This window comes from Coregonus clupeaformis, chromosome 18 (assembly GCF_020615455.1).
Source record: "Coregonus clupeaformis isolate EN_2021a chromosome 18, ASM2061545v1, whole genome shotgun sequence".
NCBI lineage: Eukaryota > Metazoa > Chordata > Actinopteri > Salmoniformes > Salmonidae > Coregonus > Coregonus clupeaformis.
The window spans coordinates 17,964,726-18,036,814 of NC_059209.1; the positions used below are offsets into that span (position 1 = coordinate 17,964,726).

The following is a 72,089-nucleotide window of genomic DNA, read 5'->3' on the forward strand; positions in this document are numbered from 1 at the left end:
CGTTCAGTGTAACATAAGTGGTTCTGTGAGGCTTTAGCTCAGTGGGTCAACACAGTCTTGTGTTACTGTACACTAGAAAACATTTTTGACATCATCAACCAATCTTCTGTCAGGAACCTTTAGCATGACAAGGACAGGAGACCACTTCCCTTTCTGTGATAATGACCAAACAACTTCTCTGTTCTCAGGGTGAGAAACGCTACCCTCTACATCCTGTCTGTCAGGAGCTATGACGAGGGCACTTACACCTGTGAAGCCTCCAACACTGTGGGGCGTGAGCGGAGCACAGCTACTTTACGTGTCGCTGGTAACTTCCCTCACCCAGTACAGCACACACATTCGGTTTGATGTTAGACTATAGTACTGCGTGTATCATGCATGTCTGGATGCCAAATAGAGCTGATTAATGTAGAGACAAAGGAGAGGAGTGCTTCTTTGGTTTATAGTTAATCCACAAGGTGCTCTTTGATAATGGAATGAAATACTATAGAACAAAAATAAGTTGATGCTGGATAGTGAACAATGCCTGAAAAGCCTTTGTGCAAAACAAACTTACAGAAGTAATCAAGAAACTCTAATGTAGTGGAAAAATGTAAAAGTCTTTATTGTTTTAATTTAAAAAACACTGACGTGTTTCGGCTACAACAGCCTTCATCAGGGTGGCAAAGAATAGTGGTGGACAAACAGGTGTGTATCCCAACTCTCACAGGAAGTGACTAAATTCATTACCATATGTACACTGAACAAAGATATAAACGCAACATGTAAAGTGTTGATCCCATGTTATATGAGCTGAAATAAAAGATCCCAGAAATGTTCTATACGCACAAAAAGCTAATTTCTCTCAAATGTTGTGCACACATTTGTTTACATCCCTGTTGGTGAGCATTTCTCCTTTGCCAAGATAATCCATCCACCTGACAGGTGTGGCATATCAAAAATCTGATTAAACAGCATGATCATTACACAGTTGCACCTTGTGCTGGGGACAATAAAAGGCCTCTCTAAAATGAGCAGTTTTGTCACACAACAATGCGACAGATGTCTCAAGTTTTGAGAGAGCATGCAATTGGCATGCTGACTGCAGGAATGTCCACCAGAGCTGTTGCCAGAGAATTTTATGTTAATTTCTCTACCATATGCCACCTCCAATGTCGTTTTAGAGAAGTTAACAGAGTGTCCCATGGTGGCGGTCGGGTTATAGTATAGGCAGGCATAAGCTATGGGCAACGAACACAATTGCATTTTATCGATGGCAATTCGAATGCACAAAAATACCGTAACGACATCCTGAGGCCCATTGTGAGGCCCATTTTTTTAAGGTACTGTATCTGTGACCAACAGCATATCTGTGTTACAGGACGGGGTCGCAGTTCCGGAGCGATCCACTAGGTGTACTCCTCCGACAACATTAGGCACCTCCTCACTCAAAGTCTGGACTAATCATGATCCTATTGGTGTCACCTGTGTCTACCTGTTCACCTGTGTATTTATGCACTCACTTCCCTGTGTTCCCTTGCTCAGTTTTCTCTGCTAGTTTCTCAATGCCAAGCAGTACGAATCAGTGTCTGATCGTGAGACGTACAGTGGGGAGAACAAGTATTTCATACACTGCCGATTTTGCAGGTTTTCCTACTTACAAAGCATGTAGAGGTCTGTCATTTTTTATCATAGGTACACTTCAACTGTGAGAGACGGAATCTAAAACAAAAATCCAGAAAATCACATTGTATGATTTTTAAGTAATTAATTTGCATTTTATTGCATGACATAAGTATTTGATACATCAGAAAAGCAGAACTTAATATTTGGTACAGAAACCTTTGTTTGCAATTACAGAGATCATACGTTTCTTGTAGGTCTTGACCAGGTTTGCACACACTGCAGCAGGGTTTTTGGCCCACTCCTCCATACAGACCTTCTCCAGATCCTTCAGGTTTCGGGGCTGTCGCTGGGCAATACGGACTTTCAGCTCCGTCCAAAGATTTTCTATTGGGTTCAGGTCTGGAAACTGACTAGGCCACTCCAGGACCTTGAGATGCTTCTTACGGAGCCACTCCTTAGTTGCCCTGGCTGTGTGTTTCGGGTCGTTGTCATGCTGGAAGACCCAGCCACGACCCATCTTCAATGCTCTTACTGAGGGAAGGAGGTTGTTGGCCAAGATCTCGCGATACATGGCCCCATCCATCCTCCCCTCAATACGGTGCAGTCATCCTGTCCCCTTTGCAGAAAAGCATCCCCAAAGAATGATGTTTCCACCTCCATGCTTCACGGTTGGGATGGTGTTCTTGGGGTTGTACTCATCCTTCTTCTTCCTCCAAACACGACGAGTGGAGTTTAGACCAAAAAGCTCTATTTTTGTCTCATCAGACCACACGACCTTCTCCCATTCCTCCTCTGGATCATCCAGATGGTCATTGGCAAACTTCAGACGGGCCTGGACATGCGCTGGCTTGAGCAGGGGGACCTTGCGTGCGCTGCAGGATTTTAATCCATGACGGTGTAGTGTGTTACTAATGGTTTTCTTTGAGACTGTGGTCCCAGCTCTCTTCAGGTCATTGACCAGGTCCTGCCGTGTAGTTCTGGGCTGATCCCTCACCTTCCTCATGATCATTGATGCCCCACGAGGTGAGATCTTGCATGGAGCCCCAGACCGAGGGTGATTGACCGTCATCTTGAACTTCTTCCATTTTCTAATAATTGCGCCAACAGTTGTTGCCTTCTCACCAAGCTGCTTGCCTATTGTCCTGTAGCCCATCCCAGCCTTGTGCAGGTCTACAATTTTATCCCTGATGTCCTTACACAGCTCTCTGGTCTTGGCCATTGTGGAGAGGTTGGAGTCTGTTTGATTGAGTGTGTGGACAGGTGTCTTTTATACAGGTAACAAGTTCAAACAGGTGCAGTTAATACAGGTAATGAGTGGAGAACAGGAGGGCTTCTTAAAGAAAAACTAACAGGTCTGTGAGAGCCGGAATTCTTACTGGTTGGTAGGTGATCAAATACTTATGTCATGTAATAAAATGCAAATTAACTACTTAAAAATCATACAATGTGATTTTCTGGATTTTTGTTTTAGATTCCGTCTCTCACAGTTGAAGTGTACCTATGATAAAAATGACAGACCTCTACATGCTTTGTAAGTAGGAAAACCTGCAAAATCGGCAGTGTATCAAGTACTTGTTCTCCCCACTGTATGTACAGGTGCTTGAGAACTGTTCTCCCTGTTTCATTGTTGTTTTCAGTCGTAGTTAGTATTTCGTATTTTTGCTGTAAGACTGTTTTTGGAGACCAATTTGCTCCTCCTTTATTTTATCGTGACAAGTCTGTTATTTTGTATCCTGGTTTTGGGACCACCAGTAAAGATCCTTGTTTCACCATCTCTGCCTACTGTCTATCCTGCACCGCACCTGGGTCACACCTCACACCAACCCTTACATATCTGTATTCCCAGTCATGTGATATCCATTGATTTGGGCCTACTTATTTTATTAGGGCCTATTTCAATTGACTGATTTCCTCATATGAACTGTAACTCTGCAAAATCAATAAAATTGTTGCATGTTGAGTTAATATCTTTGTTCAGTATAATTGATGAAGTCCAAAAAACTTGGGCGAAGTTTGATGATGCTGAATATATTGGCCTATATCCCAGGTATGGACAATGAAGTTAACCTCATCAACATTACCTGGAAGTGAAGCTCAGGCGTGTGATTAAGGTGCTTATTACCTGAATTAATCTATTGAGGTGATGATAATGATTGTCTGATGTGGTGCTCTCTCTCTCTCCCTCCCTCTCTCTGGCTCAGTGAGCCCCATCATAGTGTCCTTAGTTGGGGCAGTGAGCAGCTCAGAGGGGTCCTCTGTGGTCCTGCCATGCAGGGCAGTGGGTGACCTCCCCATCAGGTACACCTGGACCAGAGGACACTCTCAGACCGCCATCACCCCAACCCTGGAGAGGCATGTAGATGGTGAGCCAGTCACATTTAAAACGTACACCTGTGAAGAAAGAAAAATGAGCACATTCCCCTATAGAGGCAAAGCCCTTTCTACTTTAGTAGAAGAGATCAGATTAGTGAAAGCAACATGGTGAAGCTCTCCTAGCTTTTCAATGGTCTGAACAGCTTCTGCAATATTGGTTAAGGGAATGTGCTATAGGCTAGGGGTTCTTTTTGGACCTGGCTATAAAGGCTGTAGTTGAAATGTTCATTAAGTGTTTGGTGAATGTGTGACTTTGTGTCTTCATGTGTGTGCAGATGAGGGGGCTCTTCATATCTCCAGTGTTCAGTTGTCTGATGCAGGGGACTACCACTGTACCGCTGAGAACAGAGCGGGACGACAGCAGAGAAGAGCCACCCTCACCATCTCTGGTATTTACCATGTCTTTATGATATCTACAGTAGAATACGCACGCACGCGCACACACGCGCACACACACACACACACACACACACACACACACACAGTCAAACTTTCTATGCTCATCATTGTCTTCTCTATCTTAAGCTGAAGGTGACCCAGCTGATAGAGACAAGCATCATAGACAGATTGTGTCTGCAGTGAGTAATAATGAGGTTGATGTGAAAGTCTCTATCGCTTGTCTGTTGAATTGTTTACCAATGTTTAACATCATGAGTCACATCTTTGTTGCTCTCTCCAGTTCTGTGTTTATTTCTAACGGCTTTCAGTGGTTCAGTTGGTATGCATTTCTGACAATGCCAAATTTCATGAATTTGACAAACATATTTTCACAAATTGCAGGTTCCAAACATTGAAGCAGAGCAGACAACACCCCTGTCCAGTGACCTGAGTCTAGTTCAGCGTTCTGAGATGATCCAATTACAGGCAGGAAGTACAGGTGTGTACAGCCAAAAACTTAAATCATAGTATGCAGTGCATGCAAATCCTTGTACTAACAACCTTTTGCAGTATATACAAGGCTGTGACAATATTGTAATGTGTTATGTTATATAATATGCATGCTTTAGATTTAGAACACTCTTTGAAAGCAAACTTTATACAGTCAACTTAGTTTTTTTCCAATCACTCACACATAAAAAAGACTACAGTTTACTATAGAATACAACAATACTTACTATAGAATTTTGTAGTAAACTGTAGTATACTATACTACACACTGTAGTAGCCCTCGATCATGTGTAGTACTTAGTATAGAATTTTGGAGTTTCCTGTAGAATACTATAGTAAATACTACAGTATTATTATTTTTTAACCACTGTAATAAATACTACAGAAATGTCTGCAAAAACACTACATTCCACAAAATCACTTTTTTTTTACTATAGTAAATACTACAGTATTTAATTTGCATATACCCTGCACATTCCCATCTCCCATATCCCAACTTGTGCCACCCGTAAGTGAGAAACCTACATGCCAAGTATAGACCAGATATTGTGTTCCCTACAGGTTATAGAAAAGAGCAGAAGCTCTGAACTCTCCATTCAGAACCCATTCCTACCTACTCACAGGTTATGGAACATTTGCTTCTTTAGTATTTCTCCAGTAGGTTTCCTCAAAGAGAAACCCCCCCCCCCCACACACACTTTTATGTCAAAGATAATAAAACAGTAATGTCCCCAAAAACACTAAAGTAAATACTACAGTATACTACAGTCTGCAAAAACACTACAGCAAATACTACAGTATACTACAGTCCTCAAAAACATTACAGTAAGTACTACAATATACTACAGTCCGCAAAAACACTACAGTAATTACTATAGTATATACTACAATTTTTTTTACTATAGTATTTATACTATAGTAAACTGTAAATATTACAGTAAGTCCGTAAAAACACTACAGTGAATAATATAGTATTCCTACCATAGCATACAGTATAGTAGTTTTTCATGTGGGCTTTGGTGCGATTTTCACAATTATGTGGTACATCGTCACAACTCTAAGCACAAAAATCTAAACAGATCATCAAAATGGCTTGTGTTTCAAAACTCTAAGCACATTTTAAATTGACTGAGTACAACAAACAAATTCACAAAGTTAATTTTTCACTACACCAAATAACTCTTTCAATGTGTATACATATTCAATCTAAGTATCTGCTTTTCAAAATGCTTTATTCACATTACTTTTGATTTGATTTTCTTGTAATTTGTTAACAATACAATGTCTCCTGAGTGGCGCAGTGGTCTAAGGCAGTGCTAGCTGTGCCACTAGAGATCCTGGTTCGAATCCAGGCTCTGTCGCAGCCGGCCGCGACTGGGAGACTCATGGGCGGCGCACAATTGGCCTAGCGTTGTCCAGGGTAGGGGAGGGAATGGCCGGCAGGGATGTAGCTCAGTTCATAGAGCATGGCGTTTGCAACGCCAGGGTTGTGGGTTCGATTCCCACGGGGGACCAGTTTAAAAAAAAATAAAAAAATATATATATATGTATTCACTAACTGTAAGTCGCTCTGGATAAGAGCGTCTGCTAAATGACTAAAATGTAAATGTAACTATCACTTCATCAAACTGCTCGAAACGGATAACTACTGAGCCAAAATTATGTAGTGCCTATGTCTCCCGAGTGGCGCAGTGGTCTAAGGCACTGCATCACAGTGCTAGCTGTGCCACTAGAGATCCTGGTTCGAATCAAGGCTCTGTCGTAGCCGGCCGCGACCGGGAGACCCATGGGGCGGCGCACAATTGGCTCAGCGTCGTCCAGGGTAGGGGAGGGAATGACCGGCAGGGATGTAGCTCAATTGGTAGAGCATGGCGTTTGCAACGCCAGGGTTGTGGGTTCGATTCCCATGGGGGGCCAGTATTAAAAATGATGTATGTACTCACTAACTGTAAGTCGCTCTGGATAAGAGCGTCTGCTAAATGACTAAAATGTTTAAAAAATGTTAAATGTTAACGTATAGTGCTGTGAAAAAGAATGTGCCCCCTTTCTGATTTTCAAATGTTTTGCATATTCTTTACACTGAATGCTATCAGAACCTAATATTAGATAAAGGGAACCTGAGTGAACAAATAACACGTGATACTTATTTCATTTATTTAATAAACAAAGTTATGCAACACCCAATGCCCCTGTGTGAAAAAGTAATTGCCCCCTTACACTCGATAACTGGTTGTGCCACCTTTACAGTGAGGGAAAAAAGTATTTGATCCCCTGCTGATTTTGTACATTTGCCAACAGACAAAGAAATGATCAGTCTATGATTTTAATGGTAGGTTTATTTGAACAGTGAGAGACAGAATAAAAGTTTAAAAATCCAGAAAAACGCATGTCAAAAATGTTATAAATTGATTTGCATTTTAATGAGGGAAATATGTATTTGACCCCCTCTCAATCAGAAAGATTTCTGTCTCCCAGGTGTCTTTTATACAGGTAACGAGCTGAGATTAGGAGCACACTCTTAAAGGGAGTGCTCCTAATTTCAGTTTGTTACCTGTATAAAAGACACCTGTCCACAGAAGCAATCAATCAATCAGATTCCAAACTCTCCACCATGGCCAAGACCAAAGAGCTCTCCAAGGATGTCAGGGACAAGATTGTAGACCTACACAAGGCTGGAATGGGCTACAAGACCATCGCCAAGCAGCTTGGTGAGAAGGTGACAACAGTTGGTGCGATTATTCGCAAATGGAAGAAACACAAAATAACTGTCAATCTCCCTCGGCCTGGGGCTCCATGCAAGATCTGACCTCGTGGAGTTGCAATGATCATGAGAACGGTGAGGAATCAGCCCAGAACTACACGGGAGGATCTTGTCAATGATCTCAAGGCAGCTGGGACCATAGTCACCAAGAAAACAATTGGTAACACACTACGCCGTGAAGGACTGAAATCCTGCAGTGCCCGCAAGGTCCCCCTGCTTAAGAAAGCACATATACAGGGCCGTCTGAAGTTTGCCAATGAACATCTGAATGATTCAGAGGAGAACTGGGTGAAAGTGTTGTGGTCAGATGAGACCAAAATCGAGCTCTTTGGCATCAACTCAACTCGCCGTGTTTGGAGGAGGAGGAATGCTGCCTATGACCCCAAGAACACCATCCCCACCATCAAACATGGAGGTGGAAACATTATGCTTTGGGGGTGTTTTTCTTCTAAGGGGACAGGAGAACTTCACCGCATCAAAGAGACGATGGACGGGGCCATGTACCGTCAAATCTTGGGTGAGAACCTCCTTCCCTCAGCCAGGGCATTGAAAATGGGTCGTGGATGGGTATTCCAGCATGACAATGACCCAAAACACACGACCAAGGCAACAAAGGAGTGGCTCAAGAAGAAGCACATTAAGGTCCTGGAGTGGCCTAGCCAGTCTCCAGACCTTAATCCCATAGAAAATCTGTGGAGGGAGCTGAAGGTTCGAGTTGCCAAACGTCAGCCTCGAAACCTTAATGACTTGGAGAAGATCTGCAAAGAGGAGTGGAACAAAATCCCTCCTGAGATGTGTGCAAACCTGGTGACCAACTACAAGAAACGTCTGACCTCTGTGATTGCCAACAAGGGTTTTGCCACCAAGTACTAAGTAATGTTTTGCAGAGGGGTCAAATACTTATTTCCCTCATTAAAATGCAAATCAATATATAACATTTTTGACATGCGTTTTTCTGGATTTTTTTGTTGTTATTCTGTCTCTCACTGTTCAAATAAACCTACCAATAAAATTATAGACTAATCATGTCTTTGTCAGTGGGCAAACATACAAAATCAGCAGGGGATCAAATACTTTTTTCCCTCACTGTAGCTGCAATGACTGCAACCTAACACTTCCTATAGTTGTTGATCAGTCTCTCACATCGCTGTGGAGGAATTTTGGCCCACTTTTCCATGCAGAACTGCTTTAACTCAGTGACATTTGTGGGTTTGCGAGAATAAACTGCTTGTTTCAGGTCCTGCCACAATCGGGTTTAGGTGTGGACTTTGACTATGCCATTCCAAAACTTGAAATGTGTTGCTTTTCAGCCATTCTGATATAGACTTGCTTGTGTGTTTTGCATCATTGTCTTGCTGCATGACCCAGCTGCAGTTCACAGACATCTCCTGTAGAATTCTCGGATACAGAGCAGAACTCATTCAGCCGTACATTTATATTTTTTTACCTCATAAATGTAACAATTTTACATCAATTTATGTTGGAAGGCAAAACCAAATCATATATGGATGTGGCTGTAAATACTACATCATCATTCTCCATCATCCAGGCTCTAAAGTGGAAATTGTCACTATGTGCTACCACTTGGAATTATAGTGTAGTGTACAATGTACTGCTGAAATACCTGGGTCGTATACTTAAGTAATATAGCCAATATACCACGGCTAAGAGCTGTTCTTAGGCACGACGCAACCAGATTGCCTGGATACAGCCCTTAGCCATCGTATATTGGCCACATACCACAAACCCTGAGGTGCCTTATTGCTATTATAAACTGGTTACCAACAAAATAATTGTCATACCTGTGGTACAGTATTTGCCCTAATACACCACGGCTTTCAGACAATCTGCATTCAGGGATTGAACCACCCGGTTTAAAAAACAATATATTTCCCTCATTATCTGAATTTCATTGATACATTGTAAGCTGATGAATTTCAAGCAGAGAGACCGACAAGTCATGAAGAAAAGGTGGTCTTGTACAATGTTACATAGTGCAGAAATTGCATACAACACTGTGCTATATATTTTACAGTAGCTAACTGCTTTACATTACCCCTATTTCTGATCAACAAGATCTCACGGTTGTACTAATTTAACTTCATTTTCCGACGTTTGTCCACGTTTCTCTAAATGTCTAATTTCGAAGTTGCTCCAAGCATCAAATTTTGAGGTGTTTTGGACACCATTGGTTTCTCCTCCTGCTGCAGCTGCACCCCACATTGTTTAGGCATTAATTCTGAATGGTTCAGTTAAGTTTTGGGACATTACAAGTGTTATCAGTTTAGAGTTTTGTACTTAGAGAATATACCACTGAAAAATATGCCAAAGTGATTGAAATAAAAAACTAACTATTGTGCCTAGAAACCCACAGAAAGCAGTGGTATTCTTGTTTTTCGACTAGCATGCATTGTTTTGTTTGATACCATTATTTTCATTATTTTCTAGTTTCAGTCCAAGCATCTCAAAGAGACTCGCGCAACGACATCACCCAAGTGTCTACTCCTGACACTTTACGACTGCTCTCGTCTCTCAGGCAGACAGCTTTAAGACTAGCAGGTCTCAACAGAGGACAGACAGGATTGATGGTACCACCTGACCTTCACTCTCAGCTCCCATTGGATCAGGCCTCGGCCAAACCAACCCAGCCCACAATCACACAGATCCAGCCTCCAGTACTACAACCCCCACCTCTATATCAACCCTTAGACCTACTCACCCAGCCTTCAGTAACTCATAGAGTCCTCTCACTCTCACTCACCCAGCTTCCAATAATACATACCCAGCCAACATTAGCACACAATCCACAACTCCAGGTTTTAGTCCCACATAGCCAATCTCAATTAACACAGTCCGTATCCCAAAACATCCACAACCAGCCATCAGTCATGCATATCCAGCATCAAGTCACTGACCAACCAATTAAGCCCCTAAAGCCCATCGCCAGTCTTACCCAGTCTCTGGTCTCACTCTCGCAGCCTTATCCAGACTCTCCCACCCACCTTTCAGACCACTCTACCCAACGTCCTGATTCTCTTACCCAGCCGAGAGAATCTGTGACTCAGTCTCAACTCATGCAAACCCTGCATCCTCCTGATTCAATCACTCAAACCCACCGTCCCGTAACGCAAAGTAATCCTTCATACCCACATATACAGCATCCTAGCCCCGTCACCCTGTTTTTAGTCAGACAAACCCAGCCGGAACCTACACAAACCCAGTATGAACCTACACAAGCTCAGCCTGAACCTACACAAACCCAGCCTGAACCACCCACAACTCAGCCTCAACCATCACAAACCCAGCCTGAACCTACACAAACCCAGCCTGAACCTACACAAACCCAGCCTGAACCTACACAAACCCAGCCTAAACCTACACAAACCCAGCCTGAACCACCCACAACTCAGCCTCAACCATCACAAACCCAGCCTGAACCTACACAAACCCAGCCTGAATCTACACAAACCCAGCCTAAACCTACACAAACCCAGCCTGAACCACCCACAACTCAGCCTCAACCATCACAAACCCAGCCTGAACCTACACAAACCCAGCCTGAATCTACACAAACCCAGCCTGAACCTACACAAGCTCAACCTGAACCGACACAAACCCAGCCTCAACCCCCCAACACCCAGCCTAAACCTCAACAAACCCAGCCTACACATCTCCTGACCCAGCCTTCAGTCTCAAACACACATCCTCCTGACCTGAGCACCATACCCCGCACCCCTGACCCCAAGGGCCCTAGTGCCCCCCGGACCTCCACCCCTGACCTCCTGCAGCAGAACATGAGTCAGCATGCTAAGCCAGCTCATCAAGCCAAACCAACCAGGCCCAATGACACAGAGCCCACAGAGTGGCTGAAGAGGAACACCTCTCAGTCCCCCATGAGGACCAGTCAGGACCCCAGGTAGAGCACCATGCGGTACAGGGGCAGGAGGCGGGAGACGGAGCTGACTTATATTTTGAAATCCTCCCAGTCCTGTCTGCTTACAGCATAGATAGTTTCCTCTGTATCTGCTTACAGTGTGCATGCATTCTTTGCAAAGCAAAATATAATACTAAATATTTTGAGTGATTGTGTGCTATGTGGACAATGGGGGATAGGGGGAATGCAACAGTAAGGCTTAATCAATGGAAGAACTTTCAAGACCTGAATACTGGTATGTGGCTTTCTGTGAATCTGAGGGGTTGTATCAGGACCTAAGAGATAATCTATTACTTTCTATATAGGGCTCACAGGCTTAAACTGCTGACAAGACTCCATATAAAACTGCAACTCCACCACAGCTGCTATCACACTTGGGGCTCTATTCAATTTGCATCACGGAAGTTCAGCTTTACAGCATGATTGAAATTTTAAGACAATGTTTCTGCTTTAGCGGAGACTGCATTCACGGTAAATGTTGCATATGTCGGCTCAATCGGAAATTACCTTTACATTTCTGTGGAATCTGTAACGCTTCAACATTACAGATTGAATAGAGCCCTTGATCTTCCTTATATAGTTGCACAGTTGCGACATACATGTGGGCGTATTATTCTGTTGGCTGTAATGACCTACATTTTTACACGACGACGCCATATGTTTGTTTTACTCCTAAATCTTTTGATTGGATAATGTTGCAAGGGAAATGTTCATCACAACTGAACCTCCTAATATCCAAAGTCTGTCTTTTACATATTGTATTTGGAGCTACTTCAACTAGATGCTGCATTTGGACATAATAATGATCACCATTAAGAATGAGAACAATGGAACAATCTCTCTCTCATTCCCTCTCTCCCCCAGAGTAAAGCCTCCATCTCCATGGCTCCCAGTGCTGGAGAAACATGACATCCCCATCGTGGTGGGAGTGGGCGTGTCTCTGGCCTTCATCTTCATCACCATGGCCTTCTACTCCCTGGTCCAGAAGAACGAGCCTGCCACCGCTATCAGAGGTCAGTGGGGCTGGCCAGCTCAATCTCTACTGGATCTCATCTCTTTTGCCTAAGTTTTAGCATACTGTTTTCATGGTTCAAATTACTCAGGGGAAGGACACTCGTAAAAAACCAGGACACCGCCTATTAATGTTGGCACCCCTACAATCATTAAAGATCTCTGACATTTTCCATACGCACAAAAAGCTTATTTATCTTAAATTTTGTGCACAAATTCGTTTACATCCATGTTAGTGAGCCTTTCTCCTTTTCCAAGATAATGCATCCACCTGACAGGTGTGGCATATCAAGAAGCTGATTAAACAGCATGATCTTTACACAGGTGCACCTTGTGCTGGGGACAATAAAAGACCACTCTAAAATGTGCAGTTTTTTCACACAACACAATGCCACAGATGTCTCACGTTTTGAGGGGGTATGCAATTGGCATGCTGACTGCAGGAATGTCTACTAGAGCTGTTGCCAGATAATTGAATGTTCATTTCTCTACCATAAGCCGCCTCCAACTTCGTTTTTAGAGAATTTGGCAGTACGCCCAACCGGCCTCACAACCGCAAATCCAACCCAGGACTTCCACATCCAGCTTATTCACCTGCGGGATTGTCTGAGACCAGCCACCTGGACAGCTGATGAAACTGAGGAGTATTTATGTCTGTAATAAAGCCCTTTTGTGGTGAAAACCTCATTCTGATTGGCTGGGCCTGGCTCCCCAGTGGGTGAGCCTGGCTCCCAAGTGGGTGGGCCTATGCCCTCCCAGGCCCACCCATGGCTGCGCCCCTGCCCAGTCATGCGAAATCCATAGATTAGGGCGTAATGCATTTATCAATTGACTGATTCCTTATATGAACTGTAACTCAGTAAAGTCATTGAAATTGTAGCATGTTGCGTTTATATTTTTGTTCAGTATATTACTATTGAATCCCATTAGCCTTGTCTTCCACAGTTCCCAGGAACCTGGGTGTCCCCTGCAGACATGCTGAACGCCTGGCCACTAGGAGGACTTATGAGAACAGGTGATTGTTGTTAGCACTATTATTGTTGTTGTTGTTGTTGTAAAGGATATCTCTATGAAAATAGGACTATACTTCCCCTAATGGCTAATGTACAGTATATGTATCCTCTGTTCTGAAAGGGCGTTTGAGGATGATGATTTGGTGGCTGTGATTGAACAAAGCCCCAACACGTCAGATGCACGCGCCAGGCCTCCTGCCCCCAGCCCAATCACTGTGACGATAGACCCTGCCTCTGATGAGACTCAGGAGACACAGCCCCGGCCCACTCCAGATCACTCAGTCATAGCAGAGACCTACCCTGAGCCCAACGAAGACACACAGGTCAGTGTGTGTGTGTGTGTGTGTGTGTACGTGTATGCATGTGTATGCGCATGTGTGTATGTAAAATCAAGTCCAACATTTCCCACATATTGCCATGCCAAGATAATACAAATTCGGGAGTAGCAGCTGTCTGGATCCTCTCCACCTCAGGTTGACCCCTTCCTGGATGAAGAGGACTGCAGCCTGTCTCACCCCAGCATCCAGCTCCAGTGTGTGGAGGACTGGGGGGACGGAGGAGTAGAATATGGACAATGCCAGGGCCAGGACATTCTCCCCGAGCCCCCCTCTCTCTCTCCTTCACCTTTCCGCTCCCCCTCCCCCTGTGCGTGAGGAAAGCCTGCGCTCCTCCCCGACACTCCAGACCGCTGAGCCCAGCATCTCCCAAGGTAACGCCTCCCTCCTCCTCTCCCACTGCGTCTCCCTAGGCCTCACCAGTCGCCGTTGATGTTCACTTCTACCCAGCAGCCCTTGCGTCAGCCACCACTGCCATGGCGACCGTGACAGCCACCACACAGATTAATGCTACCGCCACTGCTGCTACTCCAGGGCCCCAGCTCAGCTCCGGGTTGACCCACAGTCAGGAGCATGACCAATCGGCTCCCAGCATGTGCCAGAGTAAGTAACTAGATAGAGGAAATGCTGGATGGAGAATTTGTTCCAACACAGATGTTGACATTAGTCTCCACTTTGGACAGTTCAGCTGGATTGTTGGTCATCTTCACGTGTCTCTGTGTTTATCAGCCTGCTTCCTCTGCCTTGTTCCGATGCTGGTGTGGAGAATGTGTTTGTGTTGGAAGCATCCACTGAAGACTATAGGACAACAGCCTTTACTCTGATGCCTATAATAACACCTAAATGCTCTACACATACTGTACCACAGTCAGCTACAAATGTGTCAACTTCATAATGTCAATGTATTCTGTTTCTGTCCTTCGCAAAGAAAAGTCATGAGATTATCAGTTTTCCTTTTTCTTACCCTTTAAGTCTTTGAATAGGAAAAACAATGTATATTATTATGGCTTCATTGTGTATTACAAATGTCAGTTACATAATGAAGCTTTAGGCCTAAAATAATGAATTTATAGGAAGCAAAAACTAGAATATGTATAACTGCTTTCATAATCTTCTTTTACATGCCAATGTTTCTCTGACTTGACTGAATATATATATAATATATATAGCCCTATATACTGCCCTATACACGTCCATTATATTTATATACAGTGGGGGAAAAAAGTATTTAGTCAGCCACCAATTGTGCAAGTTCTCCCACTTAAAAAGATGAGAGAGGCCTGTAATTTTCATCATAGGTACACGTCAACTATGACAGACAAAATGAGAAAAAAAATCCAGAAAATCACATTGTAGGATTTTTAATGAATTTATTAGCAAATTATGGTGGAAAATAAGTATTTGGTCAATAACAAAAGTTTCTCAATACATTGTTATATACCCTTTGTTGGCAATGACACAGGTCAAACGTTTTCTGTAAGTCTTCACAAGGTTTTCACACACTGTTGCTGGTATTTTGGCCCATTCCTCCATGCAGATCTCCTCTAGAGCAGTGATGTTTTGGGGCTGTCGCTGGGCAACACGGACTTTCAACTCCCTCCAAAGATTTTCTATGGGGTTGAGATCTGGAGACTGGCTAGGCCACTCCAGGACCTTGAAATGCTTCTTACGAAGCCACTCCTTCGTTGCCCGGGCGGTGTGTTTGGGATCATTGTCATGCTGAAAGACCCAGCCACGTTTCATCTTCAATGCCCTTGCTGATGGAAGGAGGTTTTCACTCAAAATCTCACGATACATGGCCCCATTCATTCTTTCCTTTACACGGATCAGTCGTCCTGGTCCCTTTGCAGAAAAACAGCCCCAAAGCATGATGTTTCCACCCCCATGCTTCACAGTAGGTATGGTGTTCTTTGGATGCAACTCAGCATTCTTTGTCCTCCAAACACAACGAGTTGAGTTTTTACCAAAAAGTTCTATTTTGGTTTCATCTGACCATATGACATTCTCCCAATCCTCTTCTGGATCATCCAAATGCACTCTAGCAAACTTCAGACGGGCCTGGACATGTACTGGCTTAAGCAGGGGGACACGTCTGGCAGTGCAGGAATTGAGTCCCTGGCGGCGTAGTGTTTTACTGATGGTAGGCTTTGTTTCTTTGGTCCCAGCTCTCTGCAGGTCATTCACTAGGTCCCCCCGTGTGGTTCTGGGATTTTTGCTCACCGTTCTTGTGATCATTTTGACCCCACGGGGTGAGATCTTGCGTGGAGCCCCAGATCGAGGGAGATTATCAGTGGTCTTGTATGTCTTCCATTTCCTAATAATTGCTCCCACAGTTGATTTCTTCAAACCAAGCTGCTTACCTATTGCAGATTCAGTCTTCCCAGCCTGGTGCAGGTCTACAATTTTGTTTCTGGTGTCCTTTGACAGCTCTTTGGTCTTGGCCATAGTGGAGTTTGGAGTGTGACTGTTTGAGGTTGTGGACAGGTGTCTTTTATACTGATAACAAGTTCAAACAACTGCCATTAATACAGGTAACGAGTGGAGGACAGAGGAGCCTCTTAAAGAAGAAGTTACAGGTCTGTGAGAGCCAGAAATCTTGCTTGTTTGTGGGTGACCAAATACTTATTTTCCACCATAATTTGCAAATAAATTCATTAAAAATCCTACAATGTGATTTTCTGGATTTTTTTTCCTCAATTTGTCTGTCATAGTTGACGTGTACCTATGATGAAAATTACAGGCCTCTCATCTTTTTAAGTGGGAGAACTTGCACAATTGGTGGCTGACTAAATACTTTTTTTCCCCACTGTATACTTTATAAACTTGTTTGTGTCAAATACATTTTTATCAGTCGCATATTGTACAATGAAAAAGCCAAGGGGAAAACAGCTTTGCACAAAATATTGCAATCTTTGTTACTTTACACTTTCTATTCAGGTATCCCACACTCCCTCTGTGTCACGGTTTCGGCCGAGACTGCTCCTCCTCCTGGTTCGGGCAGGCTTCGGCGAGCGCCGTCCCCGGAGTACTAGCTGCCACCGCTCTGTGTTTCGTCAGTCGATTGCTTTTGTCTGTCTGTATCACCTGTGGCCATTTGTGTGTTGATTGCGTGCCCTATAAGTTCCTTGTTTTGTGTTAGTATTATTGTGTGTTGTTATTTTTACTGCCACAGTGTCGGAGCTACGTCTTTGCTCCCTGTTTGTTTTGTGTTTACGCGTGTGCGTAATTCTCCCTCGCCTCTTTGTGTTTTTGAGGTCAGAGGTTTTCCAGTTTCTTTGGACTATTAAATATACTGTTGGACTTTACCTCAGTGTCCTGCGCCTGACTCCTCCACCACATCCACATCGGTAACGTGACACTCTGTTGCGCCATAAACCAACCATTACTTCTGTGCTGAAACCAAAGGAAGATGTTATGACGACAGGGCTTAATTTACTGTAAGTCCCAATTGAGACCCAGCTGACCTGAAATTGACATGACTGATTGTGTTTTCATTATCTGGATCAGTTCACTTTATGATCAGTGAAATGTCTAAATTTCATGAATTTCCTTTTCCTTTGCTACTGCCAAGAATTCATCACTCAGACATTGCTGTGTTACAATTTTGAATTCTCAGTTTTTCCAGTATTTCTCATGTTTCAATAACATGTATCAATTGTTGTCAACAAAAGTTATTGTAAAAAAAAAGTTTCTTACATATTTATATCAGTGTATAAAAAAAGTCATTCAGTGATCTTGTTACCTTTGTCTGGGTGATGAAATGGCAACTAAAAATATTAAGTTATTTGACACAGATCTAACATTCACATACTGTGATAAAAAAATTAAAATCTATTTGATACAGTACTTTTTTATTTACTCAATGGCCAAAAAGAGAAAGGGAAAATAATACTGCTGTATTTCTTTGTGAGAATTTGTATTATACAATTTCCACAATGTGGTTTTTGTTTGGTAGCTTCTACAAAAATACTGTTAAATCAATTATCATAGCTAGATCAATATAGATGTACTGTAATGTAGACCTAAATCAATGTCAACTAAACCTTATTACAGAGTGGATGGTTACGGATGGATCCCACTTTCTAATAATCCCAATTTGTAAGTCGCTCTGGATAATAAATGTAATACACAGGGGAGCTAGGCAAGACTGCCTTTTCCTATTGTGCACCAGAGGCATGGAACCCGTGGAGGCTCCTCAGAGGAGGAAGGGTAGGACCATCCTCCTCAGTGAATTTCATAAAAATTTAAATATTGAAACAAAAGTTTTCCTTTTTAGATATTCACGTCACCAAATAATTGATTAAAACACACTGTTTTGCAATGAAGGTTTAAAGTAGCCTCAACAGCACTCTGTAGGGTAGCACCATGGTGTAGCCGGAGGACAGCTAGTTTAGTTGACTTCAATCCAAAACCTAGGAGGCTCATAGTTCTCACCCCCTTCCATAGACTTACACAGTAATGACAACTTCCGGAGGACTACCTCCAACCTATCAGAGATCTTGCAGCATGAACTGACAATCTAGTACTGAAAGCATAAGCTACAGCTAGATAGCACTGCAGTGCATAAAATGTGGTGAGTAGTTGACTCAAAGAGAGAAAGAATAGTTGAACAGTTTAACAAATTAATTTCTTTAAAAATGTAGAAGAGAGATATTTCATTGTATTTTTTTCACGTTCACTTAGCTAGAGAAAGCGGCTAGCTAGTTTATCCTACTCAAACAGTGAGGGATGCTAGTTTAAGCTAGCTGGCTATGGCTATCCAACACTGGAGCTCTTCCAAGCCAAGGAAAGCTTTTGGTTTTATTAATATATTGCCACTGGGGCTCGTTGGTGTAACTGCTAACCTGCTTGCTTATTGTACACTGTACTGCATGATTGTAGCGGGTTAACTAACGCGTTAGTTCTAGTAGCTATGTTAACTATGATATTAGCTAATATAGTGACAACGATGTAGGCTATGTTTAGCGGTTAGCGGTTATGATACGAAGGTTTGGCTTGGAAAAGTTTTTTTGCTTGGTCACAGACAGCTGATGTGTTGTACACTCAAGTCCACAAGCAAAGGGAAAAAGGTGAGAGGAGAGCGTGTAGAAGGAATTATACAACAAACAAAATTATCATGCTGTTTGTTTATGGCTGCTATGAAAGTGAACTATGTTTGCGTGTGATTAGGGGAATATTCATTCTGCCGATTCTTTTGAAAAACGTTTCTTAAACGGAAGCAAACGGAATGAAACGGGGATAAACATACCTGAATTTCTCCAATAGAAACTCTTGTTTGCAACTGTTGCACTAATGATTACACCCTAGATCAGCTAGATGCAGGCAAGAGTGTGCAAGGCGGTATTGAATGTGTCACTGTGTCACCTTGATTACGCACATTTGTCTCTCAAACTGTGCACCTACGTTGTAAACTTTTATTCATAGGCTAGGTTTTAGCAACCTCATGATGGGTATAGGGAAATTCGAGTATCATGTAGTAGCCTAAACCTATCGATGTTACATTGAGCTGGGTGAATGGAATAAGAGTCATCCAATATGCTGTAATAAAAATAATGATCGTCCTCCCTCATCTTAAACGTAACCGACTACAACTGCATGGAACAGTCTGCAAAATATCCTTCACCTAGATGTACTAGTGCCCCTTAGTGAGTTTAAAACTCTGGCCCAAAACTCTGTTGAGGAGTGTAAATGTTTTCTGTAGGCTGGATGAGCTCTTCATGACGTTGTGCTGTTTGTATTGTAAATTGTGTAATGTTGTATTGACTACTGCTGCTTTCTTGGCCAGGTCTCCTTTGCAAAATATACCCTGTGTCTCAATGGGTTTCTTCCTGCTTAAATAAAGGTTAAAAAAAAGAGACTATTCAATTGTCTATAATTATTTTATGAGTTGGCCCTTGTTCTACTAAGCTTTATGGAATCGTTTTAAGAAGGTCATACCAAGGATCATTTTGATTTTGAATTTAAGACCCCTTGAAGTACCCAAAAATATATCCCAAAAAATTATTTGATGAAAAATTATTTTTGGCCTTACTGCTACTAGCCCATACAAAAAGCATAGAATAACAGATTCACTACATGGAACAACAAATAGTCCCCCCCCAAAAATCTAAAGGAACTTTGTTCTGAAGTGTCTGTCCTATATCTGAGAGATAAGAAAGATCAGGAAACATTTGTAAAAAATATTTCACATGTATTTAACACCTTCTTTTTGGCGCTATACTGTCTCCATATATACTTCCATTAATTATTTCAACTGGTACCGGGGGACCTTCAGACGAGTCTTGTGTAGCCTGTGGGCGTCCTAAAGCAAAACGTGAAAGTCTCACCTTTGCATAGAGGGTTTGTAGGTCAAACCGTTTACACACTACAGAGGATTGTGAGAAAACCAATTTTTGGAATGTCTCATTGTCTGACAAACACCTCTCTAGCGCAATCACCCTTTCACCGCAGATGTGGAACTGCGACATAGGCGGATGTGGTGGATTGAGACACATCCAATGCAAAAAAATCAGTAGCTTCAATTGACAGATTTCATGGGGATTTTTAAAATTATGTTAATTAGATTTCCGCGGGGGCACGGACATCGACCTTAGGGGGTTAATTAACTCCGGAACCACACCTGTGTGGAAGCACCTACTTTCAGTATACTTTGTATCCCTCATTTACTCAAGCGTTTCCTTTATTTTGGCAGTAAACATAGTATACAGTACAGGCATCATAGGTGGACAAGGGCAATACAGTAACACCATACCAAAAACCTAATGTAACCATGGATACAGTAATCACTGTGTCTTACAGTTCAGTGGACTGTTTCGTTGGCGGCTCCTCATGCTCGGCTGGAGGGACATTGAAGGCTACGTATGGACACCACTTACTGTTCAGACACACCAGCCTGTCCAGCGAGGCTGAGTTGACTATATCAAAGCCTGTCTGGCCTCCAAACGTGCTGGGCTTCCAGTACTCAGGGGAACAGATGGGGTTACCCAGAAGGCCTTTCAGGGAGAACGGAGCCCCCATCTCCACCATGCTCTCACCAAATATGGCATTGGGACGTGTCTTCTCCAGCATGAGGGCGGGGTAGAACTCCAGCGCATCGATGTCACCATAGAGCTCCTCCAGCTCCCTGGCTATCTCCTCCTCACCTGGGGACAATTTATAATTCTTTATTGTCCCAGAAGGGCAATTCGGTTGCAGCAAACTACACAGATAGGGCACATTTCAAGTAAATTAATACAAATACAATACAGTAGAGAAGAGTAAAAGAGTTCATTAGAAACACATGATCACGTTAAAGAGAAGACTGGTTTGAGATGAGAGGACAACACAAAGACTGCAGTTGGCTTCTTAACAGATGCTAAACCATATCAGGATGATGCTTTATGATGAATGACAGCTGCTTTGAGAGAATGTTGATATTTTCAATTTGCATGAGGACCATTACACGGTAACAGAGTGATGCTGAAACTCAGATTTGTCACTTTAAAATGTATGCCAAACAAAGAAAACAATGATTGCAAAGTTAAACAAAGCATACAACGCAATGCACTGTCACACCCTGATCTGTTTCACCTGTCTTGTGCTTGTCTCCACCCCCCACCAGGTGTCTCCCATTTGTCCCCATTATCCCCTGTGTATTTATACCAGTGTTTTCTGTTTGTCTGTTGCCAGTTCGTCTTGTCTCGTCAAGCTTACCCGCGTTTTTCCCCATACTCCTGTTTTGCTCTAGTCCCTGTTTTTCCCGGTTTTGACCATTCTGCCTGCCCTGACCCTGAGCCTGCCTGCCGTTCTGTACCTTTCAGACTCTGCTCTGGATTACTGACCTCTGCCTGCCATTAACCTGTCATTTGCCTGCCCCCTGTTTATGTAAATAAACATTTTGCTATTTCGAACTGTCTGAATCTGGGTCTTATCCTGAGCCTTGATATGCACAAGAACAGTGCAGATGCAAAGTTCGGTAACAGAATGATGGTTTGTGCAGTCATTCTGTTAGCAAACTTTGCTTCTGCACTGTTCCTCACGTAAATGTGTTTTTATAAAATGTTCAGTGGAAATTGTTAAAAGTCGTCCTTGTACATTGAGTTGTAAGGCTTGTTCAACTTTGCAACCATTGGTGTTTGTTTGGCATACATTTTAAAAGTGTAAAATCAGTCTCAGCTTCACTCTGTTACCGTGTAATGGCCCATGAGCATATATAGAAATATGTGGTCTTACAAAAAAGAAAAGGTGATGGTGTAACAGACATTCAGCTGCTTGCTTAGAGAGTACCCCATTCCCATTCCCATTCCATAGAAGCCTTTTGTAGTGCCGGCATTTCTAAACTCTAAATATGTGGTCTTACCAGTGAAATCAGAGAAAGATGTATAGGGCTTCAGGTTGAACCTCTTCCTGTACTCGTTGAAGGGTTGGAGACGCAGAGTCCTGGACTCTTCAATAACCCCCTCGGCCACATTGGTCACCACTGGGTGGATGTTTTGACCGCCTCCTATCTGAGAAACAGAGAAACCGGATTAAAACCAGCCAGAATAGAGCCCTAAATCTGAACGGATCAAACAGGCATCCCCTATATAAATATAGGATGCATGAGGACTAAATTAAAAAAAGTAATTAAAATAATGAATGACCCACCCACGAAGGGCCCTAAATGTATTACTCCATATACACTGAGTATAACAAACATTAGGAACACCTTCCTAATAATGAGTTGCACCCTCCCCCCCTTTGCCCTCAGAATAGCCTCAATTCGTCAGGGCATGGACTCTACAAGGTGTCGAAAGCATTCCACAGGGATGCTGGCACATGTTGACTCCAATGCTTTCCACAGTTGTGTCAAGTTGGCTGGATGTGCTTTGGTAGGTGGACCATTCTTGACACATGGGAAACTGTTGAGCGTGAAAACCCCAGCAGCGTTGCAGTTCTTCACACAAACCGGTGCGCCTTGCACCTACTACCATACCACGTTCAAAGGCACTTCAATCTTTTGTCTTGCCCATTCACCCTCTGAATGGCACACATACACAATCTATGTCGCAAGGCTTAAAAATCATTCTTTAACCATCTACACTGATTGAAGTGGATATAACAAGTGACATCAATAAGGGATCATAGCTTTCACCTGGATTCACCTGGTCAGTCTATGTCATGGAAAGAGTAGGTGTTCTTAATGTTTTGTATACTCAGTGTACAGTATACACCCAATAGACTTCACAGTGCATGCACTAAGCCAGTGAGACGTGGGAAAGTGGTACGGAAAGCAAGTGTGAACATCAACCCTGAGCGTTTAGAGGAAGGTCTGATAACTTAGAGAACTGCTCAGCACAGCAAAGAGCACTAGATTCTGTATCAGATATCATGTTTCTACTCTCTAATACTGCATAGATAGCTGCTGCTCTGCTGAGAAAGACTGATATCAAAAAGCCACAGAGAAAGAAGATTAATATCAGGCAGATAGCAACTTCTTAAAGCCTCCTGTGATGATCTATCACAGCCTCTAATCGACAGAAAACAGCTCTGTAGTTGATTCTGCAGATACCGTATGCAGAGAACTAACAGGTTTGCAGGGCTGTGGTGACAGTTACAACATGTGCTATTTTACAGCTCACATTTATGTACTTTACACAAAGTAATGTCAAATTTACCATCAGGCAATCTTGCCTTGTCATTTCCCCTCTCCCAACCTCACCCTCCATTTCTCCTCTCTTACACAACATCTGCCTTGCTCAAAAGAAGAAGTACCAGAACACAAACATAAGGTCAATGGGTCCATTTTAATTCAAGTCACTCACCAGGTGACGTGGAGAGGATCTGTGTCTGCACCACGTACTCTCACTACTGGTGTCCCCCAGGGCAATGTTCTAGGCCTTCTCCTCTTCTCTATATACTAAGTCACTCGGCTCCGTCATATCTTCACATGGTCTCTCCTATCATTGCTATGCGGATGAAACTCAACTACTTTTCTCCTTTCCCCCTTCTGACACACAGGTGGCAACACGCATCTTTGCGTGCCTGGCAGATACCTCAGCTTGGATGTCGGCCCACCACCTCAAGCTCAACCCCGACAAGACGGAGCTGCTCTTCCTCCCGGGGAAGGCCTGCCCGCTCCAAGACCTCTCCATCACGGTTGACAACTCCACGGTGTCCCCCTCCCAGTGTGTAAAGAACCTTGGCATGACCCTGGACAACCCCCTGTCGTTCGCTGCAAACATCAAAGCAGTGACTCGCTCCTGCAGGTTCATGCTCTACAACATCCGTAGAGTACGACCCTACCTCACACAGGAAGCAGCACAGGTCCTAATCCAGGCACTTGTCATCTCCGGTCTGGACTACTGCAACTCGCTGTTGGCTGGGCTCCCCGCTTGTGCCATCAAACCCCTGCAATTTATCCAGAACACTACCGCCGCCTGATGTTCAACCTTCCCAAATTTTCCCATGTCACCCCGCTCCTCTGCACACTCCACTGGCTTCCAATCGAAGCTCACATCCACTACAAGACCATGGTACTTGCCTACGGAGCAGCAAGAGGAACTGCCCTTCCCTACATTCAGGCTCTGCTCAAACCCTACACCCCAACCCGAGCACTCCGTTCTGCCACCTCTGGTCTCTTGACCCTCCCATCCCTACGGGAGAGCAGCTCCCGCTCAGCCCAGTCCAAGTTCTTCTCTGTCCTGGCACCCCAATGGTGGAACCAGCTTCCTTCCCCCTGAAGCTAGGACACCAGAGTCCCTGCTCATCTTCTGAAAACATCTGAAACCCTACATCTTCAAAGAGAATCTTAAATAATCCCACAGCAACCCCCCTCGCACCCCCTCCTCACCCCCCAAAAAAAGCCTTTCATTAACTAACACTTGCACTTGACTCTTTTCCCCCTTACTAGCTCGGACTTTGCTGATAACTACTTTATTGAGGAAAATGTACTTACTATGACATGTGGTTGTCCCACCTAACCATCTTAAGATAAATGCACTAACTGTAAGTCACTCTGGATAAGATTGTGGTCCTCTGTAGCTCAGCTGGTAGAGCACGGCGCTTGTAACGCCAAGGTAGTGGGTTCGATCCCCGGGACCACCCATACACAAAAATGTATGCACGCATGACTGTAAGTCGCTTTGGATAAAAGCGTCTGCTAAATGGCATATTATTATTATTGTCTGCTAAATGACCAAATAAATAAATAATAATAATTCTGGAAGAGATTTCAAATAAATAGCTTCTCCTTGTCAGTTTGAGAAATCTTTGAAAATAGGTGCCATATTTTCATTGACCCCAACCCCGACTTTTTATGTATGGCATGACAACAATTTTGAGACCAGTGTTCATCATTACAACACTGCATATGAAATCCCGTGTCACCACACAGCCCATACCTGTCCAGCATACTGCCGTGAGAAAGCGTCCACCAGTTTCTCCACCCCATAGTGTGTGACGATGGAGGTGTTGAAAATGAACTGGGAGTAGGGCACCACGTCTCCGTCTATGTGGAAGCTGTCTGGCATCAGGGGGTGCCAGTGGTACAGCTGTTTGAACTCCACAGCGATGCGGTTCCTGTACTGGAACTGGGACTTGAAGAGCAGGACCGGGTCAAACTTCAGATCCAACAGGTAGCCACTCAGGTGCTGCACGTACTCCTCGATCACTATCCGGATGGTCTCACCTGGAATATAAACCTAATATGGATCTACACCCCAGAAAATCCATTTTGGGGAGAATCTACTGGAGCAGTGTGTTGATTCTTATTCCCCCCCAACTATTCAATCAATCAAGCAGGGCCAGCTCTAGTCTTTTGGGGGCCCTAAGTGAGATTTGGTTGGGGACCTCCTGAAGGTCAGGGCCCCTGGAAACTTGCCCTGCGTGACCGGTCGGTATTCGGCCATGATTACTACAAGTTTAGATAGCCGGGTATAAAAAAATTGTTAGCTGACATGGCTAATTGAGTGACTGTCAGTGACTGACATAACAAGAGAAAAATTGCTTATGTACAACCAAATTTGGAACTTGCACCTACTATTCTAGCTCTCAACAGTAAGTTGAGACCCCGACTGAGTTCCTGACGGGGCCCCCTAGCGACCTGGGGCCCTAAGCAACTGCATATGTTGCTTATGCCTGGAGCATGCAACCAAGCACATGAAAATGTTTCCTTGAAATGAATATTCCCCCTAAAGCACTTGAGTGTCTAAAATGGGCAGTCCCTGGTGGTATGAAAGGCTAGAGAGAGATCTCTGTCCAGTCAAGTATGTACTTACCTATTACGATGAGCCTGGCAGTCTGGAAGAGCTGCTCGTCCCCCCAGGTGGGGTGCTCTGCCTTCAGGATGTCACAGACACGGTTGTGTTCTCTCAGCCACAGGGTGGCGTACATGGTGAGGCCTGGCAACAGCCCAAACACCTCCTGCCCGATGGCCATACGCTGCCCCACGGGAGTCCTTTGAGGGTAGCTCATATTCACCGGCGCCTCGGCCACAGTAGGAGGGTACACCTCACCTTTAACCACCTGGAAGAGAAGATAGTATTACTTTCCCTTTTACATTGTAGACTATGGAGCCCTTAAGAGCCTTACTGATTCATTAGCACAATGTAGTAACTTGTGAGCATGCTTTACGAATTGGTGTACATTATTAAAAAAACTATTATGTGGCGTCCCCTTTGGGGTTTTGTGGAAAAGCCATTTGAAAGGCTTCAAGTGAGTCACTGTCAGGACTGAACCTCTGAGTTAGATTATGTGAATTTTATTATGTGGCCTTTATACAGAACTTATGCCGACAGTAAGTTAGTTGTTCACCAATGTCTTTATGCTGTGACTCAATTTCCCCAGCAACCTGCCAAACCAATCAATGAATATGTCTTGCCAGAGCCCAGTCTTGAGCAGTGGAAGAATGGGCCATGACCCCAACATTTTGGAAACACTACTGTAAATAATGATTACAGTGGGGAAAAAAAGTATTTAGTCAGCCACCAATTGTGAAAGTTCTCCCACTTAAAAAGATGAGAGAGGCCTGTAATTTTCATCATAGGTACACGTCAACTATGACAGACAAAATGAGAAAAGAAAATCCAGAAAATCACATTGTAGGATTTGTAATGAATTTATTTGCAAATTATGGTGGAAAATAAGTATTTGGTCAATAACAAAAGTTTCTCAATACTTTGTTATATACCCTTTGTTGGCAATGACACAGCTCAAACGTTTTCTGTAAGTCTTCACAAGGTTTTCACACACAGTTGCTGGTATTTTGGCCTATTCCTCCATGCAGATCTCCTCTAGAGCAGTGATGTTTTGGGGCTGTCGCTGGGCAACACGGACTTTCAACTCCCTCCAAAGATTTTCTATTGGGTTGAGATCTGGAGACTGGCTAGGCCACTCCAGGACCTTAAAATGCTTCTTACGAAGCCACTCCTTCGTTGCCCGGGAGGTGTGTTTGGGATCATTGTCATGCTGAAAGACCCAGCCACGTTTCATCTTCAATGCCCTTGCGGATGGAAGGAGGTTTTCACTCAAAATCTCACGATACATGGCCCCATTCATTCTTTCCTTTACACGGATCAGTTGTCCTGGTCCCTTTGCAGAAAAACACCCCCAAAGCATGTTGTTTCCACCCCCATGCTTCACAGTAGGTATGGTGTTCTTTGGATGCAACTCAGCATTCTTTGTCCTCCAAACACGACGAGTTGAGTTTTTACCAAAAAGTTCTATTTTGGTTTCATCTGACCATATGACATTCTCCCAATCCTCTTCTAGATCATCCAAATGCACTCTGGCAAACTTCAGACGGGCCTGGACATGTACTGGCTTAAGCAGGGGGACACATCTGGCAATGCAGGATTTGAGTCCCTGGCGGCGTAGTGTGTTACTGATGGTAGGCTTTGTTACTTTGGTCCCAGCTCTCTGCAGGTCATTCACTAGGTCCCCCTGTGTGGTTCTGGGATTTTTTCTCACCGTTCTTGTGATCATTTTGACCCCACGGGGTGAGATCTTGCGTGGAGCACCAGATCGAGGGAGATTATCAGTGGTCTTGTATGTCTTCCATTTCCTAATAATTGCTCCCACAGTTGATTTCTTCAAACCAAGCTGCTTACCTATTGCAGATTCAGTCTTCCCAGCCTGGTGCAGGTCTACAATTTTGTTTCTGGTGTCCTTTGACAGCTCTTTGGTCTTGGCCATAGTGGAGTTTGGAGTGTGGCTGTTTGAGGTTGTGGACAGGTGTCTTTTATACTGATAACAAGTTCAAACAGGTGCCATTAATACAGGTAACGAGTGGAGGACAGAGGAGCCTCTTAGAGAAGAAGTTACAGGTCTGTGAGAGCCAGAAATCTTGCTTGTTTGTAGGTGACCAAATACTTATTTTCCACCATAATTTGCAAATAAATTCATTAAAAATCCTACAATGTTATTTTCTGGATTTTCTTTCCTCATTCTGTCTGTCATAGTTGACCTGTACCTATGATGAAAATTACAGGCCTCTCTCATCTTTTTAAGTGGGAGAACTTGCACAATTGGTGGCTGACTAAATACTTTTTTGCCCCACTGTACCTGAACTCCACCCATATATAACTAACAGTTGCTCAGCCATCTCATCCTGAGTTTCACATGCATACCACTGCCGAAAGAGACAATCAATAGGGTTCTTACAACACAAGCGCTCCCTGACTCTGAACCAACACCCTTTTCCCAAAAACCGATACCATTCCCAAACGTCCTTCTTTGTGTAGAATTCAGTTTATTCAACAGATAAAGCCAATGGGCCTCATGGGTGTCCTCCTTTATCCTGACATGAGTCAGGATTTTAGGTCACTCAAACAATACACTAACTGGCACCTGGTCACTGAACATTGGCTATGCTGTTACCTGCTACCTCTGTGCAGTGGTGGGAGAAGTACCCAATTGTCATACTTGAGTCAAAGTAAAGATACCTTAATAGAAAATGACTAAAGTAAAAGTGAAAGTCACCAAGTAAAATACTATTTGAGTAAAGTATTTGGTTTTATATATACTTAAGTATCAAAAGTAAATGCAATTGCAAAAATATACTTAAGTATAAAAAGTAAAAGTATAAATCATTTCACATTCCTTATATTAAGCAAACCAGATGGCACAATTTTCTTGTTATTTTAATTTATGGATAGTCAGGGGCACACTCCAACACTCATACATCATTTACAAACAAAGCATTTGTGTTTAGTGAGTCCGCCAGATCAGCAGCCTGGACGTAACATAGTAAACGTAAATCCGGGATACAAAAATTAGTATGATGTTACATTTGGTATGGTTACATAAGACAGATGGTTGCTTAAGGCAACGTGAACGTCTAGCAACCCAAAGGTTGCGAGTTCGAATCTCATCACAGACAACTTTAGCATTTTTTGCTAATAAGCAACTTTTCAACTACTTAGCTCCTCTGCAACTACTTAGCATGTTAGCTAACCCTTCCCCTAACCCTTTAATCTAACTCCTAAACTTAAACTTAAACCTAACCTTAACCCTAGACTAGCTAACGTTAGCTAGAATTTGTAACATATCATACGTTTTGCAAATTTGTAACATAATACGAATTGTAATTCGTAACCTAACATACGAAATGGGTGATGGACTTCCACAAATTAATACATACCATACGAAATGTAACATATCATACTAAATGGAGTCCCTCGGATTTACGTACAGAATAATACAAAATGCTCTGAGACCAGGTTAAGATCAGAGGCAGTAGGCTTGACCAGGGAAATTCTCTTGATAAGTGCGTGAATTTGACTATTTTCCTGTTCTGCTAAGCATTCTAAATGTATCAAGTACTTTTGTATGGAGTAAAAAGTACATTTTCTTCAGGGATGTATTGGAGCAAAAGTAAAGTAAAGTACAGATACCCCAAAAAACTACTTTAGTCAAAATACTTTAAAGTACTACTTAAGTACTTTACACCACTGCCTCGAGAGGTGTATTCTTTAATGCTAGTGATGTGACACTCTCCGGCAGAAAGCGGATGTTTCCATTTGTTGATAACAAAATCTGAAAATACTCTGTATACATTCAGTAACATGATAAGAATATTCCTGGAAAATGTGGGGTAGGTGCAAAATAAGACAAAAACATTACAAGGGTTTGAGTGAGAGGACTAACTGGTGTCTCCAAGTGGCCACACACACACACACACACCTCTCCAAAGTGTACACAGTTTCTAAGTAATTTCAATGCACTTTAATGACTCAAAGAAGAGTCTTCAACTATAAGGTGCTTTTTTTTAGCTCTCCTAGCTGTGCTGTTGAGGAATTAGAGCAAGCACACTGGTAGTTGTTTTGTTTGGAACACAACCCTGCATCTCCGCCATCATACAATTACTGTTGTTTACGCAATCCATTTTCTTCACAATAGACAAACATAAGCTCATTCTGTTCAGAAAAACCCAGAGTATGACACCATGTCATCTTGTAAGTGTACATAAAACATAGTGATGATAAACGTTGACACTGTATATGACATGAGTTTTATGATATGGAAACGTGAAGTTCACATTTCGACTCACAGGTGTTTGACTTGCTTGTATGACATCAAAGCTGTATTTATTATAATCCTCAACTTCTCATTTTTCAAAATACTTTGAGTCCTCTTAATCTACAGCATTTCCTTCCCTCAGACAACAAATAATATGCAAAAGCTGCCCAATTAGCGGGAGGGATGAGGGCAAATTCTTGTCGCATGAGGTGCTCAACTTCCGAATGGCTCAGTCAAAACACATACAGCGCTGTGAAGCGCAGTTCCAGACCTCTAACGTCATGTATAGCATGTTACTGTACAGCCACAGTGTTCCAATGTAGGTGTTTATCAGTGCCCAAATCTGCCATTTTAAACCTGTATATAGTAGATCAAAACCGTTTTTAGATTTTTCTTTAAATGCAATTTATGTTGGTTCCACCTTTAAAAAAAGATATTTAACCACAAAAGTGTAAAGGGTTAAAAGCACATGTACCTCAAAGTGGACCACAGAGTGGTACCATGTCTACAATAACATTCCAGTGGAGACTTGTCCATGCCTTCGCACAGCTGGAGTGGAGTTATGCCTTACTCTACATACCTGGTATTTCATCTTTCCATCTTTAAGAAGCCGAAGGTTTAGTTGACGCACCAGATTATCTCCGTAGACATGGCCGGCATCCACCTGGTTAGAGATTAACATAAAATATGAGATTAAAAAGAGATTTACATTCGTGAAACATGATGCATGCAAGAGATTGAGATGAATCTCTCTCGCTCTCTGAGTATGCAAGATTTTGTTCCAGCCAGGTACAAGATTATATTGTGGGTGTTGGAATAGTATGGGGGGGGGTATGGAAATGTATTCGCTCACTACTGTAAATTGCTCTGGATATGAGCGTCTGCTAATTCTTTTTTATTAATTTTTATGCTCTAAGGATTGGAGTTGTCCACCTCCTCACCCCTGCTAAAACCTAAATACATCACCTACCGGTCATCCTCCCCTAAATATAATATAATAGTATTCAGACCCCTTGACTTTTTCCACATTTTGTTACGTTAAAGCCTTATTCTGAAATTGATTAAATTGTGTTTTTTTCTCATCAATCAACACACAATGTCACATTTACATAAGTATTCAGACCCTTTACCCAATACTTTCTTGAAGCACCTTTGGCAGCGATTACAGCCTCGAGTCTTCTTGGGTATGACGCTACAAGCTTGGCACAACTGTATTTGGGGATTTTCACCCATTCTTCTCTGCAGATCCTCTCAAGCTCTGTCAGGTTGGATGGAGAGCATCGTTGCACAGCTATTTTCAGGTCTCTCCAGAGATGTTCGATCGGGTTCAAGTCCAGGGTCTGGCTGGGCCACTCAAGGATATTCAGAGACTTGTCCTGAAGCCACTCCTGCGTTGTCTTGGCTATGTGCTTAGGGTCGTTGTCCTGTTGGAAGGTGAACCTTCACCCTAGTCTGAGGTCCTGAGCGCTCTGGAGCAGGTTTTCATCAAGGATCTCTCTGTACTTTGCTTCGTTCATCTTTGCCTCAATCCTGACTAGTCTCCCAGTCCCTGCCGCTGAAAGACATCCCCACAGCATGATGCTGCCTCCACCATGCCTCACAGCAGGGATAGTGCCAGGTTTCCTCCAGTTGTGACGCTTTGCATTCACGCCAAAGTGTTCAATCTTGGTTTCATCAGACCAGAGAATCTTGTTTCTCATGGTCTGAGAGTCCTTTAGGTGCCTTTTGGCAAACTCCAAGCTGGCTGTCATATGCCTTTTATTGAGGAGTGGCTTCCATCTGGCCACTCTACCATAAAGGCCTGATTGGTGGAGTGCTGCAGAGATGGTTGTCCTTCTGGAAGGTTCTCCCATCTCCACAGAGGAACTCTGGAGCTCTGTCAGAGTGACCATCGGGTTCTTGGTCACCTCCCTGACCAAGGCCCTTCTCCCCCGATTGGTCCGTTTGGCCAGGCGGCCAGCTCTAGGAAGAGTCTTGGTGGTTCCAAACTTCTTCCATTTAAGAATGATGGAGTCCACTGGGACCTTCAATGCTGCGGAAAAAAATGTGGTACCCTTCCCCAGATCTGTGCCTCGACACAATCCTGTCTCGGAGATCTAAAGACAATTCCTTCAACCTCATGGCTTGGTTTTTGCTCTGACATGCACTGTCAACTGTGGGATTGATATAGACAGGTGTGTGCCTTTCCAAGTCCAATCAATTGAATTTACCACAGGTGGACTCCAATCAAGTTGTAGAAACATCTGAAGGATGATCAATGGAAACAGGATGCACCTGAGCTCAATTTTGAGTCTCATAGGAAAGGGTCTGAATACTTATGTAAATAAAGTATTTCTGTTTTGTATTTTTTATAAATTTGCAAAAATGTCTAAAAACCAGTTTTGGCTTCGTCATTATGAGGTATTGTGTGTAGATTGATGAGGAGAACAATTTCTTTCTTTCTTTCTTTATTTTAGAATAAGGCTGTAACATAACAAAATGTGGAAAAAGTCAAGGGGTCTGAATACTTTTCGAATGCACTGTACAGTACAGGGAGTACCAACTGACTCACCCCATGCCCCAGAGCCCTGGTGAAGCCCAAGCCCATGCTGTTTTGGGTCTTGAAGAACTGATGGGTGAAGTGCTGAGCGAAGAATGCAAACATCAGGTTGGTTCCCTTTGGATCCCGCCTGAATTGCCTCCTCAGAAGAAACTTCTCCACCACAAGCTTTGGGTCTGGGAGGACAGACTTTCCTGGAGAAAAGAGAGGAAAGGAAGTATGTTAGCTATGCATGTTGCGGTTGGGAAGATGTATTTGAATGAGTAATCTCCAGTAAAGTCTTTGAGGGATCCCTTCATCCTATTTTCTGATAGGAACGTTGGATGCCCTCCATCTCACCTTTGGCACCCATAGGGGTGGGGCAGTCTTCAGGCACAGGGGGTAGGATACGGGTGTAATAGGAAACATTGGAGTAGGACTCCCAGCTGAGGTATCCATACTTGGAGTTGAAGGTAGGAGGACTAGGAATAAGGTTGGATCTGGCTTTGGGAAGGAGAAAACAGAATTGTTTGACACATTGATCATTATAGGCCTGAAGTTTTACTGAAAATGCACTAACAATGTTAGGAGGAAATACAACCCATGAGATAGGTGTGTGTGTGTGTGTGGTTTTACTATCCTTGTGGGGACCAGAAGTCCTCACAAGGATAGTAAAACAAGGAAAATTCGGACAAATGGGGACATTTCGCAAGTCCCCACAATGAAAAGGCTATTTTAGTCTTAGGGGTTAGGTTTAGGGTTAGAATTAGGGTTAGGGTTAGAATTAGGGTCTGGGATTAAGGTTAGGGTTAAGGTTTAGATTTAGGGGTTGGGGAAAATAGGATTTTGAATGGGAATCAATTGTTTGGTCCCCACAAGGATAGTAAAACAAGCCTGTGTGTGTCACACATTTTAGATGAAGAGATGTCACTTCTCTCATACATGATGATGATAATCATCTTTTAAAACTGCAACTTTCCGCAGAGTTCAGACACATTCTCAACTGTGAAGAACCTTCAGATTTTAGTGAGTTGAAGAAACTTTCAATTGAAGTTGAGAAACATGATCAACTTTCAGTTTAAGACCAGGACTCAATCCAAGGCCATTATAAATCAGTGCAGTAGACGTCTCACCTAATACGCCTTTTAACCTCTTAAGGATCGGACCCTTTTTTCCCCAATTTTCGACTAAAATGACATACCCAAATCTAACTGCCTGTAGCTCAGGACCTGAAGCACGGATATGCATATTCTTGATACCATTTGAAAGGAAACACTTTGAAGTATGTGGAAATGTGAAATCAATGTAGGAGAATATAAGACATTAGATCTGGTAAAAGATAATACAAACAAAAAAACATGCGTTGTCTATACATTTTTATTTTCATCATCTTTGAAATGCAAGAAAAAGGCCACAATATAATTTTGCAGTTTAGGCGCAATTTAGCAGTGTGGGTGCAAAGTTTCAGACTGATCCAGTGAAGCGTTGCAATTCTGGACTATTTTGTATCAGGTCTGCCCAATGGTGCAGAATTGGTCAATTGATACATTTTCAAGTACATAACTATAGAGAACATACATAATTGATATGGTAATACAAAATGTAAGTTTACACACTCCCAGGAAAAGTCATACTTGATGGATCATTAGCTTATACACTAACTTTTACACATCTAGATGGCCGTGCGGGGTGGGTGTGGAGCCAGAGACAGCAGGGGTTCAAACTGTAGAACCCAGTTACTACATTTGAATATAAAAATGGATTTTATCAAACAAAACTATGCTACATTTTATCTCTGGGGCCCTTAGGAAGACAAATCAGAGCAAGATTACTGAATGTAAGTACATTATTTACCTTCAGAGGTGAATGTATCAAACCAGTTGCCATGATAAGTTTTTTGTTGTTGTGCACTCTCCTGAAACAATAGCATGGTAATTTTTCACTGTAATAGCTACTGTAAATTGGACCGTGCAGTTAGATTAACAAGAATGTAAACTTTCTGCCCATATAAGACATGTCTATGTCCTGGAAGGTTTGCTGTTACTTACAACAGTCATGTCACATCAGCGCACGTTAGCTCAACCGTCCCGTATACGGGACACACCAATCCCGTAGAGGTTAAAGACAATTTCCTCGCCGTTCACAGAGATTGCACTCAAGGTAAATGCTGCGGATGTCGGCTCAAGCGTAAGTTACCTTTAAAAGGGGCAATGTTGTCTAGTGCCCCGCACTATAACACACCTTGGATTTAATCCCAAATAAAATGAAGAAACGTTCAGTTAAAGTTGAGAAAAATGCAGACCGAAAAATATTATTTAATTAATTAGAAGTGTTGCTTGATTTGCAAAGCCTCAAGCAAACATTCGAGGTTTGAAAGTATCAATGTGATGTAACTGAAAAGCAATTCACATTATAGTACAAAATATCAATAAACTATACTGTAACTTTATGTCATTCACATGCAAAGCAAAATAAACCTGTGGGCTCTTTATCTTTATTATTTGACACAAGTCAGGTTTTGCTTGCATTTTAGCCAGGGGTTGGAACCAAAATTATTTTCCAATTGTTTTTTTCGTTCCGTTCCACTGTTCTGACCAGCAAAATAAAGTTCTGAACCGGCTTAACGTTATACCAGAGCTAGCTAGCTAGCTAGCTAGCTGACAACATCACTTTTAATACCTCGCCATGCCCCTCAGATTTTAAACCTTGTAAATATGCCTAAAACTGTCTGCAGCTCTAGCGAGTTAGATGGGAGAACTCAGAGGATGGTGATGACACCATGGGCCAATGTGTGTTATCCAAATATTTACATGCTGAGAACATAACAGAGAAACCATTAAGCAAATGGACAAGTTGTAAGCAAACTATCCAATGAGTGCATTGGTAGGGAAGACAAACTCTTCTCTTAACACAGTGCCATAAGAGTAGATATGAATATGTATGGGTCTGAGCAGTGATAATGGGGTAAGGATGCAATTCTAGAAGCACTTTGGAGAGCATTTATGCATTTTCAACTGTTCCAACACCACAATGGATCCATGCATGCATTTCCATCATCATAGCATGTTTCACCTCGTTGCAAAGCATTGTACATTTTATGGGACTAAGTTAGCCCTTCCACCCATTATACGCAGTGCCCACTATAGCAACCATTTTGTGCCCGAATGCTCATGACTGCATTGAATGTCAGGCGACTAACCTGTGAGGACCACCCTCATTAGCCAGTCCCGCATGAAGGTCCTGTTGATGAGGTTCCACATCCAGTGGAAGTGTGTGAGGATGTAGTGGACCACGTCAGGGCTCGGCTTCAGCAGCTGGTGGACCCTCATCCAGAACTCAGCTAAAACACAGAGAGAGCAGACAAATCACCAATTTATTTTAAGAATGTGAAATGTCAGAATAATAGTAGAGAGAATGATTTATTTCAGCTTTTATTTCTTTCATCACATTCCTAGTGGGTCAGAAGTTTACATACACTCAATTAGTATTTGGTAGCATTGCCTTTAAATTGTTTAACTTGGGTCAAACGTTCCGGGTAGCCTTCCACAAGCTTCCCACAATAAGTTGGGTGAATTTTGTCCCATTCCTCCTGACAGAGCAGGTGTAACTGAGTCAGGTTTGTAGGCCTCCTTGCTCGCACACGCTTTTTCAGTTCTGCCTACACATTTTCTATAGGATTGAGGTCAGGGCTTTGTGATTGCCACTCCAATACCTTGACTTTGTTGTCCTTAAGCCATTTTGCCACAACTTTGGAAGTATGCTTGGGGTCATTGTCCAATTGGAAGACCCATTTGCGACCAAGCTTTAACTTCCTGACTAATGTCTTGAGATGTTGCTTCAATATACCCACATAATTTTCCTTCCTCATGATGCCATACATTTTGTGAAGTGCACCATTCCCTCCTGCAGCAAAGCAACCCCACAGCATGATGCTGCCACCCCCGTGCTTCACGGTTCGGATGGTGTTCTTCGGCTTGCAAGCAGACCCCTTTTTCCTCCAAACATAAGAATGGTCATTATGGCCAAACAGTTCTATTTTTGTTTCATCAGACCAGAGGACATTTCTCCAAAAAGTACGATCTTTGTCCCCATGTGCAGTTGCAAACCGTAGTCGTTCTTTTTTTAAATGGTGGTTTTGGAGCAGTGGCTTCTTCCTTGCTGAGCGGCCTTTCAGGTTATGTCAATATAGGACTCGTTTTACTATGGATATAGATACTTTTGTACCAGTTTCCTCCAGCATCTTCACAAGGTCCTTTGCTGTTGTTCTGGGATTGATTTGAACTTTTCGCACCAAAGTACGTTCATCTCTACGTTCGCTCATTCCTGAGCGGTATGACGGCTGCGTGGTCCCATGGTGTTTATACTTGCATACTATTGTTTGGAAATTGCTCCAAAGGATGAACCAGACTTGTGGCGGTCTACACACTTCTTTCTGAGGTTTTAGCTGATTTCTTTTGATTTTCCCATGATGTCAAGCAAAGAGGCACTGAGTTGGAAGGTAGGCCTTGAAATACATCCACAGGTACACCTCCAATTGACTCAAATGATGTCAATTAGCATATCAGAAGCTTCTAAAGCCATGACATAATTTTCTGGAATTTTCCAAGCTGTTTAAAAGTAACAGACAACTTAGTGTATGTAAACTTTTGACCCACTGGAACTGTAATACAGTGAATTATAAGTGAAATAATCTGTCTGTAAACAATTGTTGGAAAAATTACTTGTGTCACGCACAAAGTAGATGTCCTAACCGACTTGCCAAAACTATAGTTTGTTAACAAGAAATTTGTGGAGTGGTTTACATACAACGTAAGTGTATGTAAACTTCCGACTTCAACTGTATACACATACATACATACATACATACATACATACATACATACATACATACATACATACAGACATACATACACACGTATATACATACACACGTATATACATACACATAAATACAGTGAGGGAAAAAAGTATTTGATCCCCTGCTGATTTTGTACGTTTTCCCACTGACAAAGACATGATCCGTCTAATTTTAATGGTAGGTTTATTTGAATAGTGAGAGACAGAATAACAACAAAAAAATCCTGAAAAACGCATGTAAAAAATGTTATAAATTGATTTGCATTTTAATTAGGGAAATAAGTATTTGACCCCCTCTCAATCAGAAAGATTTCTGGCTCCCAGGTGTCTTTTATACAGGTAACGAGCTGAGATTAGGAGCACACTCTTAAAGGGAGTGCTCCTAATCTCAGTTTGTTACCTGTGTAAAAAGACACCTGTCCACAGAAGCAATCAGATTCCAAACTCTCCACCATGGCCAAGACCAAAGACCTCTCCTAGGATGTCAGGGACAAGATTGTAGACCTACACAAGGCTGGAATGGGCTACAAGACCATCGCCAAGCAGCTTGGTGAGAAGGTGACAACAGTTGGTGCGATTATTCGCAAATGGAAGAAACACAAAAGAACTGTCAATCTCCCTCGGCCTGGGGCTCCATGCAAGATCTCACCTCGTGGAGTTGCAATGCTCAACTCGCCCTGTTTGGAGGAGGAGGAATGCTGCCTATGACCCCAAGAACACCATCCCCACCGTCAAACATGGAGGTGGAAACATGATGCTTTGGGGGTGTTCTTCTGCTAAGGGGACAGGACAACTTCACCGCATCAAAGGGACGATGGGCGGGGCCATGTACAGTCAAATCTTGGGTGAGAACCTCCTTCCCTCAGCCAGGGCATTGAAAATGGGTCGTGGATGGGTATTCCAGCATGACAATGACTCAAAACACACGGCCAAGGCAACAAAGGAGTGGCTCAAGAAGAAGCACATTAAGGTCCTGGAGTGGCCTAGCCAGTCTCCAGACCTTAATCCCATAGAAAGTCTGTGGAGGGAGCTGAAGGTTCGAGTTGCCAAACGTCAATAAAATAAAATGCAAATCTATTTATACAATTTTTGACATGCGTTTTTCTGTATGTATGTACAGTGGGGAAAAAAAGTATTTAGTCAGCCACCAATTGTGCAAGTTCTCCCACTTAAAAAGATGAGAGGCCTGTAATTTTCATCATAGGTACACGTCAACTATGACAGACAAATTCAGATTTTTTTTCTCCAGAAAATCACATTGTAGGATTTTAAATGAATTTATTTGCAAATTATGGTGGAAAATAAGTATTTGGTCACCTACAAACAAGCAAGATTTCTGGCTCTCACAGACATGTAACTTCTTCTTTAAGAGGCTCCTCTGTCCTCCACTCGTTACCTGTATTAATGGCACCTGTTTGAACTTGTTATCAGTATAAAAGACACCTGTCCACAACCTCAAACAGTCACACTCCAAACTCCACTATGGCCAAGACCAAAGAGCTGTCAAAGGACACCAGAAACAAAATTGTAGACCAGCACCAGGCTGGGAAGACTGAATCTGCAATAGGTAAGCAGCTTGGTTTGAAGAAATCAACTGTGGGAGCAATTATTAGGAAATGGAAAACATACAAGACCACTGATAATCTCCCTCGATCTGGGGCTCCACGCAAGATCTCACCCCGTGGGGTCAAAATGATCACATGAACGGTGAGCAAAAATCCCAGAACCACACGGGGGGACCTAGTGAATGACCTGCAGAAAGCTGGGACCAAAGTAACAAAGCCTACCATCAGTAACACACTACGCCGCCAGGGACTCAAATCCTGCAGTGCTAGACGTGTCCCCCTGCTTAAGCCAGTACATGTCCAGGCCCGTCTGAAGTTTGCTAGAGTGCATTTGGATGATCCAGAAGAGGATTGGGAGAATGTCATATGGTCAGATGAAACCAAAATATAACTTTTTGGTAAAAACTCAACTCGTCGTGTTTGGAGGACAAAGAATGCTGAGTTGAATCCAAAGAACACCATATCTACTGTGAAGCATGGGGGTGGAAACATCATGCTTTGGGGGTGGAAACATCATGCTTTGGGGCTGTTTTTCTGCAAAGGGACCAGGACGACTGATCCGTGTAAAGGAAAGAATGAATGGGGCCATGTATCGTGAGATTTTGAGTGAGCAAGGGCATTGAAGATGAAACGTGGCTGGGTCTTTCAGCATGACAATGATCCCAAACACACCGCCCGGGCAACGAAGGAGTGGCTTCGTAAGAAGCATTACAAGGTCCTGGAGTGGCCTAGCCAGTCTCCAGATCTCAACCCCATAGAAAATCTTTGGAGGGAGTTGAAAGTCTGTGTTGCCCAGCGACAGCCCCAAAACATCACTGCTCTAGAGGAGATCTGCATGGAGGAATGGGCCAAAATACCAGCAACAGTGTGTGAAAACCTTGTGAAGACTTACAGAAAATGTTTGACCTGTGTCATTGCCAACAAAGGGTATATAACAACGTATTGAGAAACTTTTGTTATTGACCAAATACTTATTTTCCACCATAATTTGCAAATAAATTCATTAAAAATCCTACAATGTGATTTTCTGGAAAAAAAATTCTCATTTTGTCTGTCATAGTTGACGTGTACCTATGATGAAAATTACAGGCCTCTCATCTTTTTAAGTGGGAGAACTTGCACAATTGGTGGCTGACTAAATACTTGTTTTCCCAACTGTATGTATATACACATACAGTGGGGAAAAAAAGTATTTAGTCAGCCACCAATTGTGCAAGTTCTCCCACTTAAAAAGATGAGAGGCCTGTAATTTTCATCATAGGTACACGTCAACTATGACAGACAAATTGAGAAAAAAAAATCCAGAAAATCCCATTGTAGGGTTTTTAATGAATTTATTTGCAAATTATGGTGGAAAATAAGTATTTGGTCACCTACAAACAAGCAAGATTTCTGGCTCTCACAGACCTGTAACTTCTTCTTTAAGAGGCTCCTCTGTCCTCCACTCGTTACCTGTATTAATGGCACCTGTTTGAACTTGTTATCAGTATAAAAGACACCTGTCCACAACCTCAAACAGTCACACTCCAAACTTCACAATGGCCAAGACCAAAGAGCTGTCAAAGGACACCAAAAACAAAATTGTAGACCTGCACCAGGCTGGGAAGACTGAATCTGCAATAGGTAAGCAGCTTGGTTTGAAGAAATCAACTGTGGGAGCAATTATTAGGAAATGGAAGACATACAAGACCACTGATAATCTCCCTCGATCTGGGGCTCCACGCAAGATCTCACCCTGTGGGGTCAAAATGATCACAAGAACGGTGAGCAAAAATCCCAGAACCACACGGGGGGACCTAGTGAATGACCTGCAGAGAGCTGGGACCAAAGTAACAAAGCCAACCATCAGTAACACACTACGCCGCCAGGGACTAAAATCCTGCAGTGCGAGACGTGTCCCCCTGCTTAAGCCAGTACATGTCCAGGCCTGTCTGAAGTGCATTTGGATGATCCAGAAGAGGATTGGGAGAATGTCATATGGTCAGATGAAACCAAAATATAACTTTTTGGTAAAAACTCAACTCGTCATGTTTGGAGGACAAAGAATGCTGAGTTGCATCCAAAGAACACCATACCTACTGTGAAGCATAGGGTTGGAAACATCATGCTTTAGGGCTGTTTTTCTGCAAAGGGACCAGGACGACTGATCCGTGTAAAGGAAAGAATGAATGGGGCCATGTATCGTGAGATTTTGAGTGAAACCCTCCTTCCATCAGCAAGGGCATTGAAGATGAAACGTGGCTGGGTCTTTCAGCATGACAATGATCCCAAACACACCGCCCGGGCAACAAAGGAGTGGCTTCGTAAGAAGCATTTCAAGGTCCTGGAGTGGCCTAGGCAGTCTCCAGATCTCAACCCCATAGAAAATCTTTGGAGGGAGTTGAAAGTCTGTGTTGCCCAGCGACAGCCCCAAAACATCACTGCTCTAGAGGAGATCTGCATGGAGGAATGGGCCAAAATAACAGCAACAGTGTGTGAAAACCTTGTGAAGACTTACAGAAAACGTTTGACCTGTGTCATTGCCAACAAAGGGTATATAACAAAGTATTGAGAAACTTTTGTTATTGACCAAATACTTATTTTCCACCATCATATGCCAATAAATTCATTAAAAATCCTACAATGTGATTTTCTGGATTTTTTTTTCTCATTTTGTCTGTCATAGTTGACGTGTACCTATGATGAAAATTACAGGCCTCTCTCATCTTTTTAAGTGGGAGAACTTGCACAATTGGTGGCTGACTAAATACTTTTTTTCCCCACTGTACATACACACACACACATAAATACATATCCCTTTTTTAAATATATTTCCCTTTATTACCCTCCAACCCCACCACCCCTCCCCTAATTGGAGTAAACTAGTGAACAACAACGCTTAGGCCTCTACTTCCAGCTTATATATACACTATATACATTTTATGGACAGTCAATTTTACAATAATTCTATTTTGTTTGTTTTTACTCATGAACTTCTTCTACCCTCAACCTCTCCAAACATTTTCATGATGTCCATCCGGTTTGCTTCTATATGCCATATCTTTCTAACTGTGCTCTTTACAAAAGCTCTCAACCTATAACCTATATACTTATTATGGACACCGTATGCTTTACATTAGTTATCTTGTTGTTAGTTGTTATTAGTCCCATCCTTCAGCTCCATTCAACACCTCCCATCGATCTCTCAACACCATCCATATTGGATTTCTATTTGCCATAATATGTTTCACAAAAGTTCTGAACCCTTCTATTCTCATTGTTTCTACAGATTGTAAATGAAAGTACATTTTTTTGCTAAAAGTATTATTATATTATTGATCGATTGACTATGACTTTTCAGATCACCCAGTAGTGCTATCTGCAGGGATAGCTCCAGGTAAATATTGCAATCCTTCAGCCATTCCTGGACCTGTGACCAAAAACAAGCTACAAATGGACAGTACCAAAACAAATTATCTAATGATTCTGTCTCTTGGCAGCAAAATCTGCAGAGCTGGGAAGATTGTATCCCCCATATAAATAACATTCTATTGGTAGCAAGAATTTTGTATAATTTAAATTTTAAAAAATCTACGTTTTGAATCCGGTCTCGTTTTGCGTATCAGTTCATAAACACTATGCCATGGAATCCGTACATAAAAAATCTCTTCCCAACTATTTTGCAATCTATATGGGACGGCTGTCAATCCTTTGGTCCTTAAATGAAACTGGAATACTTTTTTATTTATCACAATTTTCTTTAACCAATTATGTTCTTTAATGCAGGGCCGACAGACAAGTTCCTTACTTTTCCCCCCTTTCACTTTCCTCTTCCATTTTAGCGGTAATGCTGCAATTATTTGGTTGTAATTTTGGGTAGAGCAGACATTTCCATATGTTTTTGTTAGTTGCACGTGCGACATAACTCCACCAGTCCTACCTATGATATCATTTAAGAAGATTATATCTTATTTTTTATTTTATTTTTTAAATTATGGTTTTCTATCAATTAGTATATTTGAGTTTAACCACAATATTTGTTACATTATTTGTTCTGTCGTTTCTGGAGGATTAAATTGAAATTGCAACCAACTTTCTATGGCTTGTTTTAGAAATAGTTATATTTGGGAGATGATTTCCTATTAAAATAACTGAAAGTGAGAGGTTATAATCTGAATAAAGGGAAAAAGGCCATTCTTGAACATGGGGTGAGACAATCTTACTAATTTGCTAGAGAACCAGTTCGGATTTAAGTATAACTTTTATATGACTGAAGCTTTTAGTGATAGGTCTAAAGCTTTAATATTTAATCATTTCTGTCCTCCGAATTCATATTAATTATATAAATAGACCCGTTTAATTTTGCCTGGCTTGCCATTCCAAATAAAATGAAATATTTTTTTCTCATATAATTTAAAAAAACAGTCGCTAGGCATAGGCAAGACCATAAGCAAATAGGTAAACTGGGATAATACTAAAGAGTTAATCAGGGTGATTTTTCCACAAATAGACAGGTATTTACCTTTCCATGGTAGGAAGATCTTATCTATTTTTGCTAACATTCTATAAAAATGTATTCAGTGAGATCATTTATTTCATTTGGGATATGTACTCCGAGTATATCCATTTCGGTCAAAGTGTTACCTGAACTTAAAATGTTTAGTTGGCCCAAACTTAGCTCCAACTTTGGCAGAAATTCAGTCAACTTAAAATGATGTGTTTGCTCAACTTGTCTCATATGTTCATTCAACTAGAAATTATTATTTGGGCATCTTCACTAACAAAGGCTGTGGAACTAGTTAAACACACACATTGTACTTTTTCCTTTTCATCTTGTTACAAACCCTTCTGCACATGAGGAAAGGATAACCATGTTTTGATAAACCAGAGAGGAAAATTGAAAATACAACTTGAAATCAGAAGAATGTAGAAACAAAACATTTCACTTACGGATAGTGCAATTCTGTCCATAGAAGCCGGTGCGAGTGCAGTCACATTCATAGCGGTCAGTGCCAAACCTGACACACACGCCCCAGTTCTGACAGGGGTAATAGCAACAGGGATTCACTGCAAATTATAAAACATACACATGTCAATTAAAGTATAGTTTAGGCACTGAGCTTTTTCTGACCATGTGACCTTACCAGGAATAGCAGAGTTTTTCCTAGTAGGACGCATACTTTTTCCTGATCAGCATAGTGCATCATTGTCATAAATGTCAGCTACAGTAAAAATTGCCAAGAAACAATAGATGCAAAAACATATGGAAATGTCTGCTCTACCCAAAATTACAACCAAATAATTGCAGCCTTACCGCAAAAGTGGAAGAGGAAAGTTGAAGGGGGAGAAAGTAAGGAACTTGTCTGTCGGCCTTGCATTAAAGAACATAATTGGTTAAGGAAAACTGTGATAAATAAAAAAGTATATCAGTTTCACTTAAGGACCAAAGGATTGACAGCAGTCCCATATAGATTGCAAAATAGTTGGGAAGAGATCTTTGACGTACCGATCCCATGGCATAGTGTTTATGAACTGACACATAAAAACGACACCGGATTCAAAAATTAGAATCTTTCAATTTAAATTATTATATAAAATTCTTGCTACCAATAGAATGTTATTTATATGGGGGATACAATCTTCCCAGCTCTGCAGATTTTGCTGTGAAGAGATAGAATCATTAGATCATTTGTTTTGGTTCTGTCCATTTGTAGCTTGTTTTTGGACACAGGTCCAGGAATGGCTAAAGGATTGCAATATTTACCTGGAACTAACCTTGCAGATAGCATTACTGGGTGATCTGAAAAGTCATAGTCAATCAATCAATAATATAATAATACTTTTAGCAAAAATGTTTATTTTTAATTCACAATCTGTAGAAGCAATGAGAATAGAAAGGTTCAGAACTTTTGTAAAACATCACAGTATGGTTGAAATATATATGGCAAATAGAAATCCTATATGGATGGTGTTAAGAGATAGATGGGAGGTATTGAATAGAGTTGAAGGATGGGACTAATAACAAATAACAACAAATAATAACAAAGATAGCTAATAATGTAAGCATACTGTGTCCATAATAAGTATATAGGTTGTATGTTGGGAGGTTTTGGGAAAGAGCACAGTTAGAAAGATATGGCATTTAGAAGCAAACCGGATGGACATCATGAAAATGATCGGAGAGGTTGAGAGTAGAAGAAGTTTAGGAGCAAAAAATAAATATGTATATATATATATATATATATATATATATATATATATATATATATAGATATATATATATATAGATAGATATAGAATTATTGTAAAATTAACTCTGTCTATAAGGTGTAGATAGTAAGTATAGACCGGAAGTAGAGGCCTGGGCGTTGTTGTTCACTAATTTACTCCAAGTAGGGAAAGGATGGTGGGGTTGAAAAGTAATAAAGGGGAATATATATATAAAAATTTAAAAAACATGGGGGATTGGAAGTGATGCAGACAATTACATTGATAGAAGATACAATCTATCTGCAATATTAAGCTGATCCATCCCCCGAAGAAAAAAAAAAAAAAAAAAAAAGAAACAATAGATGGTGTCCATTTGTTGAATGTCTCTCTAGCTTGGGTGCCAGCCTGAAAACTGTGCTTATAGCATAAGCAGAACAATAATCTCAGGCTGGAACTTTATGTGTTGCCCTACTCCCTTTTGCTTGATGAGGTAGGGAAGATATTTATTACAGTAATTATGTGACGTCACCTGGCGAGGACACTCACCAGAACCACAGCTAATTTAGCTCTGAGCATGTTATCTTAGTCAGGGACAAATCCAAACTCGAGGTGTGCACAACCTAACCTACTATTTTCACACAAATCTCCCACTTGCAGCAATGCACAAGTGCATATACAGTAGGTTGAATCATCTCAAATTAAGATTCAGCCTATAAACTAGCAAACCAGGAAAGAAGAGTGTTAGGACTACTGAGAGTCAGACTGGGGTCGGAGGGCTGTGGTAACAGAAATGTCTGCTGCCATGAGACAAGCAAGATGCCAACTCTCACATCCTTGGCCCTGCCATCTCTATCATGTTACAGCTTCCTGGCCTTCCCTCACAGACAGACACATATCCATTGAGATGATCATAAATAGCATTTATCATTTTCAAAATGAAGAGTGGATGTATGAGTGGCAGTAGTTCAGCAGATCCTTCCTAATTTAGAGGATTCTTCAGTCATGTCATTTAGATAACTGGAGTCTTTCAGTCTCTTTCTGCCTAGAGGAAACTCTGGCTTCTTGATAGGAAACATAGCCCTATACTGTGCTAGTAGTCAACGCATTCAACCGACAGCACAGATATTGGGGAGAATATTTATAATATAAAATGTGTATTAACACCATGGTGTTCCCCCCAACCCTTTAAAATGACCAAACAACAGAAGTTTAAGATTTGTACAGTTAGGGATATGTCAATTTATTTGTACAAATAAATTGCATGATCCTTCACTGCAAATCACTTATTTCAAACTGGCTTCCTCCACTTGCAAATAGGTTTTTTTATTTATTTTATTTAACCTTTATTTAACTAGGCAAGTCAGTTAAGAACAAATTCTTTTTTACAATGACGGCCTACCAAAAGGCCTCCTGCGGGGACAGGGGCTGGGATACAATAATAATAAAAAAATAAAAATAATAATAATAATATATATAAATAAATAAAATTGACCAAACACACATCAACAAGAGAGACAACACTACATAAAGAGAGACCTAAGACAACATAGCATGGCAGCAACACATGACAACACAGCAAGGTAGCAACCCAACATCAAAACAACATGGTAGCAGCACAAGACATAGTACAAACATTATTGGGCACAGACAACAGCACAAAGGGCAAGAAGGTAGAGACAACAATACATCACCCGAAGCAGCCACAACTGTCAGTAAGAGTGTCCATGATTGAGTCTGAATGAAGAGATGGAGATAAACTGTCCAGTTTCAGTGTTTTTTGCAGCTCGTTCCAGTCGCTAGCTGCAGCGAACTGGAAAGAGGAGCGACCCAGGGATGTGTGTTCTTTGGGGACATTTAACAGAATGTGACTGGCAGAACGGGTGTTGTATGTGGAGGATGAGGGCTGCAGTAGGTATCTCAGATAGGGGGGAGTGAGGCCTAAAAGGGTTTTGTAAATAAGCATCAACCACGACACGTTACTTGTGTCATCTGTGTTGCCATACAAACAAATAAGTCTGGACGCCTGTTCATTTTAGCTTCATATTAATGGTGTATACTTTGGAAAATGTAAAGATACGATCAGGGGCGGTGTGTTCATTAGGGCGATATGGGCGACGCATTGCCAAACGGGAAAAGGAAGGGATTTTTTTTCTAATCAATTATGTCACGGCAACAGTAGTTATCAGTGTTCTAATCTAGACATCTGATCTGCCACTAAATGTCCAATCAGGCTAAAGTCGTGCTTCAAATGGCCCCGCAACCCCGATTTCAGTCAGGTTGAAAATCGCCCCAGAAGTCTCTCATAGCCTGTCATGTAAAATCTTTTTTTTTCAAATATCAGAGCTTTCAATACAATCTCTATGGGTTCCGGGAGGGCTTGCACTTACGCGCTTTCGTCATACGTAACATAACCATGAACGTAACTAAGAAAAGAGCGGGTAGCAGCGTCAATCAATTCACGTACTACTGTCAAGATGGCTAGCGTTCAGTGCAACTCGATTGTCTCTTTGAAAGAAGTTCCTTTTTGTCGCCGAACAAATCAAGATAAATTGGCAACGAAACAATTAGGACCTCCCAGACCAAATTTAATAATTCAACAGGTTTCTACTAAAGGGGGAAAGTCCTACACCCGAGGATTTTCCAAAAATTGGTACGAACGAAAAACCTGGCTAGCAGGCTGCGATGTAGCTAATGCAGTCTTCTGCTACCCCTGCTTACTCTTTCACCCTGAAGGCGGCACGGCAGACAGCACCGCTTGGACAGCGACTGGTGTAACGGACATGCAACATCTTTCAGAAAAGATTAAGAAACATGAGCTGTCAAAGACCCACATGGATAGCTGTTTGAGATTGTCTGCTTTGGGGAGAGTGAACATTGCCACTCAACTGGATGAGGGATACAGGCTAGCTGTCCGCCGCCACAACGATGAGGTTAGCAAGAACCGCCACATCCTCAGCCGGCTAATCCAGTGTGTGAAGTTTTGCGGAGTGTTTGAGTTAGCTGCGAGGCAAAGATGAAACTGAGGGCTCCACCAACCCTGGTATTTTCTTGGACTTGTCAACTTTGTGGCACAATTAGATGAGGTGTTTTATGGAAATGCATATTGTTTATGCAGTGTTGAGGAATGTGAAAGAACACCCTTGATTATTTTTACTGTGATAACTTATTTTGCTTTTGTAAGCCAACACTTTTGAGATCAGTCAATAAATGCTTCTGGTATTGACTTATATGCTGCCCCTGTCTTCATGTTGTTGCTGGACATATCTTTTTTTAAATGTGTGTAGGTCACCTAAATCATCAGAAAAATTGCCCCCCCTGATAATTTTTTCAGGAGCCGCCACTGGATACGATGTGCTCTTTAGAGATGTTTTGGATATTATTTTCAGCAGTTTTAAATAATTGTATACCTCTCATATAATCAAGTTGATAGAATTTCAACATATTGATACTAGATAGTAATGACACTATAGGTCAGGGATGGGCAACTTTGATGGGGTTACCTATATCCATACCAATGTAGTCGGCCCAGGTCTTTTGTTTGAGTCGGCCTAGCCTTTTGCCCCCCCACCCTGCGAGCAAAACAATTTAGCCGCCCCACTCTTGACAGCAGAGAAATTTCCTGCAATTTACACATTTTGCCATGGAGCGTAGAAACCATTAAATGCATTTTTAAAGCAAATTCCACCAGTTGCCCATCCCTGCTATAGGTTGAAATAATATAAGGTACTAGACACCTACCAACATTTGCACTGGCGTCTTTGACTTCCTCCCCGCGACATGTTGGTAACCTTAGCAGCAGGATACATGCCCAGACGAACACGAGGCACTCTAAAACACAATTATTAACGTGAATTAATGACAAAGACAAAAATAATCTGAAGGTTTGGTGCCATTGTAAAAAAAACATTTTGTCAAAAACTCACCTCTCATTGTAAGATTTACTGCATAAGCACATTCAGCGCGCGCGCTCTTCCCAGCACAGAAGCACAAAATAATATATGTATAGGCTGCAATCATAAAGAAATACACATAACCAATACGATGTATTTTCTGATTGGAAAGGCTTTGGATACCATCTAAAAAAAACAAGTCACACAGAATTGCATACTTGACTTTGTGACTGCGCGACAGTAGTTGTGAAAGTTCATTTATGTAGGGACGAAACAAATTGTAAGCATCCTCCCCATCTCCTGGTTCACTTCAGTAAGACACGTTCTTTTTCTTCTTCTGTGGGTTTTATGGTGGACTACAACCCCAAAAAGGTGTATTGCCGCCACCAACTGGACGGTTGAAACCAAAACAAGGTAAAAAATAAATAAAAATGCATACCTGATAAATCAAATCAAATTGTATTTGTCGCATGCGCCGAATACAACAGGTGTAGACCTTACAGTGAAATGCTTACTTACAAGCCCTTAACCAACAATGCAGTTTGAAGAAAAATAAGTGTTAAGTTAAAAAAAAGATAACTAAAAAATAGCGAGGCAATATACAGGGGGTACCGGTATAGAGTCAATGTGCGGGGGCACAGGTTAGTCGAGGTAATTGAGGTAATATGTACATGTAGGTTGAGTTAAAGTGACTATGCATAGATAATAAACAGAGAGTAGCAGCAGCGTAAAAGATGGGTGTGTTGGAGGGAGAGAGAGACAATGCAAATAGTCCAGGTAGCCATTTGATTAGCTGTTCAGTAGTCTTATGGCTTGGGGGTAGAAGCTGTTAAGAAGCCTTTTGGACCTAGACTTGGCGCTCCGGTACCGCTTGCCGTGCGGTAGCAGAGAGAACAGTCTATGACTAGGGTGGCTGGAGTCTTTGACAATTTTAGGGCCTTCCTCTGACACTGCCTGGTGTAGCGGTCCTGGATGGCAGGAAGCTTGGCCCCAGTGATGTACTGGGCCGTACGCAGTACCCTCTGTAGTGCCTTGCGGTCGGAGGCCGAGCAGTTGCCATACCAGGCAGTGATGCAACCAGTCAGGATGCTCTCGATGGTGCAGCTGTATAACTTTTTGAGGATCTGAGGACACATGCCAAATCTTTTCAGTCTCCTGAGGGGGAATAGGATTTGTCGTGTCCTCTTCATGACTGTCTTGGTGTGTTTGGACCATGATAGTTTGTTGGTGATGTGGACACCAAGGAACTAATTATGCTGTGATAACAAGGAGAACCGCTGACGCTGTATTTTCATCATAAGGTTTATTCATAGCAAAGGGTTACAGCGTCGATTTACAGATACCTGCAGATACCCGGAGAATAATCGCCCCATCTCAAATCTGATTATTCTGCTTCTCCTCTGTCCTAACTGTGGTATATATTCTATGTAATCTGATATGGGTGTTCCCCTACAGACCAATCACCTGTCTCCACACAACAAACTTCTTCTGTTCTATGGTGTGTCCCCACAAAACTGCTCCCTCTAAAACTGAATAAACATCCTCTCAGGTTCCACTTTGAAACATTAGCAAAGTCATAATTCCTCAGACACTACACTCTCAACCTGCTCCACTACATCCCTGTCGATGAGAATGGGGGTGTGCTCGGTCCTCTTCTTTTTCCTGTACATTTTTTACATTTTTAGTCATTTAGCAGACGCTCTTATCCAGAGCGACTTACAGTTAGTGAGTGCATACATTTTTTTTTCATACTGGCCCCCCGTGGGAATCGAACCCACAACCCTGGCGTTGCAAGCGCCATGCTCTACCAACTGAGCTACACGGTAGTCCACAATCATCTTCTTTGTCTTTGAGGGAGAGGTTGTTAGCCTGGCACCACACGGCCAGGTCTCTGACCTCCTCCCATCATTGTCGGTGATCAGGCCTACCACTGTTGTGTCGTCGGCAAACTTAATGATGGTGTTGGAGTCATGCCTGGCCATGCAGTCATGGGTGAACAGGAAGTACAGGAGGGGACTGAGCACGCACCCCTGAGGGGCTCGTCTGGTAGGCTGAGGGGCTCGTCTGATAGGCTTGTGTCACTGTGCAGCTCGCGGCTGTGCTTCCCTTTGTAGTCTGTAATAGTTTTCAAGCCCTGCCACATCCGACGAGCATCAGAGCCGGTGTAGTACGATTGAATCTTAGTCCTGTATTGCCTGTTTGATGGTTCGTCAGAGGGCATAGCGGGATGTCTTATAAGCATCCGGATTAGAGTCCCGCTCCTTGAAAGCGGCAGCTCTACCCTTTAGCTCAGTGCGGATGTTGCCTGTAATCCATGGCTTCTGGTTGAGGTATGTACGTACGGTCACTGTGGAGACGACGTCATCGATGCACTTCATGATGAAGCCAGTGACTGATGTGGTGTACTCCTCAATGACATCGGAAGAATCCTGGAACATATTCCAGTCTGTGCTAGCAAAACAGTCCTGTAGCTTAGCACCGAGTCACTGGTGCTTCCTGCTTTAGTTTTTGCTTATAAGCAGGAATCAGGAGGATAGAGTTGTGGTCAGATTTTCCAAATGGAGGGCAAGGGAGAGCTTTGTATGCGTCTCTGTGTGTGGAGTAAAGGTGGTCTGGAGTTTTTTTTTCCTCTGGTTGCACATTTAACATGCTGGTAGAAATGAGGTCAAACAGATTTAAGTTTCCCTGCATTAAAGTCCCTGGCCACTAGGAGCGCTGCCTCTGGATGAGCGTTTTCCTGTTTGCTTATGGCCTTATACAGCTCATTTAGTGTGGCCTTAGTGCCAGCATCAGTTTGTGGTGGTAAGTAGACAGCTACGAAAAATATAGATGAAAACTCTTACAACTTATCATGAGATACTCTACCTCAGGTGAGCAAAACCTTGAGACTTTCTTAATATTAGATTTCGTGCACCAGCTGTTGTTTACAAATATAAACAGACCGCCACCCCTTGTCTTACTGGAGGCAGCTTGTTCTATCTTGCCGATGCAGCATATATCCCGCCAGCTGTATGTTATCCATGTCGTCATTCAGCCACGACTCGGTCAAACATAAGATATTACCGCTTTTTATGTCCCGTTGGTAGGATATCCGTGATCGTAGTTTGTCTATTTTGTTATCCGATGATTGAACATTGGCTAATAGGACTGATGGTAGAGGGAGATTACCCACTCGCTGTCGGATCCTTACAAGGCACCCCGACCTACGTCCCCGATATCTCCGTCTCTTTCTCATGCGAATGACGGGGATTTGGGCCTTGTCGTTTGTCTGAAGAAAATCCTTCGCGTCCGACTCGTTAAATAAAAAATCTTCATCCAGTACGAGGTGAGTAATTGCTGTCCTGATATCCAGAAGCTCCTTTCGGTCATAAGAGACATTGGCAGAAACATTATGTACAAAATAAGTTACAAATAACACGAGAAAACACACACAATAGCACAATTGGTTAGGAGCACGTAAAACGGCAGCCATCTCCTCCGGCGCCATAACTTAATCCACCCAAATAAAAATAGTACATTGACAAAACAAAACAAAACTCCCACTTCTTCCTTCTTTCAATTCTCCATATCTCCCTTCTCAGGCTCTAGGGCCTGATAGGGTGGTACGGCTTGTGACAATATTCCATGTAACTCCTTTGCTGAGAAATCTTTCAGCCCCAGGAACCGCTCTGCCGCTTCCACAATGATTTCTATCTTCCTGGACCTCTCCACCTTGGCAGTGCCATTTATCACCATAGCTATAAAGGCCACCAAGTCCACCTTCTTAACCTTTAAAATGTCAGGATCCTGCTGGTGAAAGGCAACCCCTGCAGCCTGCAGTGAAGGCCTATCCACCACCATGGACTCTTCAAGTGCACCATTCAAACCCTCAACCCTTTTAACAGCTGCTGCATATGATATGCTCTGGATAGCCCTGACTTTGGCCACCTCATACTCTTTCACCCTTGTGGGGCATTCAAAAGATGTGGCTTCATGGTTCCCACCACAATTGCAACATGTCACAATTTTCATCACTTTTATAACACATCATATGATCTTTTACACAACTTGGACATCTCGACTTCTCGCTTCTGCAAACACTTGAAACATGACCAAAAGCTTTACAATGATCACACTGCATTGGCCTTGGGATAAATGCTCTGACTCTGTAGTTAATATACCCTAACTGCACTTCAGTAGGGAGAGACTCCATATCAAAAAACAAAAGAACAGATAGACTCTTCACTTTTTCTTCATTCACCACACGAGTCATCCGACGTGCATCAATCACTCCAGGAATATTTTTCATCTCTTCAACAACTACTTCACACGAGACTCCAGATATAACCCCCTTGAGGGGTGCCCTGTTCCTAGGAGACACACACGACACTTCACACTTATCAAATCGGGTGAGACACGTTTCTTCTGATCCTCAGAACCACAAAAAATCAAAACCAGCCTGCCTCTCGTGATCCTCACAGCCTTCACTTTACCCAGCACTCTCTCCACCAGTTTGGATATCTCAAATGGATTCCTCAAGATTGGTAATTCTATCAGCTGCTCCTCATTTACAAACCGTACTTCTACAAGATACGAAGTGACATTCTCATCACTGTACTCTACTTTGCTCCGTTTTCCATTCTTTTGGACAATGTTCTAATTCTCCTTGATTCTACCACCATTAGATTCAGAATCCACTTCATCATCCGCTTCCGCCATCTTTTTTCCATCCGAACATCTACGCATCAGCCTAGCCGGCCCGCAAAGCAAGGTCTCCCACACGAAATAGAGCGTTAGGTCAGTATGACACATGGGACTTCTTCTTCTTCTTCTTCTTTGGGATTGGGTTTGCAGATCGCATCCAACTTTTAGGTGCTTACACCGCCTCCTACTGTACTGGAGTGTGAGGCCAGTCACGGCCTACCTACATTACTTTCCGGTAATACAAAATTGGGAAAAAGGAAAAGGAAAATTACCCTACCAACTATTAGCTCTCACAACAACAAAACACCTGAAAGAACACCACCCCATTCGTCTATTTCATTAACCCTATCTAATCCTACTCCAGGCCAACGGTCTGGGAGGACCATATATAAATGCAGACAGAGAGGGAGAGGCGAATCAAGAGGCTCCACTCCTTTAAAAATCTTCCTATATGAGAATATAACAATAAGCAGACCAAGTGGATATTTTTTGTATGGCGGTCTATGAGAGAGTTTTGAATTTGGTCTACAAAAAATGTGATTGGTAATTTGTTAAGAGAGGCTTATTTGATCGAATAGAAATGACGTAATGTTTAGGTTGTTACAAATGTACTGATATAAGTGGACGCACAACTTTGAGAGAAAAAAAATCGCACATGCGTATCTGCCCTCTGATTGGCTAGAATGTTCCCACCTGATCTTGCCTGCCTTTCTGCCTTTGCAACAACGACTCCAGAGAGGAAGAGGCGGAGCGAGAGGGTCCACTCCCGTCAAAATCTGTCCACGCGAAAATACAGCGATAAGTAGGGGCATCATGCACCCCAAAAATCCGAGTGGGAATAAAATATGTGAGGATGGCTGAGGGGTGGTCTAGGCCCCATATCCTTAAATTGGAGAATGTTGCATTTCTCAAGCAGCTTTTTCCTGCAATCTAGAGCTGTAATCATTATGCCTAATTCTATGTAAAAAATGTGTATATTTTTCTGCACATGTAAGCATACCTCTTGAGCTGCCTGTTTCCTCATGACTGGTTCTTTTTTTAAAGAAACCAAATATGCTTCTCTGCATATCTGCTAAAATGTGAGTCTTATTCAGTGCATTTTGTTTTTGCTTGCTTTTCTAAAGTCTACCATCCTTGCCAGCAGGCATGCCAGCTAAGATATTCATACAAGCTAGCAACTCTAACTTGATTGAAAGCCTGAAATTGATTATTGGTAGCTAGTTATGTGGTTGGGAGATTGGGAACCAAATAGAATATATAAATAAATATATACATGTTTTTTTTTTATGTTTTTTTTTTTTTTTCTATATACTAAATATTTTTTAAACACGACAAATCTGAGGGGGCAGACTGGCGATAACGAGACCGATATGCAGACTGATAAGCAGAACGCCTGCCTTCCCGCCTTTGGGACAATGACTCCCGTTGTTAGGACGGAGACAAGCCCTTCTCATAATTATATAGTGTCTCTGGTGCAGCCTACTCAACACCTTGGCTAGTGTGCAATGTAGCTTACTGGCTCCATCTATTGGTTGTTCTAAGAGCCTTACCCTTCGTAGATACTTCATGCAAGTATGGATACTTGCTTTTCTCGCAATTGCAATATCCCTGAATGTTGCAAATTACACCCCCCAAAATTCATTATCATCTTCCTCATTATCGTCGTTTTCGTCTTCATTGTAAGGTGGCCCAGGATTGGAACGGAGGCAGCAGGTACTTACGGAGTCACCATTTAGGGTGGGAATTTACAATGGAAATATTTATAGTAAATATTTACTATAAAGATAACATAATTAGCTTATATAAATATGTATTTCTTTGAAATAGTTTGTATATACACACATGTAATGATACATATGCAATGATAATACATAACAATGATATGCATTAAGATGTGCTGGCAAAATGAATGTGTCGGTAGGCCTTTCCCTACTACAAACTTCTGCTATATGATCATGGAATAAAGTGCAGGGATGCATGGATTATGTGAGCAGTGCTAACAAATACACAGATAAGTATTACAAACATGTTATTTAATGTGTGTCGGCATAATGCAACTGAGATAGACATGAATGAAAATGACTTGTGTGTGTATATAGTTGCTACGGGAAGTTCTTTCACATCAGTGCATGTTAAGAAAATGAGACAAAAATACTTTAGACTATTAAGATGCATCCCTAGATAAACTACAATAATCCAATAGAGGGAGTGGTGGTCTTTCAATACTTGAAAAAGTCATCATCAGCATAGTCGGTCTTGTCCATAGAGAATGATCAGAGAGCATCTTTATATATGTCCCATTATGGTGTCTGTGAACGCAAGGGCAGCATCATTGAGGCAATATCCATTTTGAAGTGGTCAATTTTCTTCTTCAACAACTTCTATGAAAGGGTGCATACTGCCACGTAGAGTGTGTTGTTTGAACAGGTATAAAGCCAAGGTTGGCAATTTACATTACATTTTAGTCATTTAGCAGACACTCTTATCCAGAGCGACATACAGTTAGTGAGTGCATACATTTTATTTTATTTTATTTTATTTTTTCATACTGGCCCCCGTGGGAAACGAACCCACAACCCTGGCGTTGCAAGCGCCATGCTCTACCAACTGAGCTGCCACCTACAGTTTGTTCACGGGTATAATTAATTGCCTGATCCCTCCTGATGACCGGATGTAATAATGTGATCCTTCCTTAACCCATAGGAAGAACCACCCAGTTGACTACTTTAAAATAGTGGAAGCCCTCAATGGCAATGTCCATGCCAAAACGAGTTTTATCCATATATAGTCCTCTATCTAACTCTATGGTCTTTCAATGGAGCCCAAGCATGAGCCAATCCCAACCCTCTGAGTCTGCCAAATTAATTTGGTATGTTCTGAGAGAGAGAGAGAGAGAGAGAGAGAAAGAGAGAGAGAGAGAGAGAGAGAGAGAGAGAGAGAGAGAGAGAAAGGGGAGAGAGAGAAAGGGGAGAGAGAGAAAGGGGAGAGAGCGAAAGGGGGAGCGAGAGAGAGAAAGGGGGAGCTGCGTCACTCTTCAGCCCAGAGACTGCAGGAGAAAGAGGAGACCCAGCTGGTCCTGTATCCTTCATGTCCAAGACTGTGTCAGTAATACATCCACTCTGAAAATGACTGGCTCTCCATCAGGGAGAAGAGACACATGTTACGCAGCTTTTCTCTTTCTTAGGCTTATCACAAAATGGGAATTTAAAATCTGACCACTGGAGTATTGCGAGTGAAACTAATTGATTTCCAAATAAACTGTGCCAATACAGTTCCCTCTGGACTGTTTGTGATTGTATAGTACACACCATAGAATTAGAATGTTTCTATTCTATTCACCTCAGAACAATCAGTCTGAACTTGACTATGTCTGATGTTTCTCCAAATTGAGCTCGCAGCAGCAAAATGACAATCATCTCGTGATGGATATAAAAAGGAATGAAAAGCACCGGGAACCAATTATCAAATAATAATTTCCCCCTTTTCAAGATGCATGAAAAAAATGCTCATACCGTATCTGAATAGGGCTATACTCTCTCTATTGGTTAAAATGGCCACACTGCACTATTTGGCTCATATAAAAGCTCCTATAGGTCTCCCAGGCAGCAGTAATTGAGATCAGATGCGTGATACGTCTCCGACCTGGGCTCTGACTGTGACTGAGTAACCTGGAAGCATTTATTTTATGGAATAGATGTTTAGTTAAGAGCAGCAGCGTAGCTTAATGAGTCTGGACCCGGGCGGCCTGGTCTGGTGATGAATATGATTGGTGAAAGCACTGAAGGCTGGTTCCTGAGCCCTTCCTTCCCCCTGGATCAGATTTCAGATTAGCAGACTTCCTGTCCAGTTGGTGAGCGAACGGAGTGGACTGACTCTTCAGTTTTAACTGATGGTTTCTGGTGGTGGTGGGGAGCATCATGTATTATCTCAGATGGGGTTTACGACAGAGCCACACTGCGCTGGTGCTCTAAGAGGCCCTCCGAGTCTCATTTGTAACAACTGTGAGGAGAAGCAGCTGATTCGAAATTATTTCTTCTATTTTTTGGGGGGAGGACAGAAGTACATTGATGGCCCTCTTTGGAGAAGTGGTGTGGGATTTCTAGTGTAGTAGGTGGTCCCCGACTTCATAAGGTGCCCTCTCCCCATTTTGATACTTTGTGAGTTTGTAAGAGGATCAACTTGAGTTTATATAGGTTTACATGCTTTATATACACTGAGTGTAGAAAACTGGCCAGGTGATTCCAGGTGAAAGCTATGATCCCTTATTGATGTCACCTGTTAATTCCACTTCCATCAGTGTAGATGAAGGTGAGGAGACAGGTTAAAGAAGGATTTTTAAACCTGGAGACAATTGAGACATGGATTGTGTATGTGTACCATTCCGAGGGTGAATGGGCAAGACTAAATATTTAAGTGCCTTTGAACACATCGTAGAGTCCATGCCCCGACGAATTTAGGCTGTTCTTAGGGCAAAAGGGGGTGCAGCTCAATATTAGGAAGATGTTCCTAATGTTTTGTGCACTCAGTTTAGGTTGACATATATAATGATGTCTACAACACAAGTGACAATTCAAAATGTCTTATAAAGACAGGAAGTCTAGTCAACGTATAGCCTAAGAGTATATCGTCACCAAACAAAATATAGTGCTGCTAGTAGGAGCATCCCCCCCCCAGTCCTGCGGTGTGTAGTGTGTAATGATCTGTAGGCTGAATGGGGAGCCAGTATTGTGCGCATTTATCATCTGTCCGAAAGTTGGCACACTTCACTGTAAGAAAACATAGAGGCCCCTCATTATAATGTAGTCAATGTGAGCTCCGAGAGGAAGGCCGTGCCGTAAGAGCCTGGGGTAAGGCGTTCAAAGGAAATGAGTGAAGTAGTCATTTAGGGATTGTCTCTGCTCAGTGTGCATCAAAACACAATACACACAGAAGAACATGAGTTGCTCATTTGCTGTAGCACTTTGGTTGTCTACTCTGCGGGTTATATCACTTCATGATGTGTGTCCAAAATTCTACACAGAGAGTGTATGGCCTATCAATTAACGTCTTTGCCCCTCAGTCCCTGATAAATGTCCAATTGCCTATAACTATTCCTGTACTGGGCAGTTGAAGGGTGTAGACTGGTATCACATGTTTCGTCTCCTTCTCAACAGTGGCAAATGACCAGGGGGACTCAACTGCTGTGGAGGAGAAATGACTCTGATTGTGGTCCAGGTTACAGACTCTATCCAGTCCCACTCTTATAAACACTCCCCTCTTCCTGTCCCACCTTGAGTATTCCCTCTGGTTGTTTAGAGTGTAAGAGTGTCAAGCCTCGGCCACCTCTCCTTGACAGTGCTAGATTTGATACACTCTGAGTTGTTAGGATCAACAGGAGGAGCAGGATATTGCAGCCGGCATTAAAACAAACATACAATGGCCTGCTGCACAAATAATCTCCAAGTTGAGCCGATATGATCTGACAGTTTAAACACTTGAACTCAAAGACGCCCTGTTTTGAGGGGGATTGCTCAGTGCCAGGGTGTATTCTGGACATGCTGCGTGTGGACCCAAGGGTTTTTTCTTCTGATTAGGGCTTGTTTCACTGTGAATTGCTCAGGTCACCGTAGGTAAGTGTCGGAAGGAAACAATTTTCCTCCTGAAGCTAGTTACCTGATTGTGTAAGTAGCTGACCCCTGACCCCAACCCCACTCCACACATATCTGAGGCTGGGGCTGAGGTTAGGACTGGGGCCGGGGCTGGGGTTAGGGCTGTGGTTAGGACTGGGGCTGGGGTTAGGGCTTGTATGTTTACCAAAGGCAGGATTTCTGCAATACAATAACTGTGTCAATGTTTACCACAGCGGTTGACAGTCAGTCAGTCCATCAGTTAGTCACCTGGACACCTGCACAGGACCCCCAAAACGAGTGGACAAACCATTACCATATTTACAGAGTCCACTTACAGCCTGTATATTTTACATCCTTCAGATAAAAAACATGAACTCTCCTTATAGCTCAGCTCCAACCTATCGGCTGCCTCCTAGTCATAAACACGGAGGCATACTGTAATACACTTGATAAATATAAACTGAAATAAAGCAATCAGCTGAAAGCAATTTGCATGTCTGTGTTGGAGCCAGCGGCTGGTGATTTTCTCTGCTGTCATCCATCATGGGCTCCCGACTCGGGCCAAGATACACAATGCCCTTAAATTGCTGTCATATGGAGCCCAAGTGCTGAAAAACCCACCATTTATCCTGGTCTGTCGTTCAAATAAACTTGTCTAATGACTGGAGAGTATTTTTGTCCACTTACAGTACAACAATGCTTCAGAGAGAGAGTTGGTGTAAAGTGTTATTTCCTTCGTTTGTTGAAAGGTTGGCCGCATGCAGGACCTCATCTAGAGGTTTTTTATTCTGAGAGCAGCGCCAGCCCAGTGTTACAGTAAACTCCTCATGGGGATGTTTCAACGACCCAACTAACCTTATTACTGGCCATGGACAACCATGGGCCAGCATCTGTACCAGGACACAATTCAATATGTCATTATAAAGGCAACAAGTGTCCACTCATTAGTTAGCTTACTTATCAGAGATCAGTTTTGAGTAATTTCCATTACAATAAAGTTCAGAAATCTCCGCACCAAACCAAAAATATAGAAAAAGCTGGATATGAGCTGCGGTGCTTACCCAAAAAAGTACCCAAAAGGGGGCTGACTGAAATATATTGAATTCAAAAAATTTAAAGTAAGCAAGAACAAACTTGTATTTTTTTGCTCTACAATAACTGACCAATTAAAATATGAACATAATACAACTGCCAACACCCATTGGTTCACCCATCATTCCCATTTCCATAATGTTTTCAGTGTGTTGTATGGTGAAACAAGCCCACAGTGGCAGAGGTACTACAGAAACAAGATAAGGGTCCAGTGTTGGGTTTGGGCTTCGCTGCCTCCTTCCCAGAACATTTTCTTTCAGCAAACATGCCAAGCAGAGCATCTGTCATTCTGTCACTTGGCTTTAGGCTGTGTGTGTGTGTGTGTGGTGTGTGTGTGTGTGTGTGTGTGTGTGTGTGTGTGTGTGTGTGTGTGTGTGTGTGTGTGTGTGTGTGTGTGTGTGTGTGTGTGTGTGTGTGTGTGTGTGTGTGCAGGACGTCTGTAATCGACACCATCAGGGGGAAAAACCTCGAACGTTACAGAGGGGTCTGAGTTTACCTCAACTGCACAGGAAACATCAACATACTTTAGTGAGCCTTGTTCCACATTATGCTGGGGACATAGACATCCACATAGACATCCGGTCAAAAACTGCTGAAACATTTCTTGATATAGAGGCCAACTTTAATTAGATACTTTTCAGTAAACCTGAGCTGAAAGCTATTGCAAATCCTGTACTAGACTAGTATAACAGTTTTGGACTACACTAGTAATACATTGATTGTGCAGTGGCAATCTGTGATATCTGGTATTAACCAGGAGATGGGGCTGTTTGTTTCACCCACTCAGAACAAAGCATATACCGTAGCCTACAGGAATGGGCATTAGAGAAAATAGCTATCTTGATGAGAGGATCTGTAATATCTTCACATAAAGGTCTGAATCTCATCTCTCCCCTGTCACCTCAAATAATGATGTACCGCTTCAACAAGAACCTAGTTTACCTGTTACCTACTGAAAGACTGACAGATTAGAACATGTTGTTCAAGCTTACTTATTTTCCAAGAGCAACAATAGAACGCCTCCTTAATGCTGATAATTTCCCTCTAAGCACTGAACGCACAAATAAATATCGTCCTCAAATAACCCCTCTTCATCTTACGCATGCGTTCACACAGAGCCAACGACACATGTAATCCATCGTCGACGTACTGACCCATGGACTGTCCACTGGGGCCTGTTCAGTGACTGTGATGGCTTCAGCATGTGTTATGCAGGTTGTTGTTTTTGAGGTGGGGGACTGAATACTTATTTTCTATGTGGAACATGGACAGATATATTCTACAGGAACACGGTCATGTCACTGCACCTCATCTCTCACATCCACAGAACAGCACAGGATGCAGCAGGTGACACATCCCCATCAGTGACCTTTCCTATTATCTGAGGTTACAGCCAATCTTAACACACTTCATGATTTCGTTGATTTACAGTAAGTCCTTAGAGCAGCAGCTGAAGAAGCAAAATCGAAGAAATTGATGCAGTGCAGAATGACTAGTCTCTTTAGGCATACGGGTTGCCTCCCACAATGTGAACAATGTTCCAGCATAGGTCTGGGATTTCCGAGACTACAGAATGACTAAACAGAGAAGAGAGAGTCATCTATTCTATTTGAATGTATTACAGTAAGATCATAGGTTACAGTTAATTGCATGAATATTCTACTTCATAATATAGAAGGACTGAAGGAGACAGCAAAAGCCTGTTACTGACAATCCCATGCTGTGCCATTACAGAGCTGCATGGATGGCTTGCAGGTTGAGTCTGGGAAAGTGACACTCCCCTGAATTGAAACACCACTGGGAAACAGTTGAATAGATTGTTTTAACACTCTGGACAATGACGCTCCTCCAGTTCATACTTAATCACCTTTGTTTATTTGTTTTCAGAACAAGTAAGCAGGCCTAAATCAATGGAGGTTCCTGAAACGATCCCAATGTGCAACACATGATACCTCCAAGGAACACTCAATGTCCTCACAAACACTTTGAACACTGTTTGCAGTGTGTTCTCTCTACATGAAAGGTGGGAGGCATGGTTTTATGGGGAGGCATCCTTTGATGGAACACACACACTTCTGACATGTCCACTTATATTGAGGGATTTTTTTAATTTAAGAAACCAGACCAAATAAGTAGACCAAATTTTTTTGTTTGATATTATGTGTATTTGAACATTTTCAGTATCTTTTGGGTTAGCAAGAATGTATGCATTCAGCTGATTCAATCCTCAAATCATCCCAAGTATGCATACTGCAGACAATGTGAATGTCAAAAAACATGTTCTACGTTTTTCTAAACCCACATTTTTATATTTTACATTATGGTATTTATTTAATAAACTGTATATCTCATATTTATGCATCTGTTGCATGCCAAAAATTCTGAATTCTGCTCTTTTTGCCACCCACCTATTCATATTCTTCTCAAAGCAGACGGGGAGTAACTTCCATTTTGAAGAGGTGGAGGGGGAGTGCCAGAAGGACTAGTGATTGCCCGTCTCCAGCCGCTCAAGAGCTTTCTTGAATGGACACGGGTCGCAGAATTTGTTGAACGCACCGACTGACACCGTGCAGAGCGCGCGGGATAGGCCTACCCAACTCAGCGCATGCGGATATATCGCACGCCACGGCTCACTGGATTTGGGCTAATTCAGAGAAAGTGGCTGCAGCTTCAACAACATAATGCAAAGGACTGTATCTTGGAAAGAAACACCAACAGGCAGTGGCAATAGGCTAACCCAAAAAAGGCTAACTGTCCTAGATAATACAACTTATATTTATGGAGTTTGGAGCCAGGGAAAATGCATTTTGCTGTTTGTAATTTTTCATGAGTAAAATCATAATTCGCTACTGAACCCATCCCGGGACCGATTTGGATACCGCCTGTCTCTCAACAGTGTTAACGGGTCTCCTGCATGTACTGGAAAAATGAAGCTCTGTCCCCACACCCGGAGGAGAATAAAGTTTTATTAGACAATGTTTTCGTTGAGCAGGTAAATCACATGACATATAATTTGAGAATGTGCCTATGCTGTGTAGGCTATCGACTCTTTGCAAGTGAATACTTATTTGCTGTCGCTGCTCTCTGAAATATCCTAGCCGATTGGCTATTTGTTTTCTACGCTCCAGCCTATGTTTAATGACAATTATAAACATATTTCACATTTGTGCTAGCCTAATTTCGTTTAAACGAAGGCCAAAATGGATTCTGAATCCCACCCAAACCCAGATTTTTGGCACTCTTGAATACCGTTATAATCACCAAGAGAGCTTCAAGTGGCCTATCATAAACGAAGCCTAGACAATCACGCTCCTTTATGCTTCATGATCAGCTGCAAGTTATGTACATTGTCTCCTATGAATAGTGCGATGTTCAAGAGCCTCTTCACATCCTAGTCTTGTGTACAGAAATTCGATTTTCGATTACGGCTATTAAAATTAAAATATGCAATTATTCTGGTGGCGCGATGCCTTCTCTGATTGACAGTTGAAATTGACACTCTGGCTACTTCTAATCTCGAGCATTTGAAGCCATCACTAATTGCAGGTAGTCCATCTTTTCAGTACTTTCGATTGCATGGGATCTATTAGGCTATGCGATTATTTTAGGAGGTAGCCTTCGGGTTGTGCATAAAGGAAAAAGAAATCCTAATTCTAATTGCTTCATCAAAATTATCTTTTGTTGCCAGGATTTAAATGCCGGAGAAAGTATTATTCATTGTTTTGCACCGGATATAGCTTGCGGTATGGGTTGGTAGGGATGCGTAGCCTAATGCGCAAAGCAGAGCAGCGCTCAGAGCAGACTTCAGGCGCAGCTCCAGGCTTCATCTGCAGGGCTGTTTCTCCACAAACAGAATAGCTTAATAATGGTGAGTTATTAAAACATAAGCCATCAATGATTTTATTGAATCAAAATAGGAACTTCGACATGATCATAGGAGACTTGGCCGAACTTGGACTACCTTTTTTAATTTCCCAACCCCATTTTCATAGTTTACTTTTGTGACAGGCATTTAACGTTTTGTTTTCAGTAGCATAATGTTGTAGAAAGCCATTTTTTTGCATTTAGGCCTACTTTATACAATGTTTGTTTTCTTGTATCCTACGAGGGCTTGTCATGTAATTCATACGAGTCTATAGGCCTTTTACCTTGCATCCCGGGCGCTATAAGATTATGACAAGAAAAATCTATCCCAAACCTCAGTCTCACTCGGACGGGGAGCCTCACGAGGATGTGAAAGTCGAGGCTCCTCTCCTGCCCAGTCCTCCGGTAACACCGTCAATGTGCTCGCCTCCGACCCTGGACTCCCCGACGCCGGTTCGGTCCACCGGGAAAAACCAGTGTGCCAGCTGCGGCACAGAGATCCAAGACAGATATCTACTGAAGGTGAGCATTATAATGCCTTTTATTACACCGGTCAAATCAAGTATCATTTACGATTCAATTTCAACCCTATTTCTTCCTCACAAGTTGGATGCATATTTGCATAATCTTTCACATTATTTCCACTTTATAGAATAAGTACCCCGAACAAATTATTATTATTATTATTATTATTATTATTATTATTATTATTATTATTATTATTATTATTATTATTATTATTATTATTATTATTATCATCATTACTACGAGTATTTATTTCTCATGGCAGGTAAACAATTTGAATTGGCACGTGGGATGTCTGGAGTGTTCAGTCTGCAGAGTATCATTACGTCAGCACAATAGCTGCTACATCAAAAACAAAGAAATCTTTTGCAAATTGGATTATTTCAGGTAGGGTACATTTTGCTATTTGTTTTCCTTAAAATGTAGGCTATGTTCTATGTTTGGCTCTAATGTTCACAAACAATTGATTACTTATCACATCATATTGCAGGGAGATCTTTCAAGATTGACCATATTGAGCCTATCCTATTCATATTCTGTTCCGTTGGTATATAGATTTTATTTTACAAAAAATACATTGTGTCAAGACAAATCTTTCGTTATGTCTTGGGGCAAGTAAACAGGATTGGACTGTTAATTTTTTTGTCGTTGTAACATCTAAATCACATAAATTCAATGACACGCATGACCTTTATTAAAGCAAAAACAAATGCAAATCTGTTAACGAAGCTAACCGAATAAACCCATAGCCCATTTATAACATCATAAATATGCATACTTTTACACCCAATACCCATTTTTTGTCAAAGTTACTTCGGAATGTTTTTCTCTTCTTTAGATATATTTAAATAATTGTCTTTACTGATAATGTGGTGGACATTATCAAAATGTTTACTCTCAATCATGATTCTTACAACGTTGAGATCACTAAATTTAAGCCATTCGTTTTCGTTGTTCTTCATTTATCAATACATCATTCCCTCCTTCGACCAGGGCCATTGCTAAAATATTGTTTAATTTATGAAGGGCTAGTTTTCTCACTCACAGAAAGTTCACATTTTCGTTATACATAGGCTATTTGTAGAATGTCAACTAATTAAACGCTATTTATTGTTATATTATAATTATTCTATAATTATATATTTATTGTTATCATATTGCTGTTGCTGTTATTGTTTTAATGAACAGTAGGCTCAATTATATTTGACTAAAGTGAAATTAGTTTGGAAAAGCAATGCTGTAGGTAATCTTTTACAATAAGAGTTTCTTTCTATTTCTGGCCTGCAAAACATTTCCGTGGATTACACATTTACTTTAACTAGTAGCAGTGAAAGACTACTAACAATGCACCCTTCTCCTCTCTGTCTCATCACAGTAGGTTTGGCACCAAGTGTAGCCAGTGCGGGCGCCATGTGTTTGCCAGTGACTGGGTGCGGCGGGCACGGGGCAGTGTGTACCACCTGGCCTGCTTCGCCTGCTACACCTGTAAGAGGCAGCTGTCCACAGGGGAGGAGTTTGGTCTGGTGGAGGGCAGGGTGCTGTGTCGAGTCCACTACGACACCATGGTGGAGAACCTCCAGAGAGCGGCAGAGAACGGTACGTCTTCAGACGGGTGTCTCAGACAATGTCAGGGAGTAGGGAACCCAAATATGAGCCATGTATGCGATTCTCAAGTCCGGATTCGTCCCTGAGGGAAACTGTATTGGGGAAGAATTCAGACATAATTTGTGTCATACATGTCTTACCCCTAGGAATTTATGTTTTGATATCCAGCACCTGCACAAATTGCATGTGTATGATCTCTTTCAGGTTAGTTATAAAATGAACAATATTACACTGTGTGGTGATGTTTCTTTCCTTCTTGTACCTGGGACTTAGGGACAGGTCTCACTTTGGAGGGAGCCTTGCCCTCTGATCAGGATGGCCAACCCAAACCAGCCAAGAGAGCACGCACTTCCTTCAGCGCTGAGCAACTACAGGTACGGTAGGTGTGTGTTTATGTGTGTGAGTGTCTGTGAAAGTATCCACAGTATTTGTGTGTGACGGAGAGAGACGGAGTGACAGGGTGAATGGTAGTTTTAGATGAATGTGACTGTCTGACTGAATTCGCTTGATTCAGTGAATATTCAGATGAATATGTAGCTTCATGACTGAGTTTGCTCTGTGTGTTCGCAGGTGATGCAGTCTCAGTTTTACCAAGACAACAACCCTGATACCCAGACCCTACAGAAGCTGGCAGACATGACAGGACTGAGCAGACGGGTCATTCAAGTATGTATGATAATATCAAACTAGTGGGTGTAATGTTGTTAGACATATTGAAAATGAATGTAAGATGTAATAAAATAGATAATATGATATAATAAAATAATTAATCTTTACCAGATTACTTCTTGCATACACCATTCAACGATCTTTAGTAACGTTACATTTTCAATAGGTTTGGTTTCAAAACTGCAGAGCAAGGCATAAAAAGCACCCTCCACCCCAGCACAACGGTCACCTCCAGGGCGCCCCTTACCCCCACTCCAGATTGCCCCCCTCACTGCCAGACAACCTCTACTCCCCCTTCAGCAGTCCTGACAGACCACACCTGCTGGCTCTGCATGGATATATAGACAGTGAGTTGGTTCCTCCCTCTCGATGGACAAAACATACATGTACATTGAGGTGACTTTGGCTCTAACAGAATTTTCTACTTTTTTACTCTACCAATGAACATTATCAAATATATGATTCTGCCCATAGTGGATTTCAATTTCAAATCCCCTATGGCTTCTTGTGGGATGTATTTAGTGTTATTGCGTTTAATATATTATAATTTTTTCTGTTGCTTCCTGTGCACAGGTCATCCCTTCTCAATGCTGTCGTCCCCTAACCACCTCATCCACCCAGGCATGACCTTACCACAGTTACCCATCAGCCACTAAGTAATGCCCCTGAGACCACCTCCTCCACAAGCCGTCTCTCTCGCGGACCTTTCCATCCCAAACATTTGAGAACATTTCAACATTTGTCTCTTCCATTTAACTATACAAGAGGACTTTTACTGTCTCCATAGTCTGCAGAGGTGGAGATATCACATATTTTTATGGATTGACGGTTTTATAAACACAGCTAGACTTTAGGTGGAAAAACATCCCAGTTCAATACAAATGTGGTAATCATCAGGACCAGATTACACCACCCATCCATGAGTTGGATCTCCAGGACCAGGGTGAGGAACAGGAAGACTCTTCCAATCGTTTTAAATATGACTTTTTTCTGCTTGTTTTCCTGTATAAAACCCTCCCATGCATGGACTACGTATTTCTGTGTGAGGTGAGGATGAACACTCTTCTGATCTTGTGTGTTTAGAGAGAGACGGTCTTGTGTGTTGTATTTACTTATTTTGCTTGTAAAATGGACAGCTTGTGTCACTTTATTTATTCAAAAAGATACTTCACCTAGAAGCACTTTTAAAAATGCTTTCAAATTAAAGAATTCATTTATTGTAAATTGTACATATTTTACCGATGTAATAAAATGTGCCTAAAAGAGTGTTGGAAAAATAGATCTGTTGAAAAATAGATAATTTCACATAAATTCACATAGAAATAAAACACTGTTTTTTCAGCCAGACATGAAGGATTTAAATCCCATACTCTTGTGTAATAGGGAGAATGCTGTGCTGAAAATAAAATACACATTTTAACTTATTATTTCACTAACGCACGTGCACACATCCACACACCCACCCACTCACCCCGCTGATAGAAGCACCTTACACTCATTGAACAACATTAAATCCATTAGGACACCCGGTAAAGGCCAAGTATCCTTTATAACCTATATTTAACACCAATATTCATAGGTATGTAATGATGAAGCTACAGGTTGAGGGTCCCCAATTTACTCCCTATGTGTTTAACGGCCGCAACAATCAATCCGATGGCAAGAACCATTTAAATCGTTTAACTCTGTGGATAGTATTGATCTAGCACTCTGTTTAATTCCGTAAATCAATTTAACTGTGATAATCTGAAATTGTTGTATTGATTGGCAGCACTCAAGCTGCATTTGTGGCAAAAAACGGAATAATAATCTCAGGAAAATATAGTCCTGACCGTTTCCTTTGTTAGGGACCCCAGTCAGTTATCTGTTTTAACACTTTGACTGGATCAATTCCCACCTTTCCAATTTAATGCTCTCTTCAAGAAGGTCGACGGTCAGTTTTCCTTGATATCTTAGAATTTGACAAAATGAGAGAAAAATTCAGCTAATGGCACCTTGATAAAAAGCAGTACAATGCTTCAACATGTTATACTACCTGTTATTCTTTGCCTTATAAAATTGAAGTGAAACACGGATTATACATAACAGTAATTCAATTAACAAACCTGTTCAGACTCATATTGCATACAGTGTTTTCAGCTCACATAATCACAATTCTTTTGAAATAGCACATTTAATTAAACAGGTCTTATCATAAGCAGTGAAAGTGAGAGAGGAACAATTCTCTGACAGGACTCACACACACACACACACACACACACACACACACACACACACACACACACACACACACACACACACACACACACACACACACACACACACACACACACACACACACACACACACACACACACACACACACACACACACACACACACACACACACACACACACACTATAGCTAAATCCCTTCCCAGTAAACAGCTCTTTAGCCTGCTCTGATACTCTTGCCACATACTGTGGAACAAATGGAAACCACAATCATTCCTAGCTTGTGACATCGGCTAGTATTTTACCATGATAAAATATCAGCAACAGACATCTCTGTCTGGAGCTCACATATCTGGCATCCCAGTCGGAACCTCTCTCTCTGTAATTCTGTCAGAGGGAATTCACTTGAAATCAAAGAATCTTGTTGTTGGCATTCAATGAAGGGACATGTGTTTTGAATTTGATGCATGACAGCACCAGCAAAGTATGTTTGACCAAGAAGAGGATTTACTGTAAGGTTTCTGTCTGTTGTTTGAGAATCTCAAGGATTCAAAATGTTTTAAGTGTATTGGTAAATGCCAATAGGACCAATTGAAATGAAGATGCTTCCAGCCTCACCGGCCCTCTATTATCAAAGTTTCCCGCAGGCACAGATCTGGGATCAGCATAACTCAATCGATCTTCAAACATTAGGGAGGGGAGAATGCATAACTGACCTTAGATCAGTGTCTAGGGGCATCAACCTACACATGCATGCTCAGAGGGACCACTCTTCACCACAAGAGGGCATACATTCAATAACCACATCATCCCAAGCAATAGACCAACCATTGGTGCCCTTGGGAGTAGGAGTAGTTGAGTTTCCCTTTGACAGTGATTTAAGATCAGGTTAGCATTTTCCTTCCTAATGGTTTAGGTGAGGATTGAGAGAGTAAGCTGATCCTAGATCTGTGCTAATGGGAAACCTACCCAGAACATGTTCTTGCTGCATTAGGAGACAGCGAATGTTAGATATGCAGTTGAAGTCTGAATTTTACATACACCTTAGCCAAATACATTTAAACTCAGTTTTTCACAATTCTTGACATTTAATCCTAGTAAAGATTCCCTGTCTTAGGTCAGTTAGGATCACCACTTTATTTTAAGAATGTGAAATGTCAGAATAATAGTAGAGAGAATTATTTCTTTCAGCTTTTATTTCTTTCATCACATTCCCAGTGGGTCAGAAGTTTACATACACTCAATTAGTATTTGGTAGCATTGCCTTTAAATTGTTTAACTTGGGTCAAACCTTTTGGGTAGCCTTCCACAAGCTTCCCACAATAAGTTGAGTGAATTTTGGCCCATTCCTCCTGACAGAGCAGGTGTAACTGAGTCAGGTTTGTAGGCCTCCTTGTTCGCACATGCCTTTTCAGTTCTGCCCACACATTTTCTATAGGATTGAGGTCAGGGCTTTGTGATGGCCACTCCAATACCTTGAGTTTGTTGTCCTTAAGCCATTTTGCCACAACTTTGGAAGTATGCTTGGGGTCATTGTCCATTTGGAAGACCCATTGGCCACCCCCTTTTTCCTCCAAACATAACGATGGTCATTATGGCTAAACAGTTATATTTTTGTTTCTTCAGACCAGAGGACATTTCTCCAAAAAGTACGATTTTGTCCCCATGTGCAGTTGCAAACCGTAGTCTGGCTTTTTTATGGCAGTTTTGGAGCAGTGGCTTCTTCCTTGCTGAGCGGCCTTTCAGGTTATGTCAATATAGGACTCGTTATACTATGGATATAGATACTTTTGTACCTGTTTCCTCCAGCATCTTCACAAAGTCCGTTTCTGTTGTTCTGGGATTGATTTGCACTTTTCGCACCAAAGTACGTTAATCTCTAGGAGACAGAACGCTTCTCCTTCCTGAGTGGTATGACGGCTGCGTGGTCCCATGGTGTTTATACTTTCGTACTATTGTTTGTACAGATGAACGTGGTACCTTCAGGTGTTTGGAAATTGCTCCCAATGATGACCCAGACTTGTGGAGGTCTAAAAATGTTTTTCTGAGGTCTTGACTGATTTTTTTTTATTTTCCCATGATGTCAAGAAGCAAAGAGTCACTGAGTTGGAAGGTAGGCCTTGAAATACATCCATAGGTACACATCCAATTGAGTAAAATGATGTCAATTAGCCTATCAGAAGCTTCTAAAGCCATGACATAATTTTCTGGAATTTTCCAAGCTGTTTAAAGGCACAGTCAACTTAGTGTATGTAAACTTCTGACGCACTGGAATTGTGGTACAGTGAATTATAAGTGAAATAATCTGTCTATAAACAATTGTTGGAAAAATTACTTGTGTCATGCACAAAGTAGATGTCCTAACCGACTTGCCAAAACGATCGTTTGTTAACAAGAAATCTGTGGAGTGGTT

General features: G+C 42.0%; 2 protein-coding genes across 6 annotated transcripts; one reads left to right on the forward strand and one right to left on the reverse strand.

Annotated features, from left to right (window-relative positions):
• Positions 1-20,581: 20,581 nt before the first annotated feature.
• On the reverse strand, positions 20,582-49,760 carry LOC121551014 (prostaglandin G/H synthase 1). 2 transcript variants are annotated; one of them, XM_041863530.2, is made up of 12 exons: positions 49,634-49,760; positions 49,449-49,532; positions 49,264-49,353; positions 44,266-44,382; positions 36,114-36,254; positions 33,275-33,418; positions 32,948-33,129; positions 30,977-31,060; positions 26,157-26,403; positions 25,281-25,567; positions 22,259-22,406; positions 20,582-21,062 (listed from the first exon to the last, which is right to left on the reverse strand). In XM_041863530.2, exons 1-12 carry the CDS (start codon positions 49,671-49,673, stop codon positions 20,713-20,715), a joined length of 1,914 nt encoding a protein of 637 aa, XP_041719464.1. In that variant the 5' UTR covers positions 49,674-49,760; the 3' UTR covers positions 20,582-20,712. The 2 variants fall into 2 exon arrangements, with proteins under 2 accessions (XP_041719464.1, XP_041719465.1); XM_041863531.2 differs by lacking the exon at positions 44,266-44,382 and having other exon boundaries at positions 49,634-49,759.
• Positions 49,761-63,280: 13,520 nt separating this feature from the next.
• LOC121550685 (LIM/homeobox protein Lhx6-like) lies at positions 63,281-68,809 on the forward strand. Of its 4 annotated transcripts, none has more exons than XM_041863044.1 (8): positions 63,281-63,791; positions 65,003-65,185; positions 65,454-65,575; positions 66,564-66,784; positions 67,067-67,167; positions 67,364-67,459; positions 67,629-67,858; positions 68,036-68,809. In XM_041863044.1, exons 1-8 carry the CDS (start codon positions 63,714-63,716, stop codon positions 68,064-68,066), a joined length of 1,062 nt encoding a protein of 353 aa, XP_041718978.1. In that variant the 5' UTR covers positions 63,281-63,713; the 3' UTR covers positions 68,067-68,809. The 4 variants fall into 4 exon arrangements, with proteins under 4 accessions (XP_041718978.1, XP_041718977.1, XP_041718976.1 ...); XM_041863043.1 differs by having other exon boundaries at positions 63,282-63,791; positions 66,567-66,784; positions 67,629-67,809; XM_041863042.1 differs by having other exon boundaries at positions 63,283-63,791; positions 67,629-67,809.
• Positions 68,810-72,089: the final 3,280 nt, after the last annotated feature.

Bases quoted from the DNA above. Each gene is read 5' to 3' on its own strand.
- LOC121550685 (XM_041863042.1), top strand. From the start codon at position 63,714: ATGTACTGGAAAAATGAAGCTCTGTCCCCACACCCGGAGGAGAATAAA. The intron at 66,785-67,066 runs GTACGTCTTCAG...CCTGGGACTTAG, and splicing joins CCAGAGAGCGGCAGAGAACG to GGACAGGTCTCACTTTGGAG. The intron at 67,168-67,363 runs GTACGGTAGGTG...GTGTGTTCGCAG, and splicing joins TCAGCGCTGAGCAACTACAG to GTGATGCAGTCTCAGTTTTA.
- LOC121551014 (XM_041863530.2), bottom strand. From the start codon at position 49,673: ATGAACTTTCACAACTACTGTCGCGCAGTCACAAAGTCAA. The intron at 49,533-49,633 runs GTATGCAATTCT...TTATGATTGCAG, and splicing joins TCGCGCAGTCACAAAGTCAA to CCTATACATATATTATTTTG. The intron at 21,063-22,258 runs GTAAGACCACAT...AATTGTCCCCAG, and splicing joins ATCTTTCTCTGATTTCACTG to GTGAGGAGGAGATAGCCAGG.